This window comes from Chamaea fasciata, unplaced genomic scaffold (genome assembly GCF_029207755.1).
Source record: "Chamaea fasciata isolate MVZ Bird 193981 ecotype frontalis unplaced genomic scaffold, bChaFas1.0.hap1 SCAF_54, whole genome shotgun sequence".
NCBI lineage: Eukaryota > Metazoa > Chordata > Aves > Passeriformes > Sylviidae > Chamaea > Chamaea fasciata.
The window spans coordinates 514,240-585,589 of NW_027094139.1; positions in this window are offsets into that span (position 1 = coordinate 514,240).

The window sequence follows — 71,350 nt, forward strand, 5'->3', positions numbered from 1 at the left end:
CTTGGGAACTGCACGTAGGGAGAGATCTGCAAGGTGTCCCTAAAAGCCCCAAGCCCTGCCTATAGCCCGAGATGTATCCACAGAGTACCAAGTCACGCATTACTTCTTCTCAAGTACAGACAGACAGAGAGTGTGCTCAGAGCTTTGGGGGGGTGAGAGTTGACACACCATTGCTAACAAGTGGACAAGGCAAAATGTGGTCAGTGGCCACGTGTCCTGGATCTGGCCCCCAAAGGAGCAGAGAAATGGGCTGTAGGAATGTCACTTCCTAATTACTCCTTTGTCTAATTACAAGGCACTTTGGCACGGCTTGGCGGTGTCATTGCAAAATCTCTCTCCCCATGTGTGTTTTGGTCTCATTCCTCCAACTTCTAAAGTTACTGATTTTCAATGTCATTCTAGGTGGCTATCAAGAAAATCTATCTTCGGGGACCGAGCGAGATGGAGGATATTGTTACTGAAATCACGGTCATGAAGAGGAATATGAGTCCCCATCTTGTCCATTATTTAGACGGGTGAGTGGTCATGGTCTCATCCCATGAAGGTTTGTTTACATAGTAAAAGTATGCAAGGTTAAAACCCCACTTTGGACACTAGCAGAAAAGAAAGCTGTTAATTATTGCTTCATTATTATTTCTCTACTCATCTCCAATGGATGGGAAGAGAGTGCAGTTTATCTCCGTGAGTCATCCCTGGCTTTCCAACACATAGTTGAAAAATTGTTCAAAAACCTGCATCAACTCTACCATAAGAAGTCAGTACCCTGTAAGTTGGCTGCCTCCATGTTGTCTCAGGATGGATTTTTTAAGGTTTCTTCAATGCTGATGAAGCATGCTAGGGAGGATTTCCCTTGGATTGTTGCCCCTCTTTTCCAGGGCTGGCCATGCCAGGAACACTAGGTGCTTCTTTCCAGAAATACCACGCGGGACAGGTTTTTCATCTTGGCTGTTACTAAACTGCACTTTTTGATTGCTGGCCATCAGAGACATCTCCTTTTGACAGATGTGCTGTTCTCCTTGAGACTGCAAAGACTGCAAACAACCCACAGCCCGGAGGGAATGTCTTTAATTCTTTTAATTCTGTCCTTGTCACAAAGCAACCCAGAAACAAGAATCAAGCAAAGGAGCCAACGAATGCATGTTCATCTGCATGGCCTTGTTCCCTTCTTTCAGCTACCTTGTGCATGAAGAACTGTGGCTGGTGATGGAGTACATGGATGGAGGCAGTCTTTACGACACAATCCAAAAGACTCGCCTGACAGAAGACGAGATTGCCATCATCAGTCGGGAGGTCAGTCGGGGATCCCAGCTGTGCTTCCCAGAGCTTGGGCAGGATTGTCTGGGAAAGGGGCTCAGAGCAGGAGCGATTCCGTGAGCCAGGCTTTGTTTCTGTGTGGCTGATATGCTCTGGGCAAGCAAGAGCCTCTCAAATGAACTGCCTGCCAGTGCCCCTGCACTCACTGGACTCTGTTCTTGTCCTCTTGTCTCCTGCTGTTGCATTCTCACTCTGGCTCTTGTATTTGCTCTTCTCCATCTTGCCTCTCTAAACTTTGGTCTGTTGGCACTGCATTCCTTGCCTGTAAAAGCAAAGGTAGTGATGGTGGGAGCATTTGAAAGGAACAGCAAAGAAGAAAGAGAGACTCATTTCTCTGAGTCCTCAGCTGGAAAGGTTAGCAGTGCAGCCAGAGTGCTGTGTGCTTCTGAGCACATCCACTGCAGCAGCAGTCATCCTGGCTGGTTTGCAGGGCAGAGTCTACACCAGCAGTTGCTGTTGCTCTTTGGCAAGCTGACATGCCTTTCTTTAGAAAGGTGCTGCTCTGCCTGTGTTGGAGTAGCGAGCTCTTCCCATCAGTGGCACTGTGTTCTGCCATTACTCCTCATTCCCCTGCAGAGGGAATCTTGGAGAGCTGTTTCCTTTCTTGTGTGATGAAATCACATCACTGATATTTGCCCTCCTGTTTCTGGTTTCTCTCTCAGTGCCTGCAAGGACTGCATTTTCTCCACGCCAACCACGTGATGCACAGAGATTTGAAAAGCCTCAACATCCTTCTCAAAACGGATGGCTCTGTCAAGCTGGGTCAGTATATTCTTGGGCAGGTGCAGCATTCCAGGGATATGTGGGCTGTGGGGCTGCTTTTGAGTGAGTGCCAGCCCCCCCAAAATGGCGCTGGTGGCAGTGCAGGGAGCCTGTTGTGAGCTGACCACGCGGTTGCAACGTGCACAGACCTATGGCAAGGCTCGAGCAGTCCACAGTGGCACTGCTCTGTGCGTGTCCCTTCCAGAGGGAGGGAGCTACATGTCTAAAGTTTGAAAAGCCCCTGCTGGAGGCAGTGTAAAAAATGTGGGGATTTCTGAAGCAGCCAGCACCATATTTCCTTGGCTAAAGTCCTGAGGAAACAGAGCAGGGACGGTTGTCCAGGAGATTCAAGAGCACATTCTCAAACTTCTACCGGGAAATTCTTTTGCGTGCTTTCCTAATTGCACAGGATTCAAATAAAAACGGTCTTTTGCTCTCTCCCCAGCTGATTTTGGCCTCTCTGCTCAACTCACCCCTGAGCAGAGTAGACGGAGATCGGTGGTCGGGACTCTTCAGTGGATGGCACCTGAAGTGAACGGTGAACCCTATGGCCCCAAAGTGGACATATGGTCTTTGGGAATCGTGGTCATTGAAATGGTGGAAGGAGAAGCTCCTGACTGGGAGGAAAATTCTGCCATGGTAAGGTGTAAATACTCTCTGATCCCGCTGTCTTTCTCCCCCATCCCACTTTGTGTGTGCCACTGGACAAAATGCCATTGCCATCCGCTGGAACTACTTCCACCACAGTCCCTTTCTGAAAATGTCCCGGCAGCACATCAGCATCTGCTGGGGTTTTGGTTGCATCCGTGGGGGAACTCAAGCCTTAGCCCAGGCAAACAATCTCCCTTCTCAGGCAACACTGGGCTTTGGCTTAGAAGTCGTTCCAGCTCTTTTGGCTTTGTAGACAGCCCTAATAGCAGCAAACAAGCATCTTAGAAGTGGTGTTATCTTTCCTGAAATGAAGGAAAGTAACCCAAACCCGAGGATGTTTATAAAACAGTGGTTTGGAGAGAAGAAGTGCACCCCCATTCTTCTCACAAGGAAATTTGCCTGAAACCTTAACAAGAGGGTGTGAAGGCCACAGAGTCTCTTGTGCTTCTTGTGCGGTGCTGCTGAAACACTCAGTGACCGTCTTTCTTTCCTAACCCAAGCCGTCACCTCCATGTCACTAAGATGAAGCCTGGCCATGTGGAGAGCCGGCCAAACCCACCCCTTTGTTTCCAGGCACTTTCTAGGATGGCCATGCCATTAATGCATTGACTTGAGTGTCCAAATGAGCAGAGGGCTACCACATGGATGGCGTTTCTCCCTCTTCTGCTTTGACCACCAAAATTTTCCTTTTGCTGCCTAAGGGAAGCTGAAATTTGCAGTCTGATGAGAGACGGAGGTGCAGGTGTTTCCTGTGTGCCCAAAGAGGCATTTTCGTCCCAAGACATTTGTGCATGCATCTTCATGTGTCTGTGTGGAAGATGAGATTCCAAATGTTTGTTTCCTTACCTGAGGAATAACTGAGGGATTTCCTTTCTTTGCTTGCAATTCCCATTGTTTTCAAGAACCAAGGAAAAAGCTTGATGACTTTGGTTTGATGGCAGCTGTGCTTAAGGGACCAACAAGAGCTGCAGAGATGCTTTTCATGTAATTATCTTTGGAAATAGTAGAGTGAGTTAGTAGAGCAAAGTCCCTCTTCCAAATAGCCTGTCAAGCTGCTCAGGTGAACCCTCAGAGAAGGAAACCTGCTTTTGCTGCTATTGTTTCCACTAACAAGGCCAGTCAATGAAATCAACTGCCAAGGCAAGAGCTGCTGGATGCTGGGAAAGCTGTGGCTGCATCGGGCTTTGGGTGTTTTGTTGGTCAGGAAAGTCATCTCTGCCTCTGTGCCACGGCAGAAAGTGCCACTGCAGAGTGCACCTGAAACAATGGGATCTGGGAGAGCAGTTCCAGATGTGAAAGAAGCGGGTGAGAAACTCGTGTTTCCTTTCTCTTCAGGCTCAACTCCTGAAAGCCACCAAAGGGATCCCAAAGCTGCAGCAGCCCAAGCTCCGCTCCCCTTTGCTGTGTGACTTCCTGAGCTGCTGCCTGCAGAGAGACGAGGCGCGGCGCTGGTCTGCCAAGGAGCTGCTGCAGGTAAAATGCCAAGGGGCTGCAGGGGAAACAGTGTCCCAGGGACGGGCTCCTCCTGCACTGAAGTGCAAGGCATCAGGGGAGCCTCCTCCTCCTCACCTCCACTCTTGGTGCTGTTCAAATGAGAACAGTCAGGAATCCTAGACTGGGCTGGGCTGGCAAGGGCCTGTAAGGGTCATCTGCTCCAAGTGCCCTGCAATATGACCAGGGACCTCTTTCAAGAGATCAGGATGCTCAGACCGGAGATATTTCCAGGCCTGGGGCACATAGTAGCTCTTGCAGCAAGCTGTGCCAATGTGGCCCCACTGTTGCTCCTTAGACGTACTCTGATTCAATCTCCTTTTCCTTTGAAAAATATTGCCCTGCCTTTGAGGCTCTTAGCTTGCAAAGTAATGGTTCATTCTTGTTTTTTTTTTTTTTTCTTTGTGCAGCATCCATTTGTAACATCAGCCAAGCCTGTGTCCAGCCTGGTGCCACTGATCACTTCAGTGAAAGAGTGGAAGGAGGAGACAGGAATCAGACAACTGTTTTCTCCAACACCAGTATAGAGAAGGATTGTAGAATAGGACTGTAGAGTAGGATTGCAGCTAGGACAGTGGAGTAGGATAGTAGCATAGGATTGGAAATAAAGTTTGTGAAACCTCAACTCCTTTCAAAGATTCCCCTCCTTCTGAGCCTCTGAGAAAGCTCAACATTTTCTTCTGAAGTGTCAGTTTTTTCTTAGAGGTGGAGAGTGACATTGATGGCTTCTTTGGTACAGTTGGAAAGTGGGGAAGGCTCTCCCGAGGGGAAGCGTGGCCGTGCTGGGCACAGCACAGACCGGTGGCATCGGCCGTCCGGAGCGTGCACAGGAGCAGAGAAAGGCAAACCACAGGCGAGGGCTGCAGGCCTGGCTGAGGATTGCCACCCTTGTGCCGGCTGCCCTCTAACTCCTGGCCAAGGTGAGCAGTGTGTGCAGCGCTCTGGGCACAGGGGAGGGAGCCGGGCTGCTCCGCAGGCTCCGGCACAGGGCAGCCTCCTTCAGGCACGGCGCTTCTGCCGGGGGAAGCGAGGCCAGCGGCAGGCAGGGACAGCTTGTCAGCTCACATCTGCAGGAGCCGGGGCCTCACACGGCTCTGGGAGGAAGCGCCTGCAGTGCTGGAGTTGTGCACTGAGCCAGAGCAAAAGAGTGAAATGCAGAGTGTTCTGCAGAAATATTCCGGGGCGCCAGGCCAGCCTGCTTTGAGCTCTCTGGCACACAGCAAGCACTGTGCAATGCAGCCCTGAGCTGCTGGGAGATAGAGAGGTGTTAGAGAGGAGCCAACTGTCAGATGAAATTTAATGGGGTGACAACGTCATCAAAGCCAAAGAGAACTGTTTTTTAGGATGGATTCACCTGAGCTGGGTGTCTATCTCCCTCTCCCAAGAGCCAAACACACACACAACACACACACAGAAAATGCTGCTTTTTATTGCCTTTCCCAGCCCAGGGCGAACCGTGTCCCCTTTCCCTTTGGCTGGGAAATAGGAAACTTGTATTCTGTCCCCACCGCCTCCTTTTCTGTCCCCTCCCCTCTTCTCCTACTTCCCTTTTGGTTTGGTCTTCACGCTGGCCCCTCTCCCAGCTCACAGCAACACCCAACAAATCAACTAGAACAAACCCAAACTCTAAATAACAACCCCAAGAACCAACAGCTTTCGTTCTTTCTTCTCATAACCCTGCAGCTGCAGCAAAATATTACCTCCTGTCTCACAGAGGGAATCGGGCAGGAGCTTGTGGCTCGTGCTTGAGCAGTGAACTGATTTGGAAGGGAGCAGAAGGGTTTCAGCAGGCAGTTTGTGTTTTTCTTCTGAATTGCTGAAGGAAAGACACAATGTGGCTTCAGTCAGCAAAAACATTTTCAAGGTGAATTAAAGAAATGCTTGTGAGCAATGCCCAGAGAAGGCAGGTTTTGAGAAAATATTGAACTGTAACAAATTGTGAATTCCCTTTGCATTAACAGACTGTTGAGCCCTCTATTCCTCCAGAGCAGTGATTGATGTGTGCAAGTGACTACCTTAGCCTTGAGAATAGTCTTCCCAAGAATGTAGCTGGAATGCATTCAAGGGGAAAAGAGTGGTTGTAGGAGGCTCTTGAGCATCAGAGGAGAATTGCAGCAATGGGATGTTCCCCAAATGACCAGCCGAGACTCTCAAGAGAGCCCTACTCTCCTGTCAGTAACTTCTGAGAAGTGATTTAAATATGTCAACTAATTTGAGGGAATGTTTAGCCTGTGAGTTTCAGCAAAGTAATGAGTAGGTCTTGTTTCCATGGTTACAAATGAGTAGGTGGGATTTCTGGCTGAGCACGTGTTAGGAAAGTGATTCCCCACGCACCCAGCACTGAAATAAAGTCATCTATTGACAGGTGAAAATGAAACCTTTTCCAGCTGTTCCCCTCGGGTTTACCTTTCTGGGGGCCAAAGCTCTGTGCTGCAGGTGGCCCGGGTGTGTGCAGAGCAAGGCAGCCTCCACAAAGCCCTTGGTTTCCCCACAAGTCGTCATGATTTGTTGCCAGGTGTGCCCAGCTGTGGCAGGAGAAAGAGCCCGCAGTGCAGTGGGCGCCGTGCCCTGCCCGGCCAGGGCTCTCTGGCACAGAGGAGCAGCAGCAGCACCTTTCAACCCACTCCTGCCCTGGCCTCACCTGGGACACAGAAGCCTCTGGAAATCAGCACCACCTGGCCCCTTCCCAGCTTGGAGCAGCTCCTGCTGGTGGGCACATCCTGCACTTCTACTGCTTCCGAACAGGAATCAAGGCACAGGGGGAGACGGACATACAGAGAAGCCCTGGGCTAGTGCAATAAATGGGCAAATGCATGGGGGAATGTGTTAGGAATCATTTCAGCTGTCATGCCAATCCTGCCTTCTCTCCTTTTCTCCCTTCACATTTCCTGTTCTTTTCCCTCTCGCATTTCCACCCCTTCCCCCTCTCGAGTCTCACAGTTTTCCTCTCATGTTTGCCTCCCAAGTTTTACTCATTTTCCCCACCCTTTTCAGCTCCCTTTCCTCACGCTTTGCCTCTCACATTTCCCCAACTTCCCGCTTTTTCCTGCTTTTTTGTTCTCCCACGATTCTCACAATTTTCCCCTCACTTATCCTGCCCTTTTCTCCCCTCATGCTTTTCTCCTTTCCTCAGTCATTTTTCTCCAAGTTGTCTCCTCATGTTTCTCACTTTTGCCCTCATGTTTCCCAGGCTTTCCCTCTTACATTTCTCCCACTTTTCCCCTCACGTTTATCATTCTTTCCCCCTCATGTTGCTTCTACTTTTCCTCTAGCATTTTCTGCCCTTTTTTCACTCCTGTTTTCTGCCACTTTTCCCATCCAACTTCCCACCCTTTTTTCCCCCCTAATGTTTCCTGCCTTTTTCTGCCCTCTGGTTTCTCCCTCTTTTCCCCTCAGGATTCTCACAATGTTCCCCTCACATTTGCTGCCTGTTTCTCTCTCTCTGCCAGTAATTTTCTCACTCTCTTCCCCTCACATTTCCCTCCATTTTTTCCTCTATGTTTTTCAGCCTTCCCTGATCATGTTTCTTAGAATTTTCCCATCATATGTCCTGCCTTTTCCTCCTCTCACCTTCCTCTCCTACTTTCACTCACATCTTCACCATTTTCCCCTCCGTTTTCTCACCCTTTCCCACACAGGTTTCCTACGCTTTTCTTCCCTCACACTTCCCTCCTTTTTCCTCTCCCATTTCTCACACTTGTCACCTCATGTTTTCTGCCTTTTTCCCCCTCACATTTCTTAACCCACTGCTTCCTGTCAGTGACTCTTCCTCTTCAGTAGTTGATGAGCTTCTTTTCTTCTTTCCTGCAATCCCCTCCTCCAAAGAATGGGTGCCAGAGCAGCGCTCCAAGAAGCCCCTGCCCGTGTGTCTGCTGAACAGAATGGCTGTGCTCGACTTGAACAATCTCGTGAAGAACAACCTAAACTGCAGTGGACTTTCAATTCCCTCTAGTCTTCATAGTGTTCTAAAGAAATAGGTACCCTGAGGGATACACGTCGCAGGTGCGCAGCCGCTGCACCATCCGCCTCAAGCAGATCCCATCTCCGTTTTCATCACCTCACAGTGACTGTGACTCCTGCCTGGACGAAACCACTTGTGATGCTGCTTGATGCTTATTGGAGTCCATGTGCACAAGGAGTGCTTTTAGCCCTCTTTCAAAAAAAAAAAAAAAAAAAAAAAAAAAAAAAAGTTTTTATTTTAAAACGTTCAATGCCTGGAGTTTCGTATTTTCACCTATTTGAATTGCCTTGACATCAAAGTACTGCCAGTTGGCGTTCCAAACTGGCTGGTCTATGTTTGTGTGCACAGAGCAAAGGTGCCAGACCGTGTCCTTTTCCCGGGTGTCCGTTAATGTCCATTTCAACAGGCACTGAAGGGGGGCTCTGCCTGCCCCACACAGGATGGCAGCCAGAGGGCTGAGGCTGCGCCTCCTAGTGAGATCAGCCGCCCTGGCAGCCCAGCCCCAGCCGCCATCTTGTGTGTGGCTCTCCAGCCCTGGCCGCCATCTTGTGTGTGGCTCCCTCAGCCCTGGCCGCCATCTTTTGCACTGACCTAGTCCAGCTCTTAAGCGAATGTGTTGCTGTTTTGTCGGCAGTCAGGGTCCGCCCCAAAGACACCAACACCAGCAGGACAGGCTACAGGGAATGGCACGGGTTTGGCTCAAAGCAGCCAGCCCTGACTTGTCACTGTCCTTTATCCATGAACACGTGCCCATATGCAGCCACAGCAAATGTCCAACAGCAGCTCCATCAGCCACTTCCTCCCGCTGGCGTTGGCAGACACGCGGCAGCTGCAGCTCCTGCACTTCTGCCTCTTCCTGGGCATCTCCCTGGCTGCCCTCCTGGGCCACGGCCTCGTCACCAGCGCCGTAGCCTGCGGCCACCACCTGCACAGCCCCATGTTCTTCTTCCTGCTCAACCTGGCCCTCAGCGACCTGGGCTCCATCTGCACCACTGTCCCCAAAGCCATGCACAATTCCCTCTGGGACACCAGGACCATCTCCTACGCAGGATGTGCTGCACTGCGGAGGATTTCGGCGAGGGAAGAATGCAATCAATCAATACGATTGGTAAAGCATTGTTCAACTTTATTGCTCATAACATCCGTTCTTATACTTTTGCCCCAAGCATTCAGCATACTTGTCAAATTATAATTGGTTAGCATACACTACTCATCTATACTTGATTGGCTATATCAAGCGTGAGAAGGTTCCTCCTCTTGGCATGCTGAAAACTTTGTATACGTGCTTACTGCTACGCTCTATTAAGCACAAGTTCTTTTATCTTTGGCCTGTATCCGTGCTTACTGCTGTCCCAAGGACAGCTTATCTTAGCAGCGCGTAGGCTGCTAGCACTTGGTATCGGGCCATGAGGCCTCTAATGATCCGTGGCCTTGCTCTGCTAACCATTCTTCAACAATTCCCTCTTTTTTATTTTGTGCAGCAAACGCAGCGTGCCGAGTAGTTACTGTTTCTGCTATGCGATACATCATCTGTTGCAAGCAGCAAAAAAAGCAAGATACAAAAAGTACAAGCAGTATAATAACAATCACAATATTGATTACATGTTGCAGTAGGGAGGTTATCCAAGGCCCTAGCCCGAAAGATCATAGCCAATCTGTTAAACCCAAGCCTGTGTCTTGCTGCAAATGACTAGTGAGTTCTTACAACTTAGCTATTTGGGTATGAATTGACATGGAGTGATCTCTCTGTACTACCTTGTCAAACTGCCAGAGCAGTTGTAGGTTTTCTCTTGCCCTTAAGTCTTCAATTAAGTGTACCCCCTCTAACCCTGGCTGTCCAGTATCGATGTCGCTCTTGCAGGGTCATTAGCAGGACGGATCCATTTACTAGGTATCCATTGGGGCCCTGTGGGGGTAAGAACACAAACATAACCTCTACCCATGTACTGAACCTCTGCGGGACCTTCCCATACTCCAGTTTTGGGATCTCGGTACATGACTTTAAACAATGGCTTAGTTGCTTCCTCCTTTACTCCGCCTGAGTGGATGACCGCAGGGGGCTCCGAGTGGTCCCCCATTACACACAGATAGTTTAATACAAATAGTGTTTTTGATAGCATGGTCTGCGCATCCACCTCCTCCTTATATTTTAACAGATAATCCTTGAGTGTTTGGTGGGCTCGCTCCACAATCGCCTGACCTGTTGGTGAATGTGGGATACCTGTGATGTGTGTCACACCCCACTTCTGTAAGAACCTTTGGATCCTGCTGCTCACATATGCAGGGCCATTATCTGTCTTAATCTGTTCTGGCACCCCCATCACCGCAAAGCAAGTAGTTAGGTGTCGTACCACGTGGAGAGCTTTCTCTCCCGGCTGCGCTGAAGCCCAAATAAATTTACTGAAAGTATCAATTGTAACATGCACATATTTCAATCTACCAAAGGAGGATACGTGAGTTACATCCATTTGCCAGATGTGATTGGGTCCAAGGCCCCGTGGGTTTACTCCCATCCCTAGTCCAGGCCCATGCTGACTACAGAGAGGACAGGATCTGACAATACCACGGGCATCATTCAGAGATATGCGAAACTGTTTCTTTAGGCCTCGCGCATTCTGGTGAAAAGTCTCATGAGCAATACGTGCCTGCTGAAATCCGTCTTGTGGTACTGCAACAGAAACCAACTGATCAGCTATGGCATTACCCTGACCCAAACCTTCTGACCATTTGTGGCTTCGAATATGCAAAATCGCAAAAGGAGCTGAGCGCAGCCGAACAGCTTGCCTCAGCTGCCTCAAAAGTTCCCATAACCTGTCATTCTTTATATCCTTTATCAATGCATCCTCAATCCGCAGCACCACCCCTACTACGTATCATGAGTCTGTGACAATATTTACACCCTGATCAGGCCAATTCATAATGATCCAAAGGACAGCCCTTAATTCTAGCATCTGCAATGAGTCCTCAGTAGTCAAGTCCACGTGCCCTCCTCCATCCATCCAGATCAAGGCAGAGCGTTTACTTTGTGATGTCAGGGCACGGTTGTCACGTGGTCGTGGTGACATCACAAGGTTGCCTTGGTGCACGGAAGGCCTCAGGGGTGTCAGAGCAGCTCTTGGCCTTGCTCAGTGCAGGAACTTGGTCCTGTGCTTGAGGCTTTTGTCAGGGGGCAGCTGCTGACTGACAGGAGACTTCTTTTAGCTAGCGTTAGAGCGCAGTCTGCAAACTTGCACAGCAGTTGCCACAATGATTGGGCAACTCGCCGCTGCAGTTTTCACTGTTTATGGAGTTGCCTATTCCTGCTATTTCCTAACTAACCTGGCAGGTAAGTAGAGGTTTTCCCTGAGTGTCACCTAACCTGGTTTTTGTGTCTTCCTGCTCTTTCTTAGTGACTGAGTTCATTTGGAAACAGAAAGGCCATCCAGATGCCGCTTGGGTAAAGCTCCTGTCAACATGTTCAGCTCCAAAGGGGGTGTGTGTAGCCACGGCCGTGCGGGCAGCATTTGCAAGGGAGCCTGCAGGGGTTGCGTTCCCTCTGTTGGAGAGTCTGTGGCAGCAGAGTTTGCCAATTCCTCCCTTGCTGGGTCAAGCAGGACAACTTTGAAAATGTAGACTGGGAGGCCTTGGAAGGTCTTCTAAAAATGCTCTGGTTGTCTCCAGTTTTCTCAAAGCATCTGCTTCATTTTCCCTTGCCCACTGCAGGTCACCTGAGCCGGGTATTCAGAGGTGCTGATCCCAAGGTGAGTAAGGAAAGAACATTTGATGTTCTTGGCGTTTAAGAATTGTGCAGCAAGCTGTGAGCTTGGCCTGTGGCAGTAGAGTGTAGAGGGCCAGCTGAGTAGGCTGCAAGAAAATCCATTTCCATGTCTACAGCAGCAAGAGCAAAGGCATCACTGCCTATTTCCTAATTTTCCATTTCAGAGCTTTAAAAGAACTAAAAGATAAGTTTTGCAGAGAGAATGTGCTTCCTGATAGTAGTCAGGGGGGAATATGTAATTTGGAGCAATTTGCAGTGTCCAGTTGAATCAGCCCATTAGAATTTAGTCTGAGGGACTTAGAATCCCCTTGCTCTGCAAGTTGATGATTTGTGCTTAGTAGAGCTGGTTCTAGAGCTGAAGAGAAAGAAGGTTCTAAATGATAGGTCATGGCCTGTGTCTAACGCTCCTGTCTGTCCACAGATCCCAGAACCAAGAGCAGACTCTCCTCTGGCTTCCTCTGCTCCTGGACGAGAAGGCAAAGAGGAGCCAAATGACCACAAGGCTCCAGCTGTGGTCACACCACAGCCGCAACTTTCCAAGACGGTAAGTGCCACTTCTGGAGGGCGCTGTCTTTAGTGCGAGGCAGAGCTGCAAGTTTCTGAGCAGCCAGCTCTTGCTATTGGTGGCTGAGGATGCCGAGTGCTGCAGTCCTGCCAGACCTAGCCATTCCCCTCAGCCAGTGACAGCTGGAAAATGGGCTTTGAGCTGCCATGTTTAGGCCCCAGCTTGCTGGGATTCTGATAGAGGCCAGCCTGGAGCAGGAAGGTTCCCTGTCTGCAGAGGAGGGAGCATGTCAAAGGCACTGTGCTCAGCCTTGGTGGATACGTAGGGGACGCTGTGGTCTGGGGACACCTGTCCCCCTCCACAGACTCGCCAAGTACCCACAGGCACAAAAAGTATTGATGTGACAACACAAGCTTTTTGGGGCGGTTTGTCCCCACGAGCTTCTTGGCTGTGCTTACCTGGGAGCATTTCAGAGACACACTGGGGACGTGGAGTTTCTGCTTCAAGTCAGGGATTTTGGTGCCTTGGTTGCCAGGTTGTTCTTTTGGTAAAATGGAAGCAGAGGTGGGCAGGGAAGCAGAAAGAAGTTGCTGAATTAATGTGAATTGTGGGCAGAAAGGTGAAAAAGCTGAGCTTGACAGCAGCTCCCAGTCACTGGCTGACAGCACCTTCCTAAGGGCTTGCATTTAAAATGGGATCTGGGGCTAATCTCTGCCAGCCACTTTTCTGACACAAACTCTTTTGTTGTCTCAGATCTCCACAGGCTCTTCTATTGAAGCTGCAGCAGCAGGAGCAGCAGTGTCACCTGAAGGGGCCTGGCCTGCCCCAGCTGAGCAGTGGAGCCTGGGCAGTTCCTTCATCTCCAGCACTGACAAAGCTGCTGCTCAGCAACAGGAGATGGAGTATGAGGAGGATGACTTCCTGGGGTTCATGAGTACGTCTTGTGTCTTTCTTCTCTGAGGGACAGTGTATTGTGAGCATGTGTCAGCATAGCTGGACCCATTGATCCTCCTCATCTCAGTGCCCTTTGTGATTGTACAGCACAAGTCATTGAAGCTGCTTCTTGCCCAGAGCAGCTGCCCGTCCTGTGCCCTCAGATAAGACCTGGTGGGGCTGAGAAGAGAGCCCAGCTGACTCTCTGCCTCCCATCACCTGCTGGCACAAAAGGGCACTGACGTGCACCTGGGTGTGTCTGCTCTCCAAGCCAATCCTGCTGTGTCCTCAGTGGGGGCACCAGCTTGGAAGGGGCTGGGTGTGGCCGTGCCTTCTTGCCATTACTTGTCAGTGCTGGTGCCTGGGCTTTGGCAGCTTTGTGGCGGTGGCTGCCCTGGCCCTGAGGGCTGGTGTGAGCGCCGAGGCTGGAGCCTTCCTTAGCTGGGAGAGTGCCGCTGCCGGCCGGCCGCTGCAGCGCGGAGCTGCCCCGAGGCAGCAGCCCCTGCTCTGGGCCGGCTCCTGCACGGCCTGGGCTGGGCTCACAGAGGGTCAGCATCTCCTCTGGGCAGCTGTCCGTGTCCCGCCGGCACCTGAGGAGCACTGCTGTCCTTGCTGCCCTTGCCCGCTGCGGGAAGGTGGGCACGTGTGCGGGGCTGAGAGGGCGAGTGCAATGGCAGGGACTGATCCCTGCTGTCAGGGGGAGGAGAAGCAGTGTGGTTCTTCACGTGGGCCACGGGCAAGGGCGTCTTCCAGCTCAGCCTGCTCATCAAGGGTGAGGGTCCTGCTGCTGAAGGCCCCTTGGGGTTGGTTAGAGCATGAGCTGCTTGGGTTTACAAAGGGAAAGGCATTCCTTTGGGAAACTGCTGCAAGGTGGGGAAGATGCCCTCCTCTCCTGGGAATGCATCTCCCTGTGCTTTGTTTTCTGCCAAGGCATCTCTTCAAAGGACTGTAGAAAATCATTCTCTGTGCTGACCTGCTTGTACTGCAGAGCTGCCTGTCTTGTTGCAATTGTTGTTGTTGTTGTTGTTGTTACCCAGCTGGCCACAAAGGACTCAGAAGGCCAGACTGTAGAGCCCCAGCAGGGCTGCCTTTTGTATCTCTTGGATAGTGGGATGTCTGCTTTCAAGTGAGCATTTTGCATTTTGTTTCCCTCAGGGCAAATGGTGAGCACAGAAAATCCCCGGAGGAAATACACCGAAAAGGAAATTGTTGGCAGAGGGTGAGTCCAACCACAGTTGCTTCTACACAGTCATGGGGCAGCTGATTTGCTGCTGGAATATCTGTCAAGTGTGAAGTCAGGCAAGCTGCAAACATATTCAGACACTGGGGTTAGTCTGCCCCATCTCTCAGTACCGGCCAGAATTTGGAAGTGTGGTCAGAAGGCATTATCAAAGACACTTCTATTTCATTGCCAGAAACAGCAACCTACCCCCTATCATAGCAGTCAGATAACACTTCTCAGGAGCATTTCTTCCCAAGAGTTTGCTGAAGGAAATAGTCTGTGGTGAGGATAAAAACCGCCCAGTTTAGAAACTGAAATCCACGATGAAAGAATCACCTGGCCTTTGGAGCTGAGGCACTAAACCCCAATGCTTCAGAAACAGGCCCAGTGCCCATGCACTGGAGAGGAACATGCATCATCTGCCTTCTGGCAGTGCCCTCCTGCATGCTGCAGGTTGGAGGCATTTCCAGCAGACATCTCCTGTCTGGGCTGGCTTTCACTCCAAGGTCTAAATGGCTTCTCCTTTCTTTGCTGCTGTTTTGTTTCTAGGGCTTTTGGAGAGGTTTGCAGAGCCATCGACACTGCCACGGGCGGAGAGGTAAATGTCAAGAGCCCCTGCAGATTCTGCTGCTCTCCAGGGCTTTCCTGTCTCGTGTCAGCTGCGGCTGCAGCTGTGGCTAGAGCTGTGCTGCAAAGGCACAAGAAGCACAGACTGGTGCCAGCCTGCCAACTGCATTTGGGGCAGTCTTTGTCCTGCTCAGCTGCCAGAAGGAAGGCAAGGAGGACAGCGGTTCCTTTCAGAGAAGGATGCTCTCCCTGGCTCTCAGATGCTCCAACAAAGGAGCATCTCACTGCTCTCTGGGGCTACGGCTTCAGAGTCCTGAATTCTCATTTCTGGCTGCCAGCAAATACATCTGAATGTTCCTGGCAGTTCCTTAGCCACCTGCAGTGCTGCACTTGGGAACTGCACGTAGGGAGAGATCTGCAAGGTGTCCCTAAAAGCCCCAAGCCCTGCCTATAGCCCGAGATGTATCCACAGAGTACCAAGTCACGCATTACTTCTTCTCAAGTACAGACAGACAGAGAGTGTGCTCAGAGCTTTGGGGGGGTGAGAGTTGACACACCATTGCTAACAAGTGGACAAGGCAAAATGTGGTCAGTGGCCACGTGTCCTGGATCTGGCCCCCAAAGGAGCAGAGAAATGGGCTGTAGGAATGTCACTTCCTAATTACTCCTTTGTCTAATTACAAGGCACTTTGGCACGGCTTGGCGGTGTCATTGCAAAATCTCTCTCCCCATGTGTGTTTTGGTCTCATTCCTCCAACTTCTAAAGTTACTGATTTTCAATGTCATTCTAGGTGGCTATCAAGAAAATCTATCTTCGGGGACCGAGCGAGATGGAGGATATTGTTACTGAAATCACGGTCATGAAGAGGAATATGAGTCCCCATCTTGTCCATTATTTAGACGGGTGAGTGGTCATGGTCTCATCCCATGAAGGTTTGTTTACATAGTAAAAGTATGCAAGGTTAAAACCCCACTTTGGACACTAGCAGAAAAGAAAGCTGTTAATTATTGCTTCATTATTATTTCTCTACTCATCTCCAATGGATGGGAAGAGAGTGCAGTTTATCTCCGTGAGTCATCCCTGGCTTTCCAACACATAGTTGAAAAATTGTTCAAAAACCTGCATCAACTCTACCATAAGAAGTCAGTACCCTGTAAGTTGGCTGCCTCCATGTTGTCTCAGGATGGATTTTTTAAGGTTTCTTCAATGCTGATGAAGCATGCTAGGGAGGATTTCCCTTGGATTGTTGCCCCTCTTTTCCAGGGCTGGCCATGCCAGGAACACTAGGTGCTTCTTTCCAGAAATACCACGCGGGACAGGTTTTTCATCTTGGCTGTTACTAAACTGCACTTTTTGATTGCTGGCCATCAGAGACATCTCCTTTTGACAGATGTGCTGTTCTCCTTGAGACTGCAAAGACTGCAAACAACCCACAGCCCGGAGGGAATGTCTTTAATTCTTTTAATTCTGTCCTTGTCACAAAGCAACCCAGAAACAAGAATCAAGCAAAGGAGCCAACGAATGCATGTTCATCTGCATGGCCTTGTTCCCTTCTTTCAGCTACCTTGTGCATGAAGAACTGTGGCTGGTGATGGAGTACATGGATGGAGGCAGTCTTTACGACACAATCCAAAAGACTCGCCTGACAGAAGACGAGATTGCCATCATCAGTCGGGAGGTCAGTCGGGGATCCCAGCTGTGCTTCCCAGAGCTTGGGCAGGATTGTCTGGGAAAGGGGCTCAGAGCAGGAGCGATTCCGTGAGCCAGGCTTTGTTTCTGTGTGGCTGATATGCTCTGGGCAAGCAAGAGCCTCTCAAATGAACTGCCTGCCAGTGCCCCTGCACTCACTGGACTCTGTTCTTGTCCTCTTGTCTCCTGCTGTTGCATTCTCACTCTGGCTCTTGTATTTGCTCTTCTCCATCTTGCCTCTCTAAACTTTGGTCTGTTGGCACTGCATTCCTTGCCTGTAAAAGCAAAGGTAGTGATGGTGGGAGCATTTGAAAGGAACAGCAAAGAAGAAAGAGAGACTCATTTCTCTGAGTCCTCAGCTGGAAAGGTTAGCAGTGCAGCCAGAGTGCTGTGTGCTTCTGAGAACATCCACTGCAGCAGCAGTCATCCTGGCTGGTTTGCAGGGCAGAGTCTACACCAGCAGTTGCTGTTGCTCTTTGGCAAGCTGACATGCCTTTCTTTAGAAAGGTGCTGCTCTGCCTGTGTTGGAGCAGCGAGCTCTTCCCCTCAGTGGCACTGTGTTCTGCCATTACTCCTCATTCCCCTGCAGAGGGAATCTTGGAGAGCTGTTTCCTTTCTTGTGTGATGAAATCACATCACTGATATTTGCCCTCCTGTTTCTGGTTTCTCTCTCAGTGCCTGCAAGGACTGCATTTTCTCCACGCCAACCACGTGATGCACAGAGATTTGAAAAGCCTCAACATCCTTCTCAAAACGGATGGCTCTGTCAAGCTGGGTCAGTATATTCTTGGGCAGGTGCAGCATTCCAGGGATATGTGGGCTGTGGGGCTGCTTTTGAGTGAGTGCCAGCCCCCCCAAAATGGCGCTGGTGGCAGTGCAGGGAGCCTGTTGTGAGCTGACCACGCGGTTGCAACGTGCACAGACCTATGGCAAGGCTCGAGCAGTCCACAGTGGCATTGCTCTGTGCGTGTCCCTTCCAGAGGGAGGGAGCTACATGTCTAAAGTTTGAAAAGCCCCTGCTGGAGGCAGTGTAAAAAATGTGGGGATTTCTGAAGCAGCCAGCACCATATTTCCTTGGCTAAAGTCCTGAGGAAACAGAGCAGGGACGGTTGTCCAGGAGATTCAAGAGCACATTCTCAAACTTCTACCGGGAAATTCTTTTGCGTGCTTTCCTAATTGCACAGGATTCAAATAAAAACGGTCTTTTGCTCTCTCCCCAGCTGATTTTGGCCTCTCTGCTCAACTCACCCCTGAGCAGAGTAGACGGAGATCGGTGGTCGGGACTCTTCAGTGGATGGCACCTGAAGTGAACGGTGAACCCTATGGCCCCAAAGTGGACATATGGTCTTTGGGAATCGTGGTCATTGAAATGGTGGAAGGAGAAGCTCCTGACTGGGAGGAAAATTCTGCCATGGTAAGGTGTAAATACTCTCTGATCCCGCTGTCTTTCTCCCCCATCCCACTTTGTGTGTGCCACTGGACAAAATGCCATTGCCATCCGCTGGAACTACTTCCACCACAGTCCCTTTCTGAAAATGTCCCGGCAGCACATCAGCATCTGCTGGGGTTTTGGTTGCATCCGTGGGGGAACTCAAGCCTTAGCCCAGGCAAACAATCTCCCTTCTCAGGCAACACTGGGCTTTGGCTTAGAAGTCGTTCCAGCTCTTTTGGCTTTGTAGACAGCCCTAATAGCAGCAAACAAGCATCTTAGAAGTGGTGTTATCTTTCCTGAAATGAAGGAAAGTAACCCAAACCCGAGGATGTTTATAAAACAGTGGTTTGGAGAGAAGAAGTGCACCCCCATTCTTCTCACAAGGAAATTTGCCTGAAACCTTAACAAGAGGGTGTGAAGGCCACAGAGTCTCTTGTGCTTCTTGTGCGGTGCTGCTGAAACACTCAGTGACCGTCTTTCTTTCCTAACCCAAGCCGTCACCTCCATGTCACTAAGATGAAGCCTGGCCATGTGGAGAGCCGGCCAAACCCACCCCTTTGTTTCCAGGCACTTTCTAGGATGGCCATGCCATTAATGCATTGACTTGAGTGTCCAAATGAGCAGAGGGCTACCACATGGATGGCGTTTCTCCCTCTTCTGCTTTGACCACCAAAATTTTCCTTTTGCTGCCTAAGGGAAGCTGAAATTTGCAGTCTGATGAGAGACGGAGCTGCAGGTGTTTCCTGTGTGCCCAAAGAGGCATTTTCGTCCCAAGACATTTGTGCATGCATCTTCATGTGTCTGTGTGGAAGATGAGATTCCAAATGTTTGTTTCCTTACCTGAGGAATAACTGAGGGATTTCCTTTCTTTGCTTGCAATTCCCATTGTTTTCAAGAACCAAGGAAAAAGCTTGATGACTTTGGTTTGATGGCAGCTGTGCTTAAGGGACCAACAAGAGCTGCAGAGATGCTTTTCATGTAATTATCTTTGGAAATAGTAGAGTGAGTTAGTAGAGCAAAGTCCCTCTTCCAAATAGCCTGTCAAGCTGCTCAGGTGAACCCTCAGAGAAGGAAACCTGCTTTTGCTGCTATTGTTTCCACTAACAAGGCCAGTCAATGAAATCAACTGCCAAGGCAAGAGCTGCTGGATGCTGGGAAAGCTGTGGCTGCATCGGGCTTTGGGTGTTTTGTTGGTCAGGAAAGTCATCTCTGCCTCTGTGCCACGGCAGAAAGTGCCACTGCAGAGTGCACCTGAAACAATGGGATCTGGGAGAGCAGTTCCAGATGTGAAAGAAGCGGGTGAGAAACTCGTGTTTCCTTTCTCTTCAGGCTCAACTCCTGAAAGCCACCAAAGGGATCCCAAAGCTGCAGCAGCCCAAGCTCCGCTCCCCTTTGCTGTGTGACTTCCTGAGCTGCTGCCTGCAGAGAGACGAGGCGCGGCGCTGGTCTGCCAAGGAGCTGCTGCAGGTAAAATGCCAAGGGGCTGCAGGGGAAACAGTGTCCCAGGGACGGGCTCCTCCTGCACTGAAGTGCAAGGCATCAGGGGAGCCTCCTCCTCCTCACCTCCACTCTTGGTGCTGTTCAAATGAGAACAGTCAGGAATCCTAGACTGGGCTGGGCTGGCAAGGGCCTGTAAGGGTCATCTGCTCCAAGTGCCCTGCAATATGACCAGGGACCTCTTTCAAGAGATCAGGATGCTCAGACCGGAGATATTTCCAGGCCTGGGGCACATAGTAGCTCTTGCAGCAAGCTGTGCCAATGTGGCCCCACTGTTGCTCCTTAGACGTACTCTGATTCAATCTCCTTTTCCTTTGAAAAATATTGCCCTGCCTTTGAGGCTCTTAGCTTGCAAAGTAATGGTTCATTCTTGTTTTTTTTTTTTTTCTTTGTGCAGCATCCATTTGTAACATCAGCCAAGCCTGTGTCCAGCCTGGTGCCACTGATCACTTCAGTGAAAGAGTGGAAGGAGGAGACAGGAATCAGACAACTGTTTTCTCCAACACCAGTATAGAGAAGGATTGTAGAATAGGACTGTAGAGTAGGATTGCAGCTAGGACAGTGGAGTAGGATAGTAGCATAGGATTGGAAATAAAGTTTGTGAAACCTCAACTCCTTTCAAAGATTCCCCTCCTTCTGAGCCTCTGACAAAGCTCAACATTTTCTTCTGAAGTGTCAGTTTTTTCTTAGAGGTGGAGAGTGACATTGATGGCTTCTTTGGTACAGTTGGAAAGTGGGGAAGGCTCTCCCGAGGGGAAGCGTGGCCGTGCTGGGCACAGCACAGACCGGTGGCATCGGCCGTCCGGAGCGTGCACAGGAGCAGAGAAAGGCAAACCACAGGCGAGGGCTGCAGGCCTGGCTGAGGATTGCCACCCTTGTGCCGGCTGCCCTGTAACTCCTGGCCAAGGTGAGCAGTGTGTGCAGCGCTCTGGGCACAGGGGAGGGAGCCGGGCTGCTCCGCAGGCTCCGGCACAGGGCAGCCTCCTTCAGGCACGGCGCTTCTGCCGGGGGAAGCGAGGCCAGCGGCAGGCAGGGACAGCTTGTCAGGTCACATCTGCAGGAGCCAGGGCCTCACACGGCTCTGGGAGGAAGCGCCTGCAGTGCTGGAGTTGTGCACTGAGCCAGAGCAAAAGAGTGAAATGCAGAGTGTTCTGCAGAAATATTCCGGGGCGCCAGGCCAGCCTGCTTTGAGCTCTCTGGCACACAGCAAGCACTGTGCAATGCAGCCCTGAGCTGCTGGGAGATAGAGAGGTGTTAGAGAGGAGCCAACTGTCAGATGAAATTTAATGGGGTGACAACGTCATCAAAGCCAAAGAGAACTGTTTTTTAGGATGGATTCACCTGAGCTGGGTGTCTATCTCCCTCTCCCAAGAGCCAAACACACACACAACACACACACAGAAAATGCTGCTTTTTATTGCCTTTCCCAGCCCAGGGCGAACCGTGTCCCCTTTCCCTTTGGCTGGGAAATAGGAAACTTGTATTCTGTCCCCACCGCCTCCTTTTCTGTCCCCTCCCCTCTTCTCCTACTTCCCTTTTGGTTTGGTCTTCACGCTGGCCCCTCTCCCAGCTCACAGCAACACCCAACAAATCAACTAGAACAAACCCAAACCCTAAATAACAACCCCAAGAACCAACAGCTTTCGTTCTTTCTTCTCATAACCCTGCAGCTGCAGCAAAATATTACCTCCTGTCTCACAGAGGGAATCGGGCAGGAGCTTGTGGCTCGTGCTTGAGCAGTGAACTGATTTGGAAGGGAGCAGAAGGGTTTCAGCAGGCAGTTTGTGTTTTTCTTCTGAATTGCTGAAGGAAAGACACAATGTGGCTTCAGTCAGCAAAAACATTTTCAAGGTGAATTAAAGAAATGCTTGTGAGCAATGCCCAGAGAAGGCAGGTTTTGAGAAAATATTGAACTGTAACAAATTGTGAATTCCCTTTGCATTAACAGACTGTTGAGCCCTCTATTCCTCCAGAGCAGTGATTGATGTGTGCAAGTGACTACCTTAGCCTTGAGAATAGTCTTCCCAAGAATGTAGCTGGAATGCATTCAAGGGGAAAAGAGTGGTTGTAGGAGGCTCTTGAGCATCAGAGGAGAATTGCAGCAATGGGATGTTCCCCAAATGACCATCTGAGACTCTCAAGAGAGCCCTACTCTCCTGTCAGTAACTTCTGAGAAGTGATTTAAATATGTCAACTAATTTGAGGGAATGTTTAGCCTGTGAGTTTCAGCAAAGTAATGAGTAGGTCTTGTTTCCATGGTTACAAATGAGTAGGTGGGATTTCTGGCTGAGCACGTGTTAGGAAAGTGATTCCCCACGCACCCAGCACTGAAATAAAGTCATCTATTGACAGGTGAAAATGAAACCTTTTCCAGCTGTTCCCCTCGGGTTTACCTTTCTGGGGGCCAAAGCTCTGTGCTGCAGGTGGCCCGGGTGTGTGCAGAGCAAGGCAGCCTCCACAAAGCCCTTGGTTTCCCCACAAGTCGTCATGATTTGTTGCCAGGTGTGCCCAGCTGTGGCAGGAGAAAGAGCCCGCAGTGCAGTGGGCGCCGTGCCCTGCCCGGCCAGGGCTCTCTGGCACAGAGGAGCAGCAGCAGCACCTTTCAACCCACTCCTGCCCTGGCCTCACCTGGGACACAGAAGCCTCTGGAAATCAGCACCACCTGGCCCCTTCCCAGCTTGGAGCAGCTCCTGCTGGTGGGCACATCCTGCACTTCTACTGCTTCCGAACAGGAATCAAGGCACAGGGGGAGACGGACATACAGAGAAGCCCCGGGCTAGTGCAATAAATGGGCAAATGCATGGGGGAATGTGTTAGGAATCATTTCAGCTGTCATGCCAATCCTGCCTTCTCTCCTTTTCTCCCTTCACATTTCCTGTTCTTTTCCCTCTCACATTTCCACCCCTTCCCCCTCTCGAGTCTCACAGTTTTCCTCTCATGTTTGCCTCCCAAGTTTTACTCATTTTCCCCACCCTTTTCAGCTCCCTTTCCTCACGCTTTGCCTCTCACATTTCCCCAACTTCCCGCTTTTTCCTGCTTTTTTGTTCTCCCACGATTCTCACAATTTTCCCCTCACTTATCCTGCCCTTTTCTCCCCTCATGCTTTTCTCCTTTCCTCAGTCATTTTTCTCCAAGTTGTCTCCTCATGTTTCTCACTTTTGCCCTCATGTTTCCCAGGCTTTCCCTCTTACATTTCTCCCACTTTTCCCCTCACGTTTATCATTCTTTCCCCCTCATGTTGCTTCTACTTTTCCTCTAGCATTTTCTGCCCTTTTTTCACTCCTGTTTTCTGCCACTTTTCCCATCCAACTTCCCACCCTTTTTTCCCCCCTAATGTTTCCTGCCTTTTTCTGCCCTCTGGTTTCTCCCTCTTTTCCCCTCAGGATTCTCACAATGTTCCCCTCACATTTGCTGCCTGTTTCTCTCTCTCTGCCAGTAATTTTCTCACTCTCTTCCCCTCACATTTCCCTCCATTTTTTCCTCTATGTTTTTCAGCCTTCCCTGATCATGTTTCTTAGAATTTTCCCATCATATGTCCTGCCTTTTCCTCCTCTCACCTTCCTCTCCTACTTTCACTCACATCTTCACCATTTTCCCCTCCGTTTTCTCACCCTTTCCCACACAGGTTTCCTACGCTTTTCTTCCCTCACACTTCCCTCCTTTTTCCTCTCCCATTTCTCACACTTGTCACTTCATGTTTTCTGCCTTTTTTCCCCTCACATTTCTTAACCCACTGCTTCCTGTCAGTGACTCTTCCTCTTCAGTAGTTGATGAGCTTCTTTTCTTCTTTCCTGCAATCCCCTCCTCCAAAGAATGGGTGCCAGAGCAGCGCTCCAAGAAGCCCCTGCCCGTGTGTCTGCTGAACAGAATGGCTGTGCTCGACTTGAACAATCTCGTGAAGAACAACCTAAACTGCAGTGGACTTTCAATTCCCTCTAGTCTTCATCGTGTTCTAAAGAAATAGGTACCCTGAGGGATACACGTCGCAGGTGCGCAGCCGCTGCACCATCCGCCTCAAGCAGATCCCATCTCCGTTTTCATCACCTCACAGTGACTGTGACTCCTGCCTGGACGAAACCACTTGTGATGCTGCTTGATGCTAATTGGAGTCCATGTGCACAAGGAGTGCTTTTAGCCCTCTTTCAAAAAAAAAAAAAAAAAAAAAAAAAAAAAAAAAAAAAAAAGTTTTTATTTTAAAACGTTCAATGCCTGGAGTTTCGTATTTTCACCTATTTGAATTGCCTTGACATCAAAGTACTGCCAGTTGGCGTTCCAAACTGGCTGGTCTATGTTTGTGTGCACAGAGCAAAGGTGCCAGACCGTGTCCTTTTCCCGGGTGTCCGTTAATGTCCATTTCAACAGGCACTGAAGGGGGGCTCTGCCTGCCCCACACAGGATGGCAGCCAGAGGGCTGAGGCTGCGCCTCCTAGTGAGATCAGCCGCCATCTTGTGTGTGGCTCTCCAGCCCTGGCCACCATCTTGTGTGTGGCTCCCTCAGCCCTGGCCGCCATCTTTTGCACTGACCTAGTCCAGCTCTTAAGCGAATGTGTTGCTGTTTTGTCGGCAGTCAGGGTCCGCCCCAAAGACACCAACACCAGCAGGACAGGCTACAGGGAATGGCACGGGTTTGGCTCAAAGCAGCCAGCCCTGACTTGTCACTGTCCTTTATCCATGAACACGTGCCCATATGCAGCCACAGCAAATGTCCAACAGCAGCTCCATCAGCCACTTCCTCCCGCTGGCGTTGGCAGACACGCGGCAGCTGCAGCTCCTGCACTTCTGCCTCTTCCTGGGCATCTCCCTGGCTGCCCTCCTGGGCCACGGCCTCGTCACCAGCGCCGTAGCCTGCGGCCACCACCTGCACAGCCCCATGTTCTTCTTCCTGCTCAACCTGGCCCTCAGCGACCTGGGCTCCATCTGCACCACTGTCCCCAAAGCCATGCACAATTCCCTCTGGGACACCAGGACCATCTCCTACGCAGGATGTGCTGCACTGCGGAGGATTTCGGCGAGGGAAGAATGCAATCAATCAATATGATTGGTAAAACATTGTTCAACTTTATTGCTCATAACATCCGTTCTTATACTTTTGCCCCAAGCATTCAGCATACTTGTCAAATTATAATTGGTTAGCATACACTACTCATCTATACTTGATTGGCTATATCAAGCGTGAGAAGGTTCCTCCTCTTGGCATGCTGAAAACTTTGTATACGTGCTTACTGCTACGCTCTATTAACCACAAGTTCTTTTATCTTTGGCCTGTATCCGTGCTTACTGCTGTCCCAAGGACAGCTTATCTTAGCAGCGCGTAGGCTGCTAGCACTTGGTATCGGGCCATGAGGCCTCTAATGATCCGTGGCCTTGCTCTGCTAACCATTCTTCAACAATTCCCTCTTTTTTATTTTGTGCAGCAAACGCATTGTGTCGAGTAGTTACTGTTTCTGCTATGCGATACATCATCTGTTGCAAGCAGCAAAAAAAGCAAGATACAAAAAGTACAAGCAGTATAATAACAATCACAATATTGATTACATGTTGCAGTAGGGAGGTTATCCAAGGCCCTAGCCCGAAAGATCATAGCCAATCTGTTAAACCCAAGCCTGTGTCTTGCTGCAAATGACTAGTGAGTTCTTACAACTTAGCTATTTGGGTATGAATTGACATGGAGTGATCTCTCTGTACTACCTTGTCAAACTGCCAGAGCAGTTGTAGGTTTTCTCTTGCCCTTAAGTCTTCAATTAAGTGTACCCCCTCTAACCCTGGCTGTCCAGTATCGATGTCGCTCTTGCAGGGTCATTAGCAGGACGGATCCATTTACTAGGTATCCATTGGGGCCCTGTGGGGGTAAGAACACAAACATAACCTCTACCCATGTACTGAACCTCTGCGGGACCTTCCCATACTCCAGTTTTGGGATCTCGGTACATGACTTTAAACAATGGCTTAGTTGCTTCCTCCTTTACTCCGCCTGAGTGGATGACCGCAGGGGGCTCCGAGTGGTCCCCCATTACACACAGATAGTTTAATACAAATAGTGTTTTTGATAGCATGGTCTGCGCATCCACCTCCTCCTTATATTTTAACAGATAATCCTTGAGTGTTTGGTGGGCTCGCTCCACAATCGCCTGACCTGTTGGTGAATGTGGGATACCTGTGATGTGTGTCACACCCCACTTCTGTAAGAACCTTTGGATCCTGCTGCTCACATATGCAGGGCCATTATCTGTCTTAATCTGTTCTGGCACCCCCATCACCGCAAAGCAAGTAGTTAGGTGTCATACCACGTGGAGAGCTTTCTCTCCCGGCTGCGCTGAAGCCCAAATAAATTTACTGAAAGTATCAATTGTAACATGCACATATTTCAATCTACCAAAGGAGGATACGTGAGTTACATCCATTTGCCAGATGTGATTGGGTCCAAGGCCCCGTGGGTTTACTCCCATCCCTAGTCCAGGCCCATGCTGACTACAGAGAGGACAGGATCTGACAATACCACGGGCATCATTCAGAGATATGCGAAACTGTTTCTTTAGGCCTCGCGCATTCTGGTGAAAAGTCTCATGAGCAATACGTGCCTGCTGAAATCCGTCTTGTGGTACTGCAACAGAAACCAACTGATCAGCCATGGCATTACCCTGACCCAAACCTTCTGACCATTTGTGGCTTCGAATATGCAAAATCGCAAAAGGAGCTGAGCGCAGCCGAACAGCTTGCCTCAGCTGCCTCAAAAGTTCCCATAACCTGTCATTCTTTATATCCTTTATCAATGCATCCTCAATCCGCAGCACCACCCCTACTACGTATCATGAGTCTGTGACAATATTTACACCCTGATCAGGCCAATTCATAATGATCCAAAGGACAGCCCTTAATTCTAGCATCTGCAATGAGTCCTCAGTAGTCGAGTCCACGTGCCCTCCTCCATCCATCCAGATCAAGGCAGAGCGTTTGCTTTGTGATGTCAGGGCACGGTTGTCACGTGGTCGTGGTGACATCACAAGGTTGCCTTGGTGCACGGAAGGCCTCAGGGGTGTCAGAGCAGCTCTTGGCCTTGCTCAGTGCAGGAACTTGGTCCTGTGCTTGAGGCTTTTGTCAGGGGGCAGCTGCTGACTGACAGGAGACTTCTTTTAGCTAGCGTTAGAGCGCAGTCTGCAAACTTGCACAGCAGTTGCCACAATGATTGGGCAACTCGCCGCTGCAGTTTTCACTGTTTATGGAGTTGCCTATTCCTGCTATTTCCTAACTAACCTGGCAGGTAAGTAGAGGTTTTCCCTGAGTGTCACCTAACCTGGTTTTTGTGTCTTCCTGCTCTTTCTTAGTGACTGAGTTCATTTGGAAACAGAAAGGCCATCCAGATGCCGCTTGGGTAAAGCTCCTGTCAACATGTTCAGCTCCAAAGGGGGTGTGTGTAGCCACGGCCGTGCGGGCAGCATTTGCAAGGGAGCCTGCAGGGGTTGCGTTCCCTCTGTTGGAGAGTCTGTGGCAGCAGAGTTTGCCAATTCCTCCCTTGCTGGGTCAAGCAGGACAACTTTGAAAATGTAGACTGGGAGGCCTTGGAAGGTCTTCTAAAAATGCTCTGGTTGTCTCCAGTTTTCTCAAAGCATCTGCTTCATTTTCCCTTGCCCACTGCAGGTCACCTGAGCCGGGTATTCAGAGGTGCTGATCCCAAGGTGAGTAAGGAAAGAACATTTGATGTTCTTGGCGTTTAAGAATTGTGCAGCAAGCTGTGAGCTTGGCCTGTGGCAGTAGAGTGTAGAGGGCCAGCTGAGTAGGCTGCAAGAAAATCCATTTCCATGTCTACAGCAGCAAGAGCAAAGGCATCACTGCCTATTTCCTAATTTTCCATTTCAGAGCTTTAAAAGAACTAAAAGATAAGTTTTGCAGAGAGAATGTGCTTCCTGATAGTAGTCAGGGGGGAATATGTAATTTGGAGCAATTTGCAGTGTCCAGTTGAATCAGCCCATTAGAATTTAGTCTGAGGGACTTAGAATCCCCTTGCTCTGCAAGTTGATGATTTGTGCTTAGTAGAGCTGGTTCTAGAGCTGAAGAGAAAGAAGGTTCTAAATGATAGGTCATGGCCTGTGTCTAACGCTCCTGTCTGTCCACAGATCCCAGAACCAAGAGCGGACTCTCCTCTGGCTTCCTCTGCTCCTGGACGAGAAGGCAAAGAGGAGCCAAATGACCACAAGGCTCCAGCTGTGGTCACACCACAGCCGCAACTTTCCAAGACGGTAAGTGCCACTTCTGGAGGGCGCTGTCTTTAGTGCGAGGCAGAGCTGCAAGTTTCTGAGCAGCCAGCTCTTGCTGTTGGTGGCTGAGGATGCCGAGTGCTGCAGTCCTGCCAGACCTAGCCATTCCCCTCAGCCAGTGACAGCTGGAAAATGGGCTTTGAGCTGCCATGTTTAGGCCCCAGCTTGCTGGGATTCTGATAGAGGCCAGCCTGGAGCAGGAAGGCTCCCTGTCTGCAGAGGAGGGAGCATGTCAAAGGCACTGTGCTCAGCCTTGGTGGATACGTAGGGGACGCTGTGGTCTGGGGACACCTGTCCCCCTCCACAGACTCGCCAAGTACCCACAGGCACAAAAAGTATTGATGTGACAACACAAGCTTTTTGGGGCGGTTTGTCCCCACGAGCTTCTTGGCTGTGCTTACCTGGGAGCATTTCAGAGACACACTGGGGACGTGGAGTTTCTGCTTCAAGTCAGGGATTTTGGTGCCTTGGTTGCCAGGTTGTTCTTTTGGTAAAATGGAAGCAGAGGTGGGCAGGGAAGCAGAAAGAAGTGGCTGAATTAATGTGAATTGTGGGCAGAAAGGTGAAAAAGCTGAGCTTGACAGCAGCTCCCAGTCACTGGCTGACAGCACCTTCCTAAGGGCTTGCATTTAAAATGGGATCTGGGGCTAATCTCTGCCAGCCACTTTTCTGACACAAACTCTTTTGTTGTCTCAGATCTCCACAGGCTCTTCTATTGAAGCTGCAGCAGCAGGAGCAGCAGTGTCACCTGAAGGGGCCTGGCCTGCCCCAGCTGAGCAGTGGAGCCTGGGCAGTTCCTTCATCTCCAGCACTGACAAAGCTGCTGCTCAGCAACAGGAGATGGAGTATGATGAGGATGACTTCCTGGGGTTCATGAGTACGTCTTGTGTCTTTCTTCTCTGAGGGACAGTGTATTGTGAGCATGTGTCAGCATAGCTGGACCCATTGATCCTCCTCATCTCAGTGCCCTTTGTGATTGTACAGCACAAGTCATTGAAGCTGCTTCTTGCCCAGAGCAGCTGCCCGTCCTGTGCCCTCAGATAAGACCTGGTGGGGCTGAGAAGAGAGCCCAGCTGACTCTCTGCCTCCCATCACCTGTTGGCACAAAAGGGCACTGACGTGCACCTGGGTGTGTCTGCTCTCCAAGCCAATCCTGCTGTGTTCTCAGTGGGGGCACCAGCTTGGAAGGGGCTGGGTGTGGCCGTGCCTTCTTGCCATTACTTGTCAGTGCTGGTGCCTGGGCTTTGGCAGCTTTGTGGTGGTGGCTGCCCTGGCCCTGAGGGCTGGTGTGAGCGCCGAGGCTGGAGCCTTCCTTAGCTGGGAGAGTGCCGCTGCCGGCCGGCCGCTGCAGCGCGGAGCTGCCCCGAGGCAGCAGCCCCTGCTCTGGGCCGGCTCCTGCACGGCCTGGGCTGGGCTCACAGAGGGTCAGCATCTCCTCTGGGCAGCTGTCCGTGTCCCGCCGGCACCTGAGGAGCACTGCTGTCCTTGCTGCCCTTGCCCGCTGCGGGAAGGTGGGCACGTGTGCGGGGCTGAGAGGGCGAGTGCAATGGCAGGGACTGATCCCTGCTGTCAGGGGGAGGAGAAGCAGTGTGGTTCTTCACGTGGGCCACGGGCAAGGGCGTCTTCCAGCTCAGCCTGCTCATCAAGGGTGAGGGTCCTGCTGCTGAAGGCCCCTTGGGGTTGTTTAGAGCATGAGCTGCTTGGGTTTACAAAGGGAAAGGCATTCCTTTGGGAAACTGCTGCAAGGTGGGGAAGATGCCCTCCTCTCCTGGGAATGCATCTCCCTGTGCTTTGTTTTCTGCCAAGGCATCTCTTCAAAGGACTGTAGAAAATCATTCTCTGTGCTGACCTGCTTGTACTGCAGAGCTGCCTGTCTTGTTGCAATTGTTGTTGTTGTTGTTGTTGTTACCCAGCTGGCCACAAAGGACTCAGAAGGCCAGACTGTAGAGCCCCAGCAGGGCTGCCTTTTGTATCTCTTGGATAGTGGGATGTCTGCTTTCAAGTGAGCATTTTGCATTTTGTTTCCCTCAGGGCAAATGGTGAGCACAGAAAATCCCCGGAGGAAATACACCGAAAAGGAAATTGTTGGCAGAGGGTGAGTCCAACCACAGTTGCTTCTACACAGTCATGGGGCAGCTGATTTGCTGCTGGAATATCTGTCAAGTGTGAAGTCAGGCAAGCTGCAAACATATTCAGACACGCGGGTTAGTCTGCCCCATCTCTCAGTACCGGCCAGAATTTGGACGTGTGGTCAGAAGGCATTATCAAAGACACTTCTATTTCATTGCCAGAAACAGCAACCTACCCCCTATCATAGCAGTCAGATAACACTTCTCAGGAGCATTTCTTCCCAAGAGTTTGCTGAAGGAAATAGTCTGTGGTGAGGATAAAAACCGCCCAGTTTAGAAACTGAAATCCACGATGAAAGAATCACCTGGCCTTTGGAGCTGAGGCACTAAACCCCAATGCTTCAGAAACAGGCCCAGTGCCCATGCACTGGAGAGGAACATGCATCATCTGCCTTCTGGCAGAGCCCTCCTGCATGCTGCAGGTTGGAGGCATTTCCAGCAGACATCTCCTGTCTGGGCTGGCTTTCACTCCAAGGTCTAAATGGCTTCTCCTTTCTTTGCTGCTGTTTTGTTTCTAGGGCTTTTGGAGAGGTTTGCAGAGCCATCGACACTGCCACGGGCGGAGAGGTAAATGTCAAGAGCCCTTGCAGATTCTGCTGCTCTCCAGGGCTTTCCTGTCTCGTGTCAGCTGCGGCTGCAGCTGTGGCTAGAGCTGTGCTGCAAAGGCACAAGAAGCACAGACTGGTGCCAGCCTGCCAACTGCATTTGGGGCAGTCTTTGTCCTGCTCAGCTGCCAGAAGGAAGGCAAGGAGGACAGCGGTTCCTTTCAGAGAAGGATGCTCTCCCTGGCTCTCAGATGCTCCAACAAAGGAGCATCTCACTGCTCTCTGGGGCTACGGCTTCAGAGTCCTGAATTCTCATTTCTGGCTGCCAGCAAATACATCTGAATGTTCCTGGCAGTTCCTTAGCCACCTGCAGTGCTGCACTTGGGAACTGCACGTAGGGAGAGATCTGCAAGGTGTCCCTAAAAGCCCCAAGCCCTGCCTATAGCCCGAGATGTATCCACAGAGTACCAAGTCACGCATTACTTCTTCTCAAGTACAGACAGACAGAGAGTGTGCTCAGAGCTTTGGGGGGGTGAGAGTTGACACACCATTGCTAACAAGTGGACAAGGCAAAATGTGGTCAGTGGCCACGTGTCCTGGATCTGGCCCCCAAAGGAGCAGAGAAATGGGCTGTAGGAATGTCACTTCCTAATTACTCCTTTGTCTAATTACAAGGCACTTTGGCACGGCTTGGCGGTGTCATTGCAAAATCTCTCTCCCCATGTGTGTTTTGGTCTCATTCCTCCAACTTCTAAAGTTACTGATTTTCAATGTCATTCTAGGTGGCTATCAAGAAAATCTATCTTCGGGGACCGAGCGAGATGGAGGATATTGTTACTGAAATCACGGTCATGAAGAGGAATATGAGTCCCCATCTTGTCCATTATTTAGACGGGTGAGTGGTCATGGTCTCATCCCATGAAGGTTTGTTTACATAGTAAAAGTATGCAAGGTTAAAACCCCACTTTGGACACTAGCAGAAAAGAAAGCTGTTAATTATTGCTTCATTATTATTTCTCTACTCATCTCCAATGGATGGGAAGAGAGTGCAGTTTATCTCCGTGAGTCATCCCTGGCTTTCCAACACATAGTTGAAAAATTGTTCAAAAACCTGCATCAACTCTACCATAAGAAGTCAGTACCCTGTAAGTTGGCTGCCTCCATGTTGTCTCAGGATGGATTTTTTAAGGTTTCTTCAATGCTGATGAAGCATGCTAGGGAGGATTTCCCTTGGATTGTTGCCCCTCTTTTCCAGGGCTGGCCATGCCAGGAACACTAGGTGCTTCTTTCCAGAAATACCACGCGGGACAGGTTTTTCATCTTGGCTGTTACTAAACTGCACTTTTTGATTGCTGGCCATCAGAGACATCTCCTTTTGACAGATGTGCTGTTCTCCTTGAGACTGCAAAGACTGCAAACAACCCACAGCCCGGAGGGAATGTCTTTAATTCTTTTAATTCTGTCCTTGTCACAAAGCAACCCAGAAACAAGAATCAAGCAAAGGAGCCAACGAATGCATGTTCATCTGCATGGCCTTGTTCCCTTCTTTCAGCTACCTTGTGCATGAAGAACTGTGGCTGGTGATGGAGTACATGGATGGAGGCAGTCTTTACGACACAATCCAAAAGACTCGCCTGACAGAAGACGAGATTGCCATCATCAGTCGGGAGGTCAGTCGGGGATCCCAGCTGTGCTTCCCAGAGCTTGGGCAGGATTGTCTGGGAAAGGGGCTCAGAGCAGGAGCGATTCCGTGAGCCAGGCTTTGTTTCTGTGTGGCTGATATGCTCTGGGCAAGCAAGAGCCTCTCAAATGAACTGCCTGCCAGTGCCCCTGCACTCACTGGACTCTGTTCTTGTCCTCTTGTCTCCTGCTGTTGCATTCTCACTCTGGCTCTTGTATTTGCTCTTCTCCATCTTGCCTCTCTAAACTTTGGTCTGTTGGCACTGCATTCCTTGCCTGTAAAAGCAAAGGTAGTGATGGTGGGAGCATTTGAAAGGAACAGCAAAGAAGAAAGAGAGACTCATTTCTCTGAGTCCTCAGCTGGAAAGGTTAGCAGTGCAGCCAGAGTGCTGTGTGCTTCTGAGAACATCCACTGCAGCAGCAGTCATCCTGGCTGGTTTGCAGGGCAGAGTCTACACCAGCAGTTGCTGTTGCTCTTTGGCAAGCTGACATGCCTTTCTTTAGAAAGGTGCTGCTCTGCCTGTGTTGGAGTAGCGAGCTCTTCCCATCAGTGGCACTGTGTTCTGCCATTACTCCTCATTCCCCTGCAGAGGGAATCTTGGAGAGCTGTTTCCTTTCTTGTGTGATGAAATCACATCACTGATATTTGCCCTCCTGTTTCTGGTTTCTCTCTCAGTGCCTGCAAGGACTGCATTTTCTCCACGCCAACCACGTGATGCACAGAGATTTGAAAAGCCTCAACATCCTTCTCAAAACGGATGGCTCTGTCAAGCTGGGTCAGTATATTCTTGGGCAGGTGCAGCATTCCAGGGATATGTGGGCTGTGGGGCTGCTTTTGAGTGAGTGCCAGCCCCCCCAAAATGGCGCTGGTGGCAGTGCAGGGAGCCTGTTGTGAGCTGACCACGCGGTTGCAACGTGCACAGACCTATGGCAAGGCTCGAGCAGTCCACAGTGGCATTGCTCTGTGCGTGTCCCTTCCAGAGGGAGGGAGCTACATGTCTAAAGTTTGAAAAGCCCCTGCTGGAGGCAGTGTAAAAAATGTGGGGATTTCTGAAGCAGCCAGCACCATATTTCCTTGGCTAAAGTCCTGAGGAAACAGAGCAGGGACGGTTGTCCAGGAGATTCAAGAGCACATTCTCAAACTTCTACCGGGAAATTCTTTTGCGTGCTTTCCTAATTGCACAGGATTCAAATAAAAACGGTCTTTTGCTCTCTCCCCAGCTGATTTTGGCCTCTCTGCTCAACTCACCCCTGAGCAGAGTAGACGGAGATCGGTGGTCGGGACTCTTCAGTGGATGGCACCTGAAGTGAACGGTGAACCCTATGGCCCCAAAGTGGACATATGGTCTTTGGGAATCGTGGTCATTGAAATGGTGGAAGGAGAAGCTCCTGACTGGGAGGAAAATTCTGCCATGGTAAGGTGTAAATACTCTCTGATCCCGCTGTCTTTCTCCCCCATCCCACTTTGTGTGTGCCACTGGACAAAATGCCATTGCCATCCGCTGGAACTACTTCCACCACAGTCCCTTTCTGAAAATGTCCCGGCAGCACATCAGCATCTGCTGGGGTTTTGGTTGCATCCGTGGGGGAACTCAAGCCTTAGCCCAGGCAAACAATCTCCCTTCTCAGGCAACACTGGGCTTTGGCTTAGAAGTCGTTCCAGCTCTTTTGGCTTTGTAGACAGCCCTAATAGCAGCAAACAAGCATCTTAGAAGTGGTGTTATCTTTCCTGAAATGAAGGAAAGTAACCCAAACCCGAGGATGTTTATAAAACAGTGGTTTGGAGAGAAGAAGTGCACCCCCATTCTTCTCACAAGGAAATTTGCCTGAAACCTTAACAAGAGGGTGTGAAGGCCACAGAGTCTCTTGTGCTTCTTGTGCGGTGCTGCTGAAACACTCAGTGACCGTCTTTCTTTCCTAACCCAAGCCGTCACCTCCATGTCACTAAGATGAAGCCTGGCCATGTGGAGAGCCGGCCAAACCCACCCCTTTGTTTCCAGGCACTTTCTAGGATGGCCATGCCATTAATGCATTGACTTGAGTGTCCAAATGAGCAGAGGGCTACCACATGGATGGCGTTTCTCCCTCTTCTGCTTTGACCACCAAAATTTTCCTTTTGCTGCCTAAGGGAAGCTGAAATTTGCAGTCTGATGAGAGACGGAGCTGCAGGTGTTTCCTGTGTGCCCAAAGAGGCATTTTCGTCCCAAGACATTTGTGCATGCATCTTCATGTGTCTGTGTGGAAGATGAGATTCCAAATGTTTGTTTCCTTACCTGAGGAATAACTGAGGGATTTCCTTTCTTTGCTTGCAATTCCCATTGTTTTCAAGAACCAAGGAAAAAGCTTGATGACTTTGGTTTGATGGCAGCTGTGCTTAAGGGACCAACAAGAGCTGCAGAGATGCTTTTCATGTAATTATCTTTGGAAATAGTAGAGTGAGTTAGTAGAGCAAAGTCCCTCTTCCAAATAGCCTGTCAAGCTGCTCAGGTGAACCCTCAGAGAAGGAAACCTGCTTTTGCTGCTATTGTTTCCACTAACAAGGCCAGTCAATGAAATCAACTGCCAAGGCAAGAGCTGCTGGATGCTGGGAAAGCTGTGGCTGCATCGGGCTTTGGGTGTTTTGTTGGTCAGGAAAGTCATCTCTGCCTCTGTGCCACGGCAGAAAGTGCCACTGCAGAGTGCACCTGAAACAATGGGATCTGGGAGAGCAGTTCCAGATGTGAAAGAAGCGGGTGAGAAACTCGTGTTTCCTTTCTCTTCAGGCTCAACTCCTGAAAGCCACCAAAGGGATCCCAAAGCTGCAGCAGCCCAAGCTCCGCTCCCCTTTGCTGTGTGACTTCCTGAGCTGCTGCCTGCAGAGAGACGAGGCGCGGCGCTGGTCTGCCAAGGAGCTGCTGCAGGTAAAATGCCAAGGGGCTGCAGGGGAAACAGTGTCCCAGGGACGGGCTCCTCCTGCACTGAAGTGCAAGGCATCAGGGGAGCCTCCTCCTCCTCACCTCCACTCTTGGTGCTGTTCAAATGAGAACAGTCAGGAATCCTAGACTGGGCTGGGCTGGCAAGGGCCTGTAAGGGTCATCTGCTCCAAGTGCCCTGCAATATGACCAGGGACCTCTTTCAAGAGATCAGGATGCTCAGACCGGAGATATTTCCAGGCCTGGGGCACATAGTAGCTCTTGCAGCAAGCTGTGCCAATGTGGCCCCACTGTTGCTCCTTAGACGTACTCTGATTCAATCTCCTTTTCCTTTGAAAAATATTGCCCTGCCTTTGAGGCTCTTAGCTTGCAAAGTAATGGTTCATTCTTGTTTTTTTTTTTTTTCTTTGTGCAGCATCCATTTGTAACATCAGCCAAGCCTGTGTCCAGCCTGGTGCCACTGATCACTTCAGTGAAAGAGTGGAAGGAGGAGACAGGAATCAGACAACTGTTTTCTCCAACACCAGTATAGAGAAGGATTGTAGAATAGGACTGTAGAGTAGGATTGCAGCTAGGACAGTGGAGTAGGATAGTAGCATAGGATTGGAAATAAAGTTTGTGAAACCTCAACTCCTTTCAAAGATTCCCCTCCTTCTGAGCCTCTGACAAAGCTCAACATTTTCTTCTGAAGTGTCAGTTTTTTCTTAGAGGTGGAGAGTGACATTGATGGCTTCTTTGGTACAGTTGGAAAGTGGGGAAGGCTCTCCCGAGGGGAAGCGTGGCCGTGCTGGGCACAGCACAGACCGGTGGCATCGGCCGTCCGGAGCGTGCACAGGAGCAGAGAAAGGCAAACCACAGGCGAGGGCTGCAGGCCTGGCTGAGGATTGCCACCCTTGTGCCGGCTGCCCTGTAACTCCTGGCCAAGGTGAGCAGTGTGTGCAGCGCTCTGGGCACAGGGGAGGGAGCCGGGCTGCTCCGCAGGCTCCGGCACAGGGCAGCCTCCTTCAGGCACGGCGCTTCTGCCGGGGGAAGCGAGGCCAGCGGCAGGCAGGGACAGCTTGTCAGGTCACATCTGCAGGAGCCAGGGCCTCACACGGCTCTGGGAGGAAGCGCCTGCAGTGCTGGAGTTGTGCACTGAGCCAGAGCAAAAGAGTGAAATGCAGAGTGTTCTGCAGAAATATTCCGGGGCGCCAGGCCAGCCTGCTTTGAGCTCTCTGGCACACAGCAAGCACTGTGCAATGCAGCCCTGAGCTGCTGGGAGATAGAGAGGTGTTAGAGAGGAGCCAACTGTCAGATGAAATTTAATGGGGTGACAACGTCATCAAAGCCAAAGAGAACTGTTTTTTAGGATGGATTCACCTGAGCTGGGTGTGTATCTCCCTCTCCCAAGAGCCAAACACACACACAACACACACACAGAAAATGCTGCTTTTTATTGCCTTTCCCAGCCCAGGGCGAACCGTGTCCCCTTTCCCTTTGGCTGGGAAATAGGAAACTTGTATTCTGTCCCCACCGCCTCCTTTTCTGTCCCCTCCCCTCTTCTCCTACTTCCCTTTTGGTTTGGTCTTCACGCTGGCCCCTCTCCCAGCTCACAGCAACACCCAACAAATCAACTAGAACAAACCCAAACCCTAAATAACAACCCCAAGAACCAACAGCTTTCGTTCTTTCTTCTCATAACCCTGCAGCTGCAGCAAAATATTACCTCCTGTCTCACAGAGGGAATCGGGCAGGAGCTTGTGGCTCGTGCTTGAGCAGTGAACTGATTTGGAAGGGAGCAGAAGGGTTTCAGCAGGCAGTTTGTGTTTTTCTTCTGAATTGCTGAAGGAAAGACACAATGTGGCTTCAGTCAGCAAAAACATTTTCAAGGTGAATTAAAGAAATGCTTGTGAGCAATGCCCAGAGAAGGCAGGTTTTGAGAAAATATTGAACTGTAACAAATTGTGAATTCCCTTTGCATTAACAGACTGTTGAGCCCTCTATTCCTCCAGAGCAGTGATTGATGTGTGCAAGTGACTACCTTAGCCTTGAGAATAGTCTTCCCAAGAATGTAGCTGGAATGCATTCAAGGGGAAAAGAGTGGTTGTAGGAGGCTCTTGAGCATCAGAGGAGAATTGCAGCAATGGGATGTTCCCCAAATGACCATCTGAGACTCTCAAGAGAGCCCTACTCTCCTGTCAGTAACTTCTGAGAAGTGATTTAAATATGTCAACTAATTTGAGGGAATGTTTAGCCTGTGAGTTTCAGCAAAGTAATGAGTAGGTCTTGTTTCCATGGTTACAAATGAGTAGGTGGGATTTCTGGCTGAGCACGTGTTAGGAAAGTGATTCCCCACGCACCCAGCACTGAAATAAAGTCATCTATTGACAGGTGAAAATGAAACCTTTTCCAGCTGTTCCCCTCGGGTTTACCTTTCTGGGGGCCAAAGCTCTGTGCTGCAGGTGGCCCGGGTGTGTGCAGAGCAAGGCAGCCTCCACAAAGCCCTTGGTTTCCCCACAAGTCGTCATGATTTGTTGCCAGGTGTGCCCAGCTGTGGCAGGAGAAAGAGCCCGCAGTGCAGTGGGCGCCGTGCCCTGCCCGGCCAGGGCTCTCTGGCACAGAGGAGCAGCAGCAGCACCTTTCAACCCACTCCTGCCCTGGCCTCACCTGGGACACAGAAGCCTCTGGAAATCAGCACCACCTGGCCCCTTCCCAGCTTGGAGCAGCTCCTGCTGGTGGGCACATCCTGCACTTCTACTGCTTCCGAACAGGAATCAAGGCACAGGGGGAGACGGACATACAGAGAAGCCCTGGGCTAGTGCAATAAATGGGCAAATGCATGGGGGAATGTGTTAGGAATCATTTCAGCTGTCATGCCAATCCTGCCTTCTCTCCTTTTCTCCCTTCACATTTCCTGTTCTTTTCCCTCTCACATTTCCACCCCTTCCCCCTCTCGAGTCTCACAGTTTTCCTCTCATGTTTGCCTCCCAAGTTTTACTCATTTTCCCCACCCTTTTCAGCTCCCTTTCCTCACGCTTTGCCTCTCACATTTCCCCAACTTCCCGCTTTTTCCTGCTTTTTTGTTCTCCCACGATTCTCACAATTTTCCCCTCACTTATCCTGCCCTTTTCTCCCCTCATGCTTTTCTCCTTTCCTCAGTCATTTTTCTCCAAGTTGTCTCCTCATGTTTCTCACTTTTGCCCTCATGTTTCCCAGGCTTTCCCTCTTACATTTCTCCCACTTTTCCCCTCACGTTTATCATTCTTTCCCCCTCATGTTGCTTCTACTTTTCCTCTAGCATTTTCTGCCCTTTTTTCACTCCTGTTTTCTGCCACTTTTCCCATCCAACTTCCCACCCTTTTTTTCCCCCTAATGTTTTCTGCCTTTTTCTGCCCTCTGGTTTCTCCCTCTTTTCCCCTCAGGATTCTCACAATGTTCCCCTCACATTTGCTGCCTGTTTCTCTCTCTCTGCCAGTAATTTTCTCACTCTCTTCCCCTCACATTTCCCTCCATTTTTTCCTCTATGTTTTTCAGCCTTCCCTGATCATGTTTCTTAGAATTTTCCCATCATATGTCCTGCCTTTTCCTCCTCTCACCTTCCTCTCCTACTTTCACTCACATCTTCACCATTTTCCCCTCAGTTTTCTCACCCTTTCCCACTCAGGTTTCCTACCCTTTTCTTCCCTCACACTTCCCTCCTTTTTCCTCTCCCATTTCTCACACTTGTCACCTCATGTTTTCTGCCTTTTTCCCCCTCACATTTCTTAACCCACTGCTTCCTGTCAGTGACTCTTCCTCTTCAGTAGTTGATGAGCTTCTTTTCTTCTTTCCTGCAATCCCCTCCTCCAAAGAATGGGTGCCAGAGCAGCGCTCCAAGAAGCCCCTGCCCGTGTGTCTGCTGAACAGAATGGCTGTGCTCGACTTGAACAATCTCGTGAAGAACAACCTAAACTGCAGTGGACTTTCAATTCCCTCTAGTCTTCATCGTGTTCTAAAGAAATAGGTACCCTGAGGGATACACGTCGCAGGTGCGCAGCCGCTGCACCATCCGCCTCAAGCAGATCCCATCTCCGTTTTCATCACCTCACAGTGACTGTGACTCCTGCCTGGACGAAACCACTTGTGATGCTGCTTGATGCTAATTGAAGTCCACGTGGACATTCCCAGCACTTTTTCCTGCACTTTCTGCCCACCAAGCAGAAATGGAGCTTTTTAGAAGCTTCTTACAGTGACACCTGAAAGAGCAGTGCTGCCGTCAGCACGTTCCCAGCCTTTCTTCCCTGGGAATATTTCTTTCCCAGAGCCAGCCTCACACCCTGTGTGCCCCGTAGGAAAAGTGCTTTCCCTACAAAGCTGAAGGGATTTTCAGGGAGTCCCACCCAGCAGAAAATGCCTGAGAGGGGCTGTGGATGGTGTCCAGCAGCTCCTCGTGGCCCAGCAACCTTCCCAAACACCGAGTGCTTCCAGGAAACGGGAAAGAAACACACATCCCATGGGCCTGGGAAGAGGGCCTGGCTGAATCTCTGCTCCTCACACACATCTTCAGGGGAAGGAGGAAAAATAAACGGGCTCCAAACAGGATAAATGGCTCCCTGCAGGGCTTGGCTGGGGGTTTATCCTACAGCCACAGCATCCCAGTCCCAATGGATGCAGGGCCTGGCTCAATCCCAGTTTGGGGCTGGAAGAAAAGCACCAACAATCAGCTTTGCTGAGGCAGCAGCCTGTGGTGGAGCTGTGAGAAAACCTTTGTGCTGTTGCAATGTTTTCCTCATTGCTTTTGTGCGCTCTGCAAACAGATTTGGCAAGCAGGCATTGTTACCCTGGGATCCTTCTCCAGGATTTATTGGGGGTGTTTAATACCTGCCACAACCACCCTGCATTTCCCTGAGCTGGCACTAAATGCTGGCCCTGAAGTGACAATTTATGGTTGGGTCTGTTGTCTCAGGATAAACCACAAAGCCAATAGTGGTTGTAAAAGTGCCACTCCCAAAGCGTCCCACTCCCAAAGAGTCCCGTTCCCAAACTGTCCCAAACTGTCCCATTCCCAGTGTCCCATTCCCAAAGTTTCCCATTCCCAAAGAGTCCCATTCCCACAGTGTCCAATTCCCAAAGTGTCTCACTCCCAAAATGTCCCAATGTGTCCCATTCCCAGTGTCCCCTTCCCAGTGTCCCACTCCCAGGGCCTGGGGAAGCTCCTGCTGGTCGTTCCCATCACCTCCCAGCTGAGGGACAAGGAAGAAAACCCAGGGATAAAATGTCTGCAACTCCTGTTCTGATAACAGCTGGGAAGGTGCTTTAGCCCCCAGGCACTGCTGCCTCCAATCCAGGTTATCTTTGGGTTGGAATCATGGAATTTGGGATGGAAGGACCTTCAAGCCCCACCCTGCCACGGGCAGGGACACCTCCCACTTTCCCAGGGGCTCCAACCTGGCCTTGGACACTCCCAGGGATCCAGGGGCAGCCACAGCTGCTCTGGGAATTCCAGCCCAGCCCTCCCCACCCTCCCAGGGAGGAATTCCTTCCCAAGATCCCATCTAAATCTCTCCCCCTGTAGTTTAAAGCCATTCCTCCTTGTCCTGGCACTCCAGGTCCTTGTCCAAGGTCCCTCTGCAGCTCTTTCAGGCTCCCTTGTGGTCTTGGAAGGCCCCAATGAAATCTCCCCAGGTCTTTCTCTTCTCCAGGCTGGACAGCCCCAACCCCCAGTCTGAGCAAAGTCTCCTGCTGCTAGCTGCAGAAAAACGCAAAAATATCCAACAACTTCTCCAATTCTGCATTTGTAGGTAATGAAACAGATTGATGAGGGAAAACCCAAATTGCTTTATCAGCAAGGCTGAGCTGAACCAGCCCCTCCTAAACTCCTGCCCCTTCCTTGCTTTGGAAACACAGCAAATGGAAAGATGGATGCCTGCACTGAGCTGGGTTTGAAGTGAAAGTCTGACTTTGGTTGAAGACAATTATCAGCTGAGAGAAGGGAGGCCGTGCCAGCTTCTGCGGCAGGCCCCGTGCCCTTCCCGCTGCGGCTGCGTCGGCAGCCCTGGGGGCTCCTTCTGCCGCCCTGAGCCCGCAGAGCAGGGCAGCGGTTGCCGATGGCTCGAGCCATCAAATCATTCAAGGTCCTGTTGGGCTCTCTTAGACACTTGGGCCGAGGGATTCCTTCGGACCTTGGCCACTCTGGGTGGAGCGGGGGCAGGGCCGAGGCAGGTGGCAGGGTGTGCATGGGCCCTTTGTGACACGGTGCAGCAGCGTGGTCACCATGGCAGGGAAAGGCACAGGGTGTCCGAGGAGCCTTTGTGACACGCGGTGACATAGGTGCTGGCAACAACGCAGCCACGCCACAGTGCTCGGAGCACGCCACGGGACAGGACGCGCCAGAGAGGTGCTGTGAGGAGTTCCCACACAGCCCGCTCGTTTGTGCCCGACCCGGAGCCTTTCCGAAGCGCTGCTCCTGCAGCTGACCTCGCGGCCAGACTGCGGGACTTGGTGACTCGGAGCTTTCCCGAGGCATCTCCCAACCCTGCGGTCGGTGCCCTCGCGGCCAGACCACAGGATCTGGTGACCTGAAGCACCACGAGGAGTCTCCTGTCGTTGTGGCAGGAGCCCTCAAGACCAGTGTGCAGGACTTGCTGTCCTGCAGCCTTCCTGAGGCTTCTTTGCCGCAGGTGCCTTCAAGGCACAACTGCACGACTTGTTGCCTCAGGGTTTTCCCTGGTTTCCTCAGAGGCATCTGTCTGAAGGTGCCCTCGAGGCCAGACGCTGACATGGCGGGCAGATTTCGCGACCTCTTCACAGTTTGCTGGAGGAGAAGAAATACAAGCCCTGGAGATGCTCCAGCACAACCCCCTCAAGAGCTGGAGCAGTTCCAGCCACAGCAGGATGGTGAGTGGCAGAGCCGGGCCACAAGGCCGATGGCTGCGGACAGCTTGGCCCCATCCCATCCCATCCCCGTTCCCATTCCGCCCACTGACAGGATGGAAGAGGGGCCGAGGCTGCCCCTGCAGCAGCTGTGCTCCATCCCCTGGGGCATCCCGGGGCTGTCCCTGCCTGGGGAGAGCAGGGCTGGCTTCTCTGGCCTCTCCTGCAACCCCTCAGCTCTGGCTGCGCTCGCTCTTTGCCAGATGCAACCATGGAGCAGACACAGGAGAAGAAGCCCACCCGTGGCCGCTTCCGCAGATCACTGAAGGTACGTGCAGCCATCCCCGCCTGGGCTGGGCCTGCTGTCACTGCTCGGCCGAGCTCCGCGCTTGGAGCACTCCATGGAACGCGTCTCTCTTCCCTGTCCTTTGCTCTCCTGCAGATGTTCCGGAGGCTCGTGCCCATTCGCCATAGGACGACCAGAAGCCGTGCAACAGCTGAGCCTGACCGCAGGCTGACTGAGCTCCAGGCAGAGCCCAATGTCAGCCCAGATTTGGCTCAGCGCTTGGATGCTGCAATCAATGACTCAGCAAATACGGACATGGCAGTGACTGAGTCCGTGGCCTTCAGAAACACCAACACAAAAGAGACCCTGAGTCTTGGAGGCCAGGAGAGTGTGGCAGGAGGGGAAGCACTTCTTGGGGAAAGCTGCACCCTTGGACAGCGCTCCAGGTCTTCCCCATGTCTCCTCAAGGTGCCAGCCATGGTGAAGGACCTTCACCAGAGACTGGCAGCCTGTGTCACTTTGGATGCCAGGATGCGCTTGGACTTTCTGAGGCTGGCCGAAGAGCAACCTGCTGACGTTGTGCTGACCCTCCTGCGCTGTGCCCCAACGTGTGACAGGTATGGGGCCCACTTGCCTTGAGAGCTCAGGGCTCAGCAGCCTTTAGGGCCCATTGCCCTGCAGAGCCTGTCCAATGGGCTCTGCCAGACAGGCGGAGCGGTCCAGGACCCTTGGGCCCCTCTGTTCCACCAGCCTGCTGCCATGCTCCCTCCCTGCCCCTCAGGGCACCAGGGCTCTGTCACCTGGGCCTCCACAGCTGCACAGGGCATGCTACTGTGACTGAGACGGCCCTGACACAGAGCTCCAATCCCACAGAGCTGCTGCAAGCATGTGGAGAGCCATAGGCTCGTCGGCTGTGACAGCGGAGAAGGTGCTGCCAGCACTCATCCGCGTGATGGAGGATTGGCCTCTGCATACAACGACCACCTCCGATGGCGACGACGAGGACGTTTTTGCCCTGGCGGTGAGCTTCTGGAACCGGCCTCTGCTCGCTCCCCGGTCGCCTCTCCATCAGCTCTCCATCCTCTCCCTGCCTCAGGCACTGGCTTAGGGCAGGCTCAGGGGGCTCCAGGCCCGTCGCTCCCCCTGCGTCTCCCCTCGGGCCCTGCCACACGGACATCTTAGCACTGAGCTCTGTCTCGGGCTGCTTCTTTTGCAGGCAACTCTGGGGCTGTGGCTGACTGTCCAGGTGCCCAAATGCCACAGGGCAGTGCTCCTTCATTCAGCCCGTCTGTTTGTTGCTCTCCTCTTCCACATTGTCATCACCACACAAGAGATGCCAGTGGAAGTTGCTAACTTCTGGAGAGCGTGCCAGGAGGAACACGGCCTTCCCAGCAACCCCAACACGTGCCAGTCCTCCTGTCTTTTCAATGTCCTTGTGGCCGGCGCCAGCGCTCGCCGTGTGACCTGGGTTTTGCTCTGCACACAGGTTTGCAGTGCAGGCCATGAAGGCTCTGTTCAGCCAAATGTGGTGGAACACAGAGATGATGGCTATGGAGCGCAAGCGTGGCTGGGACACGCTGCTCTGTGCTGACACCCAGCACTATGCCGTGGGTCTGCTGGCCAGGTGAGAACCCCTTCTCTCCCACATTTGTCCCCTGTGCCCCACACAGTCCCTGTGCTCATGGCCTCGAGGGCCTCGTCACCGAGGGACGGCCAAGCCAACTGGAAAAGGCTGGCAGATGAGGGTGCCCAGAAGGGGCCGCCTCCCAAAGCGCCCACATCCCCCTCCAGAGATACTGGGGAAAGACCGGACCTGTGAGTTAGACCTCCTGGGAGAAGACTGTCCCCCCCACCTCAGGCTCTTGCTGCCTTTTTCCCCCTGACAGGGAGATGCGCCGTCACTTGGGCCACACCTGTTCCCGCATTGGCTTCTACCTACTCCAGCCACTAAGCAGGGAGGAGCCACGCTGGGATCTGCCCTCCCTGGCATTCCTGGTGGAGGTGAGCCAGCGCTGCCTCGCTCAGCTGCCTCTCAGCCCTCTGCCCTCTCGTAGCTGCAGCTGCCTGGGCCGGTGCCCGAGCCCTGTGCTGCTGCTGCTGCTGCTGCCTGGGCCCGGCCCTGTGCGCTTCTGGGCTCCTGCTGTTCGGGTCACCTGTCACTGCCCTGTGCCTTTCAGGTCATCGAGTACCTGGACCTGAGGGAATGCGCAGGCCGTGTCCTGGAGGAGATGTCAAGGCACCTGCGGGGCACGTGCAGGCAGAGACGTCACCTGGCGCTCAAAGGCCTTGTGCTGCTCAGCGAGGAGCCCTCGATGGTGAGAAGGGGGCAGCGGCTGAAGCTGCGCTGGGGAAAGCAGCCCCTTGGGCTGGCTGGGCTTCAGGAGCTGAGGCAGCTGCTCCCAGCTCTCCTGCCTCCTGCTCCAGCTGCTCGAGTGCTTCGGGACAGGCCTTTGGCCTCTGGGCCCAGCAGCGGCAGGGTGGGCTAGCAGAGCCAGGGCGGTGTTGGCGCTGCAGCTCTTGGTGGCTTCCCAGCACAGCCTTGTGTTCCATACAGGCCGGAGGTGTACGCAGCCTGCTTCCAAGCCTCCTGGAGCGGCTTGGTGATGCCGACGGAGAGGTGGTCGCCATGTCCCTCGCTGCGCTCACCAATGTGTGCCAGCGGAAAGACTCCGTGATCGGCAGGACCACTGCCCTGAAGCTAGCCGACCTCCTCCTGTGGCTCTTTGGAAACGTAAGGCTCTGCGTGCCACGGGCATTAGCTGCTGCCCAGAAACTTTGTGCCCTGGGGATTTTTAGGCTTTTGCCCGGCTGGGCTGGAGAAATTGGTGCTGAGGCCTCTTCCGCTTCCTTTCCTTCAGGACAACAGCCACGTGCAGCTGCTCTCCATTCAGCTTTTCCAAAAGGTGATGGGCTTGGTAGCGGATGAGGGCAAAGAGCCACTGAACACAGTTGTGAGCCAGAGCCTGCTCCCACTCTACTTGCACTGCCACGAGGTGAACGAGCGCGTGGCCAAGGTGAGGCGTTGTGTGATGCCGGTGCATCCCTGACAGGGGGCTCGGCTGCCTCCTGCCCGGGCACCTCTCCCGGCTCGCAGCCTCCTGCTGGCCCTGGCGCAGGGACGCAGGGCCCGTGCCCTGGGCTGGGCTGCGCTGCCAGCTCCCGTCTCTGCTGCTCCCCAGGCCTCTCGGGAAACGCTGCATTGTGCGGCCGGCTTCCTGAAGAGGAGCGACCTCGAGCACATGCTGAAGACGGAGAAGCTGTTCAAGTTCGCCGAGTGCGTGGTAAGGACGGCCTCTGGAGAAGCCCCCTGACGGCGGGGCTCAGTGTGCGGGGCTGGCAGCCGTGGCCCCTGCGCAGTGCCGCACGCAGGGGCTCCGGCCTGCGCCCCACACGCCGCTCCCTTCCGTGGGGCCGTGCGGGCTCTTCTCCAGGCTCCTGTGCCCCAAGTCGGGCGCCGACGGAGCGCCGGCCCAGCGGGGCCGCGGGGCGGGGCGGCACCGCGGCTCCCCGGGCAGTGCCCGGCCCTCCGCCCCCTCCGGAGCCCGGCGCCCGCTGGCCGGGCCTCGGGGCTGTGCGGGCAGCGCAGGCCGGGGCTGGGCGCCGGGAGCGCCCGGCCGAGGGGCTGAGCCCGCGCCAACCCTTCCCTCCCTCCTGCCGTTCTCTCCAGCTGGCAGACGACAAGAGCCGAGCGGCCGAACACCTGCGCCTGGCCCTGCCCTACCTGGAGCACCCACAGGAGCCCCTGCGAGAGGCGGCCATCAAGCTCATCGGTGAGCCACGAGCCCGGGCTCCCTCCCAGCCCCAGCCCCAGCCCCAGCCCCAGCCCCCGTCCCGGCAGCGGCATCCGCGCCCGGCGCCGTGGAGCCGCGCCTGCCCTCGGGGCTGCTGCCGCCCTCTGCGGCCGTGCCCTGGGGCGGCAGGATGCGGCAAGGGCCCGGGCCGAGCCCTGCCGGGGCAGGAGGCCGTGTGGCCACAGGGCTGGCAGCGCCGCTGGCAGGGCGCCGTGCCGCTGGGGCCCTGACAGGCTCTGTGTTCCCAGGGATCGCCGGGGTGCGCCTGAGGAGGCAGAAGGAAGAGCTCCAGGCCCTCAGCGAGGGTGAGTGAGGGCAGCGGGTTCTCAGCGGGGCTGCCGGGGGGAGCCGCAATGCTCGCGCAGGGGGCTGCAATCCCTGTCCTGGCTGCGGAGGGCCTGGCTCCCTGTGCGGACAAGGGCTGGCGTGCGCAGAACACGGAGAGATTTCAGGGACGCGGGTGGGGCGATTCGTGTTTAGCACCTTGCGGCGAATCCCGTTGGCCTCTCTCTCCTCTCTTGTGGCGGCCACGGCAGGAGCTGGCTCGGATGGCCCTTGGCAGGAGGGTCTCCTTGGACTCCCGCACATCCGGGCTCTGACAGGGGCTCTGTGCCTGTCTCTTCCAGCTCTTCAGGCCCTGAGAGACGACGACAGCCCCTCTCGGATAAGCCTCTTTGTCCAGCTGATGTTCGAGGAGCGAATTGCAGAACTGCAGTCATCTGCTGGCTCAGAAGAACCGGTGGCCTTAGAAGACCTTCAGGGGCCACAGAAGATGAGACCGCCTGGAGACGGGGGAGCCGGAGCTCCAGGCACAGCTGATGATTGACGCAGCTGATGCCTGTGGGAAGCTCCCGTGCCTTCAACCCTCTCCCTGCCTTGCTACACCGTCCGTCCCTTTTCCCTCCACCCTTCCTCCCTTTTGACAGCTCCATGTCTTCAGCCCTCAGACCATGCCCCTCCCCTTTTTTCCCTCCCAGCTCATCCCTTTGCTTTGCCTTCCATTAATAAACATTCAAAGAGAAGTTGATTGAAGGCACTGAGGTGCTTTTCCCAAAGACTGGACTCGGTTCCATGGGATCACAGACTGGTTTGGGCTGGAAGGACCTTCAAAATCACCTTCCACCACGCCAGGGTGCTCCAAACCCCAATGTCCAGCCCGGCCTTGGACACTGCCAGGGATGGACACCCCAGGATGGACACCTCGTGCCAGGACCAAGGCTGGTGCACATCAGGCACCCAAACAAGCCCCAGCAGCTGCAGCCTCGGTGGTTTTAATCCCAACCATCCAACATTCCCGAGCCGGCAGCGTGGCAGTGCTGACCTCTAGTGAGAGGTCCCTGGAAAAGGGAGGATTTCTTGGGATAAAGTTCCCTTCCCAAAGCCTCCGAAGGCAACACCAGAACCCTCAACAACCAAAAAGCACGGGTGACAGTGTCCAACGAAAGGTTTTCTTTAAAAAACACCCCAAATTCACAAGGAAAGCGTCCAATCAAAGCCTCAGAGCTGGTCCCGAGGAGCCCAGAAAGGACCAGGACAGCTCAGGGGGACAGGGAGCTCCCAAACTGCTCCTTTGGGTCCCCTCATTGTCCTCCAGAATCCAGAACTTTCACCCAAAATGTCCCTCGGGAAGATGAGACTTTTCCAGGCACGTCAAAGAAATCTCCACTGCACAAAAATCTCTTTTAAAACCAAGCTTTAAGACTGGGAGTTCTGCTTAGATTGAAACGATGAAATTCAGGATATTCTACATCAAATGCAGCGTTTTGATTCTAACGGACTCCTCTCCCTGCAGCCAAACAAACGTCAAAGGCTCCTGAGCTTTCTGTGGCACACCAGGATTCCCTGGAGCCATCCCAGGAACATTTCCTGGAGTATCCCAGGAATGTTCCCCATTCCTGGGGCTCCACAAACCTCCTGCCCCTTTACAGCAAGCTCAGCTCGGGTCAGAGATAATTGATCCAATTACCTCCAGGAGGAATGAAAGCAAAGCAAAGCGCACTCTGCAGGAGCCCTGGGAAGTCCCTGTTCAGCAAGGAGCTTTCCACTGAAATGATGGGAAAATGATGAGTTCCAGCATAGAATTCAAGGCTTTTCCCTCTGGAAGCAAAATCCAGTCCTTGCATTACCTCTTTTTATTGGTTTTAGTCACTAAGTCTTAAAAAATAAATCGGTTTTCACATTGTTCAGGCTTGGAGAGGTTAGTGCTGTTCCTGAGCTGGGATAAATTCCTGAGGCTGGGCACTTTTTGTACTTCTGGAACTGGAGATTCCTCTGCAATATTCCCTGGGGAGCTTCTCCTCACCTTTTCCTCCCTCAGAAAAACGAAGCAGAGCAAGGAAGGTGTCCAAGAAGGAGAGGCTGGAGAAGCCCCACCTCCCTCCAGGCTCATCCCAGCACTTTCCTGATGGAATTTTCCCATTTCACAGCCAGAGAGCAACCCCTGGCCCCTGACTCAGCTACTCACGGAGTAATTAGAGCCAAGAGGCTGGAGCAGGTACTCAGAGGTTCCACCAGAGCCACCATCCCCCATCAGGATCCTCTGGATTGCCCAGGAAGGAGGAGTTTTTAGGCAATATTGGAAATCTAGGATCTAGGCTTGCAGCAAAGCATGGAGCATCTGCTGGCGCTGGGTTCTGCGTCCCAGGAAATTCAGTGGATTCCTGCTTCTCCACAGGGCCAAGCTGCTATTTCAACACACTTCTGTGGGCCAGGGTTGAGAAACAGGAGGAGTAATGAGCTGGGAGCTGCAAAAAAAGAAAATTCAAGACATTCCTCCGCTTCTGAAATGGGCCAACCTTCGAATCCTTTCTCTTCATTAGATTTTTCATTACTGGGAGGTTTCTTCCTGAGAACAAATCCCAGGGATTTCATTCAGAGGTGGAGTTGCTGGCTGGTAAAAACCGCCAAATCCTTTAAATAAACCCCTCAGCATTCTGGTTTTTAATCAGTGATACCTGAGTTCCAAGTTTGGACAGGTATTTATTCCTTAAACTAAAGGCATCAGCTTTTGGCAGCAATTTGGCCAAATCATCGTCCTTCTGTCTCCTGAGCCTCTCCTGCTCTTCTGCTCTGCAAAAGAAAAGCGGCAAAAGATGGTTTGCCCTGAGGGAAAAGCCTGCCAAAGCAGGGATCTGCTGTTATTTGAGTGTTAGTTCCTATTTTAATGTTGTTGTTGTTGTTTGAACACCTAGGAAACGCTTTGGGGCAGCAGGTGAATGACCCTGAGAGGCGCAGGGCTCAGTAACTCAGTGTAAAGAAAGAGAGAGGCTGATTTCTGCAGGTTCCTTTTATTTCACTCCAAGATTTCAGTAGAAAGAGAAACCTTTTGGTTTTTCCCCAGATTACAAGGTGCTCCTTTTAGGATTTTTTCAGATGTATCTCAGGAGGAAAGAGCATTTACCTCTCTCACCTGTGGAAGCAGCCTGGGTTTGTGCACACTGCCAGAAAGAGTCAAACATGCCCACAGGCTTTAGTGCGTGTTGCTTAAACACATGCTCTGGACATTTTCCTACTGGCAGCAGAAAGGATGATGGGGACAGTTACATCAATTGAACTGAACTCTAGAATTCCATATCTAGTTTTTTTAGTTCCTTTTTTTATGCATTTGCAAACCATCATCTTACCTTCTGCCCCTTCTCTTACTGTTATTGGATATTGTCTTGTTGGATGTAATGTTTTAGGGTAGCTCAAAATAGATTTTAACAGCTTGAGATTTCCTGACACCTTAATTATAGAGGTTGTAAGTCAGTCCGTATTTTTTTCTGACAGATGCCTCATTTTTATACCTCAAGCTTAGTGTATTAAAGTCTCTACTGTTTCAGAACCCACAGTTATCATGGATACAAAGAACAGTTTAAAATGCATCATTCAGTAATAGATACAAAGCTGAGGGGCAAATAGGCATCATGTACCCTTTGTGAGAAACCAACTCTAAAAGCTGTACAGACACATTGCCACTCACATCTCAGGGAAGGGATAGATTTTTTCATTTAGGTCAGCAGGAAATGGAAATTTTCTGGCAGTTTGAAACTTATCACCAACTCCTGAAGTTTTGTGCAAAATCCCAGTGTGCAACATCTGGGTATTTTGCAAAGTCACCTGGCTGCAAACCTCAGCCTCCAACAAATGAAGTGCAGCTCAGCTGTGAGGATTTTTCTGTAACATCTTTAGAACATAAGAGGTAATTAAAACCAGTTCTGTTGCCTAGTGTTACAAAATTGATTACAACTACATGCAGTAACTGCTTTAGACTTGGGAGTTATTTTTAAAAGAAAAAAAGTCCACCACATAAAACATTGCCCAAAAAATCCCCTTGCAAGGTAGTTTTAATGAATCTCTCATGGTTCAATGAGCTATTGTATTAGGTCATTCTCCTGATGAAGCAATGCTCCAATCTCATTACATTTAGTCAGAAAGAAATAAGCTGCTAGTGTTATTGGATTTCTTATAATTAGTTAAAAAGCAATTTTTTAGGATTTCCTTTCATAGGGTTGGGGGAGGAGGGAAGTTGAGACAAGTAATATTGTGCTGCATATAAGTAAAATATAGTGCTCCACACACAATAACCATTCCCAGCTGAGATGTGCTTTAAGGTTTGGGTAAGTCAGCCTCTTTCTCCTGTATCCTTCCTTCCCGCTCCTGTCATCGCTGCTTTTCCAAACAGCAAACCTGAGAACGAGCTCAAAAGGCTGAAAGTCCAAAGGAAAAACACCAGGCAGTCCCCATAGCTGGTGGTAATTAATAGAAAGTGAATCAGTTGCTTTGTATAGCAGATAAAGGAAAAGCCCAGCCAGAATAACCTGCCTCATCACCACATTGTGTTCCCAACAGAAATTAATTCTGTGAGCTGTGGGAGTTTGAAACAAACATGTGAGGGCTAAAAAGACCTAATGCCATCATCCCAGCGTGGAGAGGAAGATTGGAAGGTGCTTTCAGGAGAACGGCTGCAGTCTCTGGGTAGGGACAATATTTTGCCCCCTGTGGCCTTTATGAAAAAAGAGTAGAATAAATAGTGCCACATGTCTGCACAGCTGGAACATCTGTGACTGGTTGGCACAAATTTACAATCCTACCTGACCACCTGAATCTGGCTGTAATTGACAGACACGGCCGTAATGGCAACATCCTATCGATCTTCCCTGGGACCAGAGCACCTCAGGCTTGAACGACTAAATTGTGGAAAAAGAGCACGAGATCCCTCAAACATTCACAGAGAAAAAAAGCATTCTCACATTTTAGAACGTACGTCTGATTTTTCATACGAGCCCAAAGGCAGCCTGCACAAGTTGATGTAAAGGCATCTGATGAAGGTTGCTAAATACACAGAAGCTCATTAAGTGCCTGCTTCAAAAGAACTGGAGCCTGGAAAAACTTTTCAAAATACCAAGTATGCTTATCCGACATCTGGGTAGAAATCTGCTGTCAACACAGCTAGAAATGGGCTCATTGAACTCCATGGAGTTCTCCTAAATCCTTGTTTAACACGAGATACAACGTATGTGATTGCGAGTCCTTGTATGTAGGTGATAAAGCAGCCCATCCACAACAAAATAAATGCTATTTTATAAAACTACAGCTTCTTATTCAACATGCTGAAGGCACCTAAACGTTTTGCAGTGCAGCATGAACTATATTAGCCCAAGTAAACAGCATGAAAACACAACTGGTGCGAGCAAAAACCCTCTCAGATTTTCAATACCTCCACTCTCCTCCCCACATTCAAGTTTCCTCTAGATTCAAGATTATTCTAGTATAGATTCCTAAAGACATGATTCCATCTTTATACTAGTTGGCGTTTTTATTTATTCCCACTAAAATGTGTGTTGCAGAAAAATATTTTCCAATACAAAACTCCAAAACATTTCACAGACATACTTCAGAAAAGAAGAAAATCATAGGTTTGCTAAGGAATTCACAGGCCTGGCGTGCATAACTACAAACCTCTTTCAGCTGTGATCAAGACACCTTCTGTATTTATAAATCTTAAAACTTAAGTCTTATTTACTGGATAGAAGCTTGGGGTTTTTTTGTTTTAGTTTTTTGGGGGCTTTGGGGGGGTTTTTTGCTTGGTTAGTTTTTGAGGTTTTTGGTTTTGGTTTTGGTTTGGTTGGTTTTTATTTTGATTATGTTGGTTTTATAAGAAAGAAAAAGCATGCTGTGATAAGACTGTGAGATTTTTTTTTCCTGGGTTCATTTCTTGCTTTGGGAAGCACTGCCTTTTTAACAATATTTGCAAAAGAGGTTCAGGGATACACTGAAACACACTCTAAAATACTACAGAGATAAACAGGGATCCACCATCCCTGTGCCCTGGATTCCTATCCCTCATTCCCACTCCTGGAAATGCTTTTGATAACAATAAAACATGTTGAACTCTTTTTTGTACTCGCTGACACCACTGCTAAATCCCAATAAGATATAAAAGATTTGCAGCTTGCTTGGATTTACATCCAAAGGAAACAAAAGGCACAAGACTGGGAGAGGGCGAAAAGTCCTCCACAAAAGCAGTCATGCTTTGCAATGTCCAAATGAAGGAAGACACACAAATATTTTCAGGAAGACCGAATGTAGAATGGAAACACATGGAGATGGGCAAAAATAATAGAAAAGTGAGCAACCTGAAACTCCTGGCATGCCCAGAGACCTCCTGACACCACGCCAGCCTTAAAACAGACCTACTGCTGCTCACAGAATAACCATTCTAGGGAGGCTATTTTGAATTATTTCACACAATTTCAGTTCCCAAAGGGGCTATAAAGCACTATTGGTAGTCATCTGTACTACAATCATTGATCTTAACTTTAATTATTATTAATGCAAAAATATTTATGAACCAAAGCTATTCCCTTCCATTTCTCTGTCCCTTTCAAAGCTGCTAAGAGCTGGATAACTAAGCAAAGGAGTGCCCTCTGGGAAGTCAGCGGTGATTGCCTCATCCTCAAACGGGAAATTGGAAATTCAGAGTAGGGCAAGAAGCTTAACTCCAGCTATTGAACAGCTGCCATAAAAGAAAGAGTTAAGTAGACAAGGGCACTTGTGTGGAGAAGAGGCAGCTGAAGAAAAGGTAAAAACCAGACAGCTGTGAATGCAGGCACTGAACAGAAAGCAATGATTCTTTTTTAGAAGAATATGGAAACATCAAACTAAACCAGCAGAATGAAGACCAGGATTCCTCGCAATGTGCAATGGGGACACCTTTGGACAATCCTATGTCCCAGGTGCACAGTTAGGGACTCTTCCAGAGCCAAAAGACTAGACTGGAAATCCCCTTAACTGGATTTAGCACACGCTTGCAGCTTCATTGTGTTCAGAGGAACACTCACCGTAAAGGTAAAATCCCCAGGAAGCCACACACAGCACACTGTGGAACAAGCAATTTCCTCTTAACCCATTTTAGTTCCTTTGCCAAGACCCAAAACCAGAAGAACGCCAGAAAAGTGGATTTTTCCCCTGATATACCTAATCTTTCTATCAATTAAATGTACTCCCAAATGCTTTAATGGACGGGTTTTAATTATTATTTCTACCACTTAAAAAAATAGTCTCAATAATTTCCTTAAAAATCGCTGAAGCAAGGCACCGTTCAAATGAAGGATACAATTAAATGGGGTTATTGATAAAAATTTTCCCTATATTCAGAATTTTTCCTGTGATTTACATGCATTAGCAAAAGCAGTATCAACTCTTCCCTGCCAGAGTAGTTGAGCATCTTCCTGCTACTAATTCAGCACACATATTTCAGCCATTACCCAGGGAACGCAGTGATTAGGCAGCTTTCCAGTAAACAGTCCTTAAAACAGTTCATAAAAATTCCATTTAGAAAAAGGTTGGTTTCCTGCTCGAGAATTTGATAAGATGTTGCAATTACTGCTTAGGGATATATTTCAAGTCCGCCAAGTGAGGTAAATTCCATTTCCACACACGCTATCAGAGCGTTTGCAGGTTAAAATGCCATAAAGTAGTTCTTACGTACTCAGAAGATGCAATTAATTTGGGTGCTGCTTTTTTAGAAACACACGCTTAGAAAATCCTAACAACTTGCAATGAAAAAAGTGAAAATACCCATAAAACAGGCCACAAAAGGCAGATTCTCAAGTAGAAATCTAGTGGCATTGTCTGAATCACAACTTGCCCAGATCAAAAACTGTTCCTAGTAATGGAGAGAAAACAGCATCACAATCTATATATTCTTTTGACATCCCACCTGAGGTAAGACCCCTAGTTCAAAGGTCCCAGAATAACCAGAAACAGTCAGTTTTACAGGTTACAAGGAAATCAAAGAAATACTCAAATTTTGGCACAGTAATTCCTAAACTTAGAGCATCAGTTTGTTATCCATAAATGGAAAGCATTTAGCTGGTTTTAACAACTTCCTAAAAAAACCAAGATTCAATTGCAACATTTATTATCTAAAAGCGTTCTGGTCAAAATAAAAATGAAACTCAAAATTATGAACCCTTTTTATGAAAATAGCTGATACTTATTAGGCAATAAACTCTTGCTCTCTCCTGTTTTCATTTCCTCAAAAAAGCAACATAAACTAAAAGAATGTAATCTCATGTGTTCAGGCTCCATATATGTTGTTTTGAGAAAAGGCTTTATAACAGCTTCATTGAAGGCTCTTTAAGAAACTAAATCTTTCTAGTTTAATAGAGTGACAAGGTGTATATGAGGGCATCAAATGAAAAGGAAAATGAGCTGTCACAATAAAGTACTATTGAAAGCCTTAGCACAAACTGCATGACAAACTAAAAGAAAAAGAATTATTTTGTTCCTTTTGCTTTAACCAAAGTCCTAACACTTAGGACCTGCAAACTGCTGCCATTTTAGAGCCAATCTGTATTTTAAGTGGATGTAACTAGCCCTAGCAAACGTAGCAAAAAGTGAAATGTTCTCAAATTGGTCTTAGCATGTGCACTAATCCATCCACACCACATCAGATGTATCTTGTAGTTGATAATATTTTACATGCTTACAATAATTACTGTAATTCAGAACCTTGACACCCATTTTCCTAAGATAAATCAACGTAAGAAAAATTATTCAACCTCCCTTTTCTTCTAAGGGTAAATGCAAAGCAGTTTGAAGCTCACTGTAGGTTTAAATTTTAATCCAAGGCCTGATGGTCTGCAATATGATTACAGTCCTTCCAATGTCAAAAGTTAACAGAGGAGTGGAGTCTATTTCAAATGACTGGCTCTAAACATCTCATAATTACATTAGATAAATTACACTTTACACATAATTGCAACAAGTTTTTGCCGTATTAGGCACCGGTCTGAAATACTTGGCAGTTTCACAGTGAAACACTATTCCTCTTGATGCATTTGGATGAGGTCCTTACCCTTCTACCATCACAGTCAGGGATCTGCCACTGGCATAAAATTCCAGATGGATAATGCCAGCAATCCTAACTACTTCACAAAACAACAGGTAAGGAGGGAAATAGATTAATATGCTGTTCTTAACCCCTTTCAACTGACAGAAGTTTTGCATGCTTAAAAAAAAACAAACCGGTTTTTCCATGACATCATTCGGCTTGAATACTAATGCTTTTCCTTAATGCAACTACATGTACACGGATGTACAACTTCTCTTTTCACAGAAGCAACGCCCAACTTTACATGTTTTTCTTTACTCTGTTTCCCCTGATTATAATTCTAAGATCCTTTCTGATTTTTACGCCATTTCCCTGTCTTAATTCTTCAGTGTTGTTAAATGAAGTGCCCCTCTCCATTCTGTGAAGATAGAGTGATTTACAGCAGCTGAGAATCAGGGGATTGTCCAGTAATTACGGCTTTTCTCAGTAAAGTAGTAGTATTGGATTCATTAACAGTGTTTGGATTCATTAACAATTAAAGTTTATTTCAATGAACAACAAGTACAAAGCTGGGTCAAGCACCCTTGTTAGGCTTTGACACTTCCTTCAGGAAGACTACAATTCAACCCAGGGTTTCATTTTCTGTTTGGCTGCTTGTAAAATAGAAGGCATCTTGAAAATGATACTTCCATTTAGGGCTCTTACTGTGGACCTTACAGGCACTGTAAATGTGGAGTGGCTTTGTCTTAAACAGCCTAATCCTGCCCATTCCACAGAACAGACATTTGGAGTACAACGACGATGGGAGCATGAAAACGCAGCATTAACAACTTCTTCAGTGCAAAGAGTAAGCACAATCCAAGTCTTGCTGTTTCCTTGGTAAGACCATAAGAAATGAGGCAGGGAAAGTGAATGTTTTGGGCTTGCAAGCCATTTTCCTTGAGCTGGGACATCTGCTGATTGCAAGGGGTTTCAGTTTGGAACTGAAGGCATGCTTTTTACACCGCTGCCATTAGACAGATTCTATCTGACACCCTACTTCAAAATTAAAACTGCAGGCAAGTGGGTAAATAGGAGCAAAAATTGAAATTTTCAGTACTTGCTCACCCCTTATTTTCAGATATTCTCCAAAATAGGGAGCAGCACCAGTGAAAAGCACGTTTGCATCAACAGGGCCTGGATGGACTATCCCAGGTGATACAACCACTAACCCACAGATGACGTGAGAGGTTTCACAGCACAGTGTTTAAAATTCAAGCAGCAGAAGCCCTTCCACCAGAATTTCACCCTGCTTTGGGAACAGATCTTCTGTCTGTATCATTAATTTCTTTGTTTTCCAACTGAGTTGCCGTGCAGCAAGTATTGCAGCATCACTAAAGAAACAGAGCTGGAGCACAGAGCAGCTCAGCTGAGTGAACTTGCAGCTCAAACCATCAGAACCACCAAGAAAAAAAAGGCTGGGCCAGCTTTCTCAGCAGCCTGCTTGTGGCACTCAGACCTGAAATTACTCACTGCAAGTGTTCTCTCTAGGGTCTGACAGGACTTACATATATTGGAATATATATAACAAAATGATAATGCAGCTTCAAAGAGTGACTCACAGAAAACCGGTGCTGGAGCACTCAGAATTCATAAGGGACTTTAACCACAGTCACAACCCTCAGTTATTTAGTTGGCCTCCTTTATTCCTTTATTCTTGGGCTTTTCTTCCAGCTTTCTATCAACTGTGATATAAAACCATACTAATTAATCCAAATAAGCACATGTGCTATGTATTTCTTTCAAGATGGGATAACTACATACTCATCATTCCTGAAAACAAGCCCACAGTAACCAAAACCGGTCAAAGCAACACTGTTGTTATAAATTATAGCCCACAGCCATGGGTGTTCCTTGATGGAAGAAGAAGAAATATCAACCCAACCTCCTGGTCTGCTATGAGAACACTTGTTATAAATCATGTTTTTCCAGTGTTCTATTTCAACTGCATAGATCAGTATCCAATAGAGAGCTCCTTAAGTCACAGACAAACCCACAAAAACTGCTTAAGACCAACATTCCACAAAAACATGACAAAAAAATTCAAAGCAACCTTACAGTAGAGAAAATGCAGATTTAATAGGAGCTTAACATTAAGAATCCCATCCTCAAAATAATGCAAATTGATTTAAAGTGGATTTAGGTTTTTAAATGTTAAGAGCATAAAATTGAAGAATTAATTGAATTTACTGTCGGTTTAACATTGCTAATGTAAATGATAGATAACTGTATCGGGTCATTCTTGACTAAATTAAGCGCTATCTACCATTATTACATGACTAAAGGCTTTAAAAAATTCTGTTGTTAAATGCAATCAACTTTAAATTAAACTATGTGCATTCAGTCAGTGTCTTAAGCAATGATGAGGCAGAGATGCCTTAAAATGGTAGTAGGGATTTAGACCTCCACAACTTCTGATGTAAAATTTAAATAAGTTAGAATTTGAAAAAGCAAATTAACCTGTACTGCATTTTGCCCACAAAGTTCTTCCTTCCATTTTGATTTACCACTGGTCTCCACTCATTAGATCAAAGCTCACAAAGTATTTTTGAGACCAACCAGCACTTTCAGCCCAATTTAAAAGTCACTGAAGGCAATGAAAATTACTTCTGTCGGCTTCAGTAAGGCCTTCCACAATCTCAGTACTCAGTAGCTACAAGGAGTAGGACTGAGAGGGTCTGACCAACTTTGCTGAGGATATCACTTGGCAATCAAACATCATTGGAAAAAATCAGAGATTACTATTTATATTGCTTCAGCACAGCCACTGCTGTTCTGAGATTACCTGCTGCACAATGGAAAAAGCAAAAAAAAGGATGTGAAAATACATATACCGACACCTGACTTATACACATCAGTATTCATCAATTAAAAGAGCCTGTGATGACTTCTCCAAACTGTCACTGGGGAATGACAAGCAACAGTCATTTCAGCCAAACTGGTACTCACATATCCTCTTGGCTGTGGGAATTCTGGGTCACACCCATTTCTTTTACCATTTTTTCCTGCAATGTAACTGAAAGTGACGTTGACATTTGTCCCTTGGAAAAGTTACTGTTATCCTCCTTGTTGTCAGGATTATTCTACTGCCTGATGTTTTGTTTATTTTCTAAGCAATTGTCAAGAATACTGTCTGTGCCTGTCATCTGTCTACATGTTGACTGGTATCCACGCATCACACTGGAAGATCAGAATCCTTGAAAGAAACTTTCCTTCTCAACTCTTGGAAAGACATTCCCAACACCGCCGGTAGAATCTGAAGATGCCAGCTATTAGGAGACAGAATTGACCACAATTTAGTCAAAGTGCACCATCACACCTCCTACTAAGAAGGTTTTAAGAACTGGAAAGTCCGTTCTTGTGGGAAATCCGCAGCGGGAGAAATGTGGCACTCAATATGAGTGATCGGCAAATCTCGTTTATTGTTAATTCACACAATGCTTTTATAATAACACTAATAAGCTCATGCATATTGTAAAAGTTAAGCTCAGGATTGGTGCTCAGACTAAAAGTCAGCTACGCCTCTTCCTACATTTCTTTGTGGTTACATAGTTTGAGTAAGTTTTTTGTTTTACCGTGCTTCTCCCTCATATCTTTCAGCTACAAGGCCTAACAATCCAGGCTCGTATCCCAGCTGTGCTCAAGGACATGCGAAGCTTACCGCCTTGCTGGTTCTCATGAGAGTGCCTGTGTGCTCAGCAAAGCTCTCTCATGTCTATGTGACCTTTTGCAGCTAGCCAGTTATCAATCACACTCTCCACATGTTCTATTCCTACTGTACACGTCCTTGACCACGTAATTCCCATCTCCTGCGCTGGCCACTGACAGCTTTTCTACACAAAGTACATTAAGCAATCATCAACTCATTCAAGTTTGACTGCTGAAAAGTGCCATTAAGTATTAGCAAACATTAGACACAATTAGTTTTGTCTGAGGGCAGGTAATGTTCCTAATCACATTTCCCTCACTCCCACATTTTAGGGATGAAAGTAGATCTTCTGACAGACCTGAGCTTGCTTCCATCATAAATCAAACGGGGTAAATTCCTGCAGCAATGGGTTCAGAGATCTCTTCCCTGCTTTGGAGGAAGGAGGAGGCTGGACAAGCATGGATGGGGTTGCTGAGGATGCAAAGAGACTCTCCACAAACACTGGATGGACATGTCAGACCCCTGAATAGCTCCGCTCCTGTGAAATTCCCAAGCTCAAGGCATGATTCACTAATAAATTGTATGGATTATGCAGCATTTGCTTGAGGACAGATGTATCACTGCCTTCTGCAGGAGAAACTGTCAGACCCTCTCTGTGCTCATCAGTTTACAATTTTCACACCTTCCAGTGGCTGATCTGGAAAACACATCAGCCATTACCACGATGGATATAAACAACTAATATCCAAAATTCTTGTGAGGCAGCCCCTTCAGTACAGCTTGATAGCACAGGACATAGGTAGCCTAGGATAAATGCCAAACAGAGCAGAGAATTTCACCCCTGAACTGACATTTAAGAGTACATTTCAATGGCTTATGCAGTGCAGACTTTCTAAAGTTCTTTCTCCATCATTTTGTTAAGATTACACGTCCAAACTTTCAAAGCACAGCATCCAAAATACAGAAATGCTCTCCCTAGACCGAATTTCTCCCCAGAGTTAATGTTAGGATCAGATCAGCTGCAAAGCTACTGGTATTCAGATGTAAAACTTTTCAATTGAAGCAGACTATTGTCTTGGACAAAATCAATTAAGTGCAATAAATTTCATACATAGACCCCAAGGCTGGCAAGTGTCCCCTAATGTCACACTGAAGAAACCTGAGCCAAACAAATACCACCCTCCTCAGTCCTTTTCACGTACTCTTTTTGCTCATCAGTTGCACGAGAAAAGAAAATGCCCGTTTTTCCTGCTTGCTGGAGAATAGAGATACACATACCTTCAGTTAGACGTGGTTTTGGTAACACAAGTGATCTATAAAGTGTTCTTTTCGGGGTACAACAAAGAAAATAACACCTTCCAACAGTTTCCAACATAACCTTAACCAGCTGAGGAGACAATTCAGAGAGAAGAGCATTTAAATTACTGTACACGCTCAAATAGAACATTTTTGTTCCTCAGCACATTGCTAAGGTACAGACTGCTGCACCTTGTGACAACACCATGGAGACGGGCCGCTAAAAAACTACCCTTTATTTTTTACCTTCTATTAGTAAGGGTGTACGACTTTTCACATGCTCCCAGATAGATGCAAGATAACAGAAACCCACTCCATAAAATATTTCAAAACACACTCAAGAAATTTACATTCCAGAAGCTTGGATTCTTGATGCCTATTCCTGCTACCTCATGTAAAGACCTTTTAAGGAAAGCACACAGTAAGCAGTATTTCTGATCCTGTTTTGAAGAACTCCAACATTAAAAGGAATTATTTATCTGCTTTTTTCTACAACTTCCTAAGAAAGTATCATTTATATTACACACTTATATTATTTAGACTAAAAAGGACTGATTTCAGCATCAAGACTGTGTAGTGATCTCAGTTTCATCTTTCTATTCAATCCCTTTAAACTCACATTAAAAGAATATTTAAATGCATAGACAGAATATTTCAAATGCAAAAAAACTATGGCAAACACATGGATACAAATGTACAACTAAAACTTAGCCTGCCAGGCCTACATGCAATATTTTTCTCTCTCTCTTAGGTTAACTGTGCAATTTAACAAACACAAAAAATGGCACGCAAATTATGGATGTTGAATGTGAATGCTCTTGTAAATTAGGTGACACAGCAAACAAATCAAAACGAAAATACACTAAGAAAAAGAAAAATTGGAAATATTAACATAAAGCAGGCTTCACAAATGTATTCAGGAAATCCTAACAGTTGCTTAGGAAAAATGGGAAATTAGCAGCTGCATTTTTAAGGAACTACGTAGTATTTCAATAATGTATATATGTGTGTGTATATATATATATATATCTCTGAAAGATACAGAAACAAGAATGGGGGGAACAAATTTTGAAAACACCTTAATGTACCTTGATAATGTTGAAAGGCAGAAGTCATTTAAACAACAGGAAACCCACAAACCCAATAGCCAACATGAAAGAAACAATACTAACACTTAAGATACTGATAACAAATATTAGTTTTCATTAGGAATGTAAGTGTACCATCAGGCCCATAGTTCCATTTAACCCCATCAGAAGGGGTTAATTAACATTAACTTTTGGTAAATTTCTGCATAAGAGTTGAGCTAGTAAATACTGAACCTCTCTGAGCAGAGGTGAGCAGGCAGGAGCAGTACAGCATTACTCAGATCACGAAGGCCATCGTGACCCCAAAGAGCTGTGACAAACCTGCAGCAAGCAGAGGGTATGGCTCTCAGATGTGGACACCAGGAGGATTAATGGTCAATTTAGTCGAAGACACAGGGTTCAGAGGGCTTTGCTCCCCAGACTGTCCTTTAAGCCCTACAGAATCTCCAGATTTATGAATTTATGCAGGGAGTCACAGAAAATACAACTCCCTTCTTTTAGAAGGTATATGGAAATGCAAAATACAACTCCCTTCTTGAAAAAGGTGTATGTAAATATATGGAAAACCTACACATGGACCCACCAACACAATCCAGTCATTTCAATGTTGGCCTGAATGTACCACCAACATGTAATTTTGGAATACATTCAAGTTACACTAGAAATGAGCATAAAAAACCACAGAAAATCCTGCCATATTTCTGGCATTCCTTGAACGTTAGGAGACTACATTATTTTCCAACTTATTATCAACTGTATGAAAATAGAGAGTGACATTCCTTCTAGCTAGAAGAAAACATGTTTATATTTAGTTTACTCAGAACTGCAACACTGAAAGAACATTTATTCTCCCAAATGTGAAATAGCCTCCTACCTTGAATGATCTGTTCAGCGTGTTGCTTTTCAAATCAGCGAAATGATCTTTTTTTTTTGACAGATCACTAAATAAGCTGGAGAAGGCAGTGCATCAGCAGCACAGGACAGTTATTGCCTCCGACACCTGGCTGCAGCAGAGGAATTCCTTTGCAATGGAATGGAGAGTAACTAACCCATGCCTCTGCTGACTCCAGCTGTCAGTCAGCACTGCCAGCTGGATGCATCACACACCTCAGAGATGGAACCAGAGCCCCACACTGGACAGACAGCAACATTACGGGACTGGATTTGGACAGCCAGAGGAACACGAGTGGTGTTAGTGAGTTTTAGACACTCGAAAATACCGTGGGCCGAACACAGAGTTTGCCTTCCCCTGTTTTTGTTGCAAAGTTATGCTGGAGACATAAGCGTAGTGCTTGGGTCGGGCACGAATCCTACAACCAGGGAATGCGTCCTGACAGTGTCTGAGCCTCAGCAGGGACAATGCACAGCAGCGACCGAGGGAATTCCTCCGCCACGGCGCAGGAGTCAGGCCTCTGGATCTGGGCTCAGCACGGCCAAGTTGCCGTGTTTGGAGCGGCTCGGGGGCTGCCCCCGGGGAGCGCGGGGCTCGAGCGTGGAACGGACACGCGGACAAACGGCCCCAGGGCTCCAGTTGCAGCGGCGGCAGCGGCAGCAGCGAGTCTACGGAGTCTACGGCGTCTACGACCCCTCCCCGTCCCTCTCTTGTTCCTCCTCTCCCTCTCCCGCTGTGCCGCACTCTGTCTCGGTGTCCCGCAGCCTCTCCCGGTGTCCCTTTCCCGACCCCCCCGGCCCCTCTCGGCGTCCCCGTCCCGGCCCGTCCCTCTCCCCCCGCAGGGCTGGGCCACGCCCCGGGCCCGCCCCCGGCCCCGGGCGTCCCGCCGCGGTCTCGGCTCCGCCCGGCTCTGGCGGTGCTGGCTGTGGCGGTGCTGGGCGGGCATCAGTGCCTGGGGCCAGGGCGGCATCGCTGCGCTTTGGCTGCGCCTGTCCCGAGCCCGGCCCCGGCTCCGGCCCCGCCCCGCCCCCGGCCCCGGCTCGGCCCCGCCCCCGGCTCCGCCCCCCGGCCCCGGCCCCGCTCCGTCCCCCGCCCCCGCCCGAGCCCCCGGCGCCGCCCCCAGCCCCGCGGCCCCGCCCCCGGCCCCGCCCCGGCTCCTCCCGGGCCCCGCGGAGGACACACGCGACGCGGCGCGGCCGCTCCCGCCGCCTCCGCCGCGGCTTGCCCGGCCCGAGCTCCGCCGCTCGGCAGCGCAGCCGCCGGCCTCGAGCCGCCGGGGCCCGGGGCGGGTGGGGATGGCCGGCCCGGGGCGCTCGGGGGGCGGTCGGGGGCCGTGTCTGGCCCCGGGCCGAGCGCTGAGGGCCGCGTGTCGCCCGCAGGGGAGGCGCGGGAGGCCCTGCAGGACCGGTCCCGGCTGGGTTCGCTGCCGGGGCGCGGAGGCTTCGGCAGCGTCTGCTCGGGGACGCGGCTCTCGGACGGCGCCCCGGTGAGCGGCGGGGCTGGCGGCGGGCGGAGGAGGAGGAGGAGGGCGGAGGAGGAGGAGGAGAAGATCGGGGCGCGGCGGGGCAGGCGGCGAGCTGAGCCCGCTGCTGGCCTTTGCTCGCAGGTGGCCATCAAATGCGTGCCCCGGGCCCGCATCCGGCACTGGGGCGAGCTGGTGAGTGAGCGGGGCCAGCGGGAGAAGCTGGGGCCCGGCATTGTGCAGGTTGCATTGTGATTTTTGTGTAGCATGAGGTGATGTTGAAAAGAGCAGTTGGAATAGAGTTTGCAAAGGCAAAAGTGTGATCTTAGAATTGTCAAACAGTATAGAATTCCTTCAATATCTTTATCCCCCATCAAGTTAAGGTGTGGTATTCAGTGGAGTTAGTGGAAATTGGAGGGATTTACTACTGTACAATCTCGTGCCTATTGCAATTAGAAGAATAATGAGATTTTAGTAAATCAAAAGGTAGTTTTCATTCAGTTTGGACTTGGATAGGTAAATTACTCCTGTTGGAAAAAAATGGATTAGAGATTGTAAATGTTTAGAAGCTGAAGCATAATCCCTGCTTTGGCTATAAATAAGGAATATCATACACAGAATGAATTATTCTGAACCCCCGTCGGAGGCCTTCAGAGTCAACCTTACAGGTCTCATGGTATCAAAACTGGGAGGAACTATCCTGTATCTTTTCTCTTAATTCTTGCTCTTTAGAACTTTAATTATTCTGGATTACTCAAATAATCCACAGGAATAATAGAATAGGCATGATGATAGGATGATATGGCAGTATATCTTTCTTTGGTAATTATGTAATTATGCTCCATGACTTGAGAAAGGAAAATATTTAAATGATCAATCATATTCTTGAGCTAAATCTTGATATCAATGCAGAAGGTTACACATGATTTCCAATCTATAACCTTTGACTGTATGTTTAAAAGACATTAATTATAAGTACATAAAAATATTCCAATGACAATAAGCATGGTAATTGTAGTTTATGAATTCAGTCTTTTGGAGTGGATAAATTAAGCAAGCAGAGAAAGGCTCATGAGGAAGCATTCAGAGAATGCAGAAATTGTGCCTAATATGAAGTAAACAATGATAGGCCCTATCCTTTCTCGACTTTATAATGGTCAATAAGGCAAAAAGTTAAACCCAAGCATGATAATATAGCACAAAATTGATCTAATTAAATATTCTGAAGAGAAATTAGAAGGTGGGTTCAGTGGCACTCAAACTGGCAGCAAGCAAACTAATAACAAGGCCAAAACCTCTGGGGAGAGTAGTGAAAAGCCCCAAGGTTTTTTTGTGGAGAGTTGCAATGAGAAGTGTGTTTACAAACTTCAGTCTCATGTTGGCAGCTGCTCTAATTCTCTAGACTCCATCCATTTCCCCAGTGCAGTGTTTTGGTGGACGCATGGTTATCTTCTAAATAATCTTGGACTTCCTCCTAATTGTTCTGACTTTTTTTCTGTGTGAGAGAGACAATTCTGGGCCAGGCATTGTTTGCCATGCTCTGGTTTTCATGGCTCTACTCTAGTACCTTTATGTGGTGTCCACTATAGCCAGAAGATCAGGCAAATGTCTTCTTTTTGGCAGTATTTCCTGGAGTGAATGTCTGTCATACATTGGTCGGGCAGAGCTGGAATTTATAAGACAGGATAGCCCACTTGGTTTGCCTAGTAGCTTGGAAGATAATAAAGGTGATGAACAAATCTCCAGTAACTCTAAATGGAGTTACCTAGATATACTAACTCTAAACTGAGTTACCTGGATATCCTGAGATGAGAACAAGTCCGAGGGGTTCAAGAAGAGACTGTAGGAAAAGCTCTTGAATGTTGACCTCTTAGATGTTGATGTGAAATGAGGAGACAGGGGAAGGAGGCAGCTCTTAGGAACAGAATTATTCCTTTTATCCTCTATATGCCTGTTGAAGTACTGCCTTCCCTTAGGGGGATAACTCAAGCAAACACCTGTTGGATGCCATTGTGTTTTCATGGATGATTTAGGGATGGCTGCCCCTTTCTAGTGATCCTGTTCAGAAGTGATTTAAGATGTGCGGTAGTGTAGACAGAAAGTCAAGCTAGAGCTGCTGTGACAGTGCTTCCAGCATGTGTCAGCATCCTGAGTGTTGTGAGCTAAACCTGAAATTTGATTTGAACTGCCTGATATCTGCGAAGGGGCAGGATATCCTTGCTAGAGAGAAATCCTCTCATCTTCCGCGACTCCATCCCCAGTCAGATGGAAGAACAGGTTGGTATCCAGAGGTGAATGGCACTGGACCTTTGCGAGGCACAGAAATCATCCATATCCCCATGCTTTTAAGGAAAAGGATTCTGAGCAGAGGGCCCTTTGACTCTGCAGCAGAAACTGTTTGGAAAAACTTGCTTTAATAATAAGATTCTGACTGAAGACTTTTGCAGAGGATGGTTTGCTTATGGAAATGGTCAAGCGGTCGTTCTGGTATTTGGACACCAGGTTACAAAAAGAGGAAAACTACTGTATCGGTGTACATGAAGTGAATTGAAAAGTAGATTAAAGGAAAAGTTCAGAAGCCAAAGCTGGAGAGAGGTTCAGAGTAACCCAAAATTGCCATCCAAGATCTTGGGGAGGAGGGTTGTAACCTTTCTGAAATACTACTGCGCATGTACTCCCTAACTAATACATTGGGTGTGTTAGACCAAACCAGACAATTAATTTTTAACACAGAAGGACTTTGAGGACAACTCTGACACCCAGAGGAAAGAAAAGGCTTTATGGAAAGTTTCCATCTTTGAATCACTGCTAAAGTAGAAGTGGTGTTTTGTTAGTGGAAAATGTCAGTGAAATTTGCAATAATTGTGTCTTCCTGAGAGGTGTCACTACAGTAAATCCCCTTTGTGGAATGGTTAAGTCACAATTGAAATTTGGTGGTGTGCAGTAGTCCATTGTTCTGGTACTTAAACTCTTTGGGGAACAGTCCCCATAAGGGGTAATGATTTGCTGGTGGCCAAGAAGTGTATTTTCTGTATGATCCAGGTGGAGAAGTAAAGGAAGAAATGCTGCGAAATAGACACATTTTTTGTACACCTGAAAAGAGACTTGGATGTGATATGCAGGCAGATACCGGCTTTAAATTAGATGTAGTCAATGTTAATGGTATTAACATACAGATCTTTATCAGCAGAGGTGTATTCAGGCTTCTTCTATTTTCCTGTGCATTTGCTTCAGTGTAGCAGTGTGAGATGAAAGCCCAAGGCTTTGCAGACTGGCTCCTCCTTTGTGCCCCGGGTGTGTGATCATTGTTTGAGGCAGGGAACAGGTAGACCTGAGAAACAGTGAGAATGCCAGCACAGGGGCTCCTGCTGCATGTGCTGATACATCCCTTGTATGGGATGGAGACTGCCCACTTGGTTTGAGGATTTGCTTCCAGGCACCTAATTTCTCTGAGATGGTGTCATTTTCTCTGTAAATGTGCCTCTATGGCTATAGCTGCAAAGAGTTTAGTCTGAACAGTATTCATCGGTTTGATTGTTTCCTGCTCCCTCTGACTTTGTGGTGCACAAGTCGACCTAAATGTCTCAATAATGAATTATTGCTGGGTAATTAATCAGCTTCCCCTGCTTTAGAGAGCTGCCTCCTAGAACTTACCATAATTCACCTCCATCAGCCAATACATACAGACATTAATTGCCTCATAATATTGTCAGGAAGATGTCAGGTAGTACTGACAGGGTGTGAGTGCATCTCTTTGATCTAAGCAAATTTTGTTAGTGTTTTGCCCCTAATCTCATTCTACACATTTATCTTGCCAGTGCCATGAGCTGGACTGAGGACACATCATCAGGGTGCAGTCAGGAGCAATTTGTCCATATGAACAGTGATTTCAGATTTGCAATGGGAAGTGAGTAATTCCCCAGCAGGTAAGTCACAAAACCAGTTACTGACAGCTGGGACAGTGGAAATTCTCCTTGTAGTGGCCTTGTTTTAAACACCAAGATGAAAATATGGTGCATGCTTCGAAGGTGCAAACAATGTCTACTCTCATTTCACTCAGTGAAATTTGCTCAGCTTCATCTTGGAGCACTGGAGATATTTTAGTATTTCAAAGTGTATCAAACTATTTGCCCAGTATTTGGAAAAGCTACTCAGGTTTAGTGGAAATGTTTCTATTTCAGACCCAAACCACTTTGATATTTGTTAATTTTATTAGTGTATTGAAGTTGATTGACACTGGGAAAAGTGATCCTGTTTCTTCAATTGATAACACCACAGGAATTGCCTTTTTCTTAATCTTTATTTGGATGCCTCCCTGTCCCCATGGAACAATGGGTTTGAAGATGCAGTGAGGTAGACCACTGGAAGGAAAAGGCCAGGCTAAATATTCCTTGCAATAAATAGGCCTCTTTCCCTTGACTTCAAAGGAAAAAAAAAAAGCCTAATTAAATACAATTGAGGGGAAGAGGAAAAAAATGAGATCCTTTGATTTGAACACACTTTGGAGCAGAGCATGGAGAGATAGGAGAATGATCTCTGTGAGATGAATAAGTTGCCTCTCCTGCTGCATTTGTTTTGGGGTGGGTGACTCATTTCTTGAGGATTTTTTTTTTAAAGTTGGATTTGACTTGGTTGATATTCCTTTCAGCATCTAGATTTTCTATGTTGGCTTGTATTTTTCATACAAGAACCATGTTTTTAGAACAGATAGCTGGTCCTGCAGTATAGGCAGATCTCATAAGGGCAGGAGGATAAGGAAATACACCGGAAAGGACAATATTGAAGATTTTATCAAGTTTGACCTCCTGGCAGTTGAAGCAAGTTGTCCCTCAAGGTCTTGTGGGAGCTGTTTCAAGTGAAGAGAGCACGAGTCACAAACACAGTGAAGATCTCTGACTAATTCTAAATGGGGTAAAGAATTAGCCCCTTCACCATCACGCCTGGATTTTTACCTGGGGAGAATGTCTATGGAAAAAGATTGTGGCTGTTGTGAAGGGATAATGTCCAAGGCAGCCGAAAATCTGCATTGGCTGATGTGTTGTGTGTCCTCCCTCCTCCCAGTGTTTTCAGTCAGTGTGTCAGAGCCTTTCCTGGCATGTGAGCCATTCCTTGAAGTGTTGAAATGGTTCCTTGGGACTCCCTCACTCTTGGCAAAAAAAGTAGGAGGAGGAAGGACAAATCTCGCTCCCTCCACTTCCAAGGAGTGTATATTGTGTGTTGTATACTCCCTCGGGGTGTTTGCCACCTTTCCTGAGGGTGAACTTGTAGGATTTGTTGCAAACTTATTCACAAGAAATGTTGTGTGTACCTATTAGAGTTTTACAGTGAGTTAGGGATTTGGCAAAGGTGAATTGTTGAAGTTGAAAATAATTTTGGGGTGTAACAGATCAACCTCTGCATAACACAGATAAAAATACTTGCAAGAACCTTTCCCTTTTTCATTTATCATTATGCACACTGCTTCACTGGAAAAGGCCTCACAGGATGTGTTTGGAGAGGAGCCTGCTTTTCCATTAAACAACAAGGAATATTTTACTTTTGAAAGAAAGAGACAAAAACATGCCATTTTTTTTAATGGCATGTTCTTAGTTATCAGATTAACAACATTTCTGGAGGGGTATTCAAGCAAGTGTTAAGTGTAAAACATACAAATAAATGTACTCTTACTTTCAGCAATCCTTTAAGAACTAGAGACTTATCTTAAAGCAGGATCACTTTCCTTCTGGGTGGATCACCTTTAGGTATTCCTCCAAACAAGCTGCAGCTGTCCCATATGACACTGGCAGGGGCAGCTGTGGGCTGTGGTGCTTCCCCAGGAGTTTTTGGCGGCTGACTCTTGCTTAGGTAATTTAGTAATTGTGCTGCCACCTTCGGGATCCCCAAAAGGTCTGTCTCCCACGTGCCTGCATGTTGCAAGACTATATTTCTTTCCCATATGTTCCTCTTTTCTGTGCATGATTGGTCTTTGTACAGATAAAGGAGGGGTTTTAGCACTTGTTAATGAATTAACTAAATGGTGGATGTAGTGATGTAATCTATACAAAATGATTCTGTTAGATACTTTGGAGACTTCTGTTTTGCTTGTGTGATCTTTACTATTTGAGGGAAACTTTCAAACTCCTGATGGGCCTTGAGTGATTTTTACTTCTTGGACAGACCGTGCTTCTCTTGTCTTTCTACTTGTTGTCCCCTTAATTTTAGCCCCTAGAGGGCTAAACTTTCCAGTTTCATTAAATAAATCATAAATATTCCAGTTTATAAATAATATAGATGTTCATTGTATATTTTTATATAATTTAATTTTGTCCCCTACAGGGTTAAAATTTGGAGGGTGAGTGCTACTCTTCAGGAAAACCTGGTGATGGAACAAATGAGGTGCAGCTGGCATCAATCAAGGTTGCAGTTAGACAGAGTGGAAACACTGCAGTTGGACCAAGTGCCTTCATCAGAGCAGCAAGTTCCAGATCTCCTTCACTGTGGCACCTTCAGGCTTGGTGGAAGGAGAACCTGACACAGTGAGTGTAAAGCAACGACACCTGAGCTTGCAGAGTCTGTGGCTGAGTAAAATCTGGTCTAAGTTCTGTTGTTTTACAGAAGAAAAATGTTGTAGCTGATCTGTCAAACACGGTAGACTCAAAGTGAGGGCCTGGAAGTGACTCTGTAAGAAGAAATGGCTTATAAAAGAGGGTAAAAAAGTGTGAGCTGGCTGCTGAAGATTGATAGCAGAGATTTTTTTTTGTCTTGGTTGTCGCACTAGTGATTCCACGTGGTATGTTTGGATGCTTTTCAGTTCAGATTGCTATACAAGTATGAAGGTTGTCTTGCCCTCTCTTTGTTGGGCAGCTTTATGGCCATGATACTCAGTAAATGATGAGCTTTCTTTAGGTTGATTTATACTGTTGGCTGGGGATTATTTGTGGGTTTTTTTTCTGCTTGAGGTCTCAACCATTAACAAACAAACGTGTGCTGGACTTCAGCTTTGTGCATAAACCTCCAAAGTGGAAAAAGGCCTTTGATATTTCCTGCATTTCTGTTATAAAGTAGCTATAAGTGGTACAGTTTTGGGGGTGGGTGACTCACTTCTTGAGGATTTTATTTTTAGAAGTTGGATTTGACTTGGTTGATATTCCTTTCAGCATCTAGATTTTCTATTTGGGCATGTATTTTCCACGTTGACTTTAATGATCATAGTGTCAAAAAGTCAATATGCTGTTGTAGAAGTGAGAAGTTTGCCTGAGTGCTTGATTCCAGGGAGAAGAAATAGAAGAAAATAAGTAAATACTGTTGCAGTTTGTCTATTTAAAAGCTCTATTTAATATATTTTTTACCGTGTTGCTTGCTGAGTTTAATCAGAGTCCGAATAGATTTCAAAGCTTCTCTCCAGTTTTAGGAAGCTT